The sequence below is a fragment of the Amborella trichopoda genome, chromosome 2 (assembly GCF_054954075.1).
Source record: "Amborella trichopoda isolate Santa Cruz 75 chromosome 2, AtrichopodaSantaCruz75HAP2 v2.0, whole genome shotgun sequence".
Lineage (NCBI taxonomy): Eukaryota > Viridiplantae > Streptophyta > Magnoliopsida > Amborellales > Amborellaceae > Amborella > Amborella trichopoda.
Window position 1 is genome coordinate 1,271,429 of NC_142337.1, and position 58,203 is coordinate 1,329,631.

The 58,203-nt window shown below is 36.1% G+C and overlaps 4 protein-coding genes across 26 annotated transcripts in view; 2 read left to right on the forward strand and 2 right to left on the reverse strand.

Moving 5' to 3' along the window:
* The window catches only part of LOC18427266 (DEAD-box ATP-dependent RNA helicase 53, mitochondrial), an 11,396-nt gene extending 1,998 nt beyond the window's left edge, over positions 1 to 9,398 (reverse strand). The window contains exons 1-6 of the mRNA XM_011622483.3: positions 8,527 to 9,398; positions 6,263 to 6,390; positions 5,504 to 5,915; positions 4,802 to 4,900; positions 4,248 to 4,472; positions 1,493 to 1,654 (exon numbers count right to left, since the gene is read on the reverse strand). Of these exons, the coding sequence (XP_011620785.1) occupies positions 1,493 to 1,654; positions 4,248 to 4,472; positions 4,802 to 4,900; positions 5,504 to 5,915; positions 6,263 to 6,390; positions 8,527 to 8,925 (1,425 nt within the window). The 5' untranslated portion in view covers positions 8,926 to 9,398. The remainder of the gene's footprint in view (positions 1 to 1,492; positions 1,655 to 4,247; positions 4,473 to 4,801; positions 4,901 to 5,503; positions 5,916 to 6,262; positions 6,391 to 8,526) is intronic.
* A 7,835-nt stretch (positions 9,399 to 17,233) lies between these two features.
* On the forward strand, positions 17,234 to 32,743 carry LOC18427265 (DNAJ heat shock N-terminal domain-containing protein). Of its 7 annotated transcripts, none has more exons than XR_016048795.1 (12): positions 17,234 to 17,510; positions 18,510 to 18,981; positions 20,859 to 21,205; positions 22,251 to 22,328; positions 22,836 to 22,985; positions 26,740 to 26,828; positions 27,186 to 27,297; positions 27,564 to 27,617; positions 28,062 to 28,110; positions 29,147 to 29,241; positions 30,631 to 30,743; positions 32,081 to 32,743. XR_016048795.1 is itself a non-coding variant. In XM_011622481.3 (12 exons), exons 2-12 carry the CDS (start codon positions 18,523 to 18,525, stop codon positions 32,427 to 32,429), a joined length of 1,851 nt encoding a protein of 616 aa, XP_011620783.1. In that variant the 5' UTR covers positions 17,234 to 17,510; positions 18,510 to 18,522; the 3' UTR covers positions 32,430 to 32,743. The 7 variants fall into 7 exon arrangements, 5 of the variants coding, with proteins under 5 accessions (XP_011620783.1, XP_020518629.1, XP_011620784.1 ...); XR_016048796.1 differs by having other exon boundaries at positions 18,515 to 18,981; XM_011622481.3 differs by having other exon boundaries at positions 22,880 to 22,985.
* A 2,241-nt stretch (positions 32,744 to 34,984) lies between these two features.
* On the forward strand, positions 34,985 to 49,110 carry LOC105420116 (FAD/NAD(P)-binding oxidoreductase family protein). 17 transcript variants are annotated; one of them, XR_016048799.1, is made up of 12 exons: positions 34,985 to 35,144; positions 35,430 to 35,610; positions 35,723 to 35,822; positions 36,331 to 36,511; positions 38,251 to 38,323; positions 38,499 to 38,678; positions 38,903 to 39,000; positions 39,819 to 39,916; positions 39,993 to 40,166; positions 40,786 to 40,956; positions 41,716 to 41,836; positions 48,780 to 49,110. XR_016048799.1 is itself a non-coding variant. In XM_088857258.1 (11 exons), exons 2-11 carry the CDS (start codon positions 35,454 to 35,456, stop codon positions 41,753 to 41,755), a joined length of 1,272 nt encoding a protein of 423 aa, XP_088713384.1. In that variant the 5' UTR covers positions 34,985 to 35,144; positions 35,430 to 35,453; the 3' UTR covers positions 41,756 to 42,155. The 17 variants fall into 17 exon arrangements, 4 of the variants coding, with proteins under 4 accessions (XP_088713384.1, XP_088713387.1, XP_088713386.1 ...); XR_016048798.1 differs by lacking the exon at positions 48,780 to 49,110 and adding an exon at positions 47,975 to 48,421; XR_016048807.1 differs by lacking the exon at positions 34,985 to 35,144 and adding an exon at positions 35,191 to 35,223 and having other exon boundaries at positions 39,809 to 39,916.
* Positions 49,111 to 51,783: 2,673 nt separating this feature from the next.
* LOC18427264 (patatin-like protein 7) lies at positions 51,784 to 55,504 on the reverse strand. Its single transcript, XM_006836317.4, has 3 exons — positions 54,206 to 55,504; positions 53,494 to 53,556; positions 51,784 to 52,273 (listed from the first exon to the last, which is right to left on the reverse strand). The coding sequence occupies exons 1-3, from the start codon at positions 55,139 to 55,141 to the stop codon at positions 52,010 to 52,012; spliced, it is 1,263 nt and encodes a 420-aa protein (XP_006836380.2). The 5' UTR covers positions 55,142 to 55,504; the 3' UTR covers positions 51,784 to 52,009.
* Positions 55,505 to 58,203: the final 2,699 nt, after the last annotated feature.

A 58,203-nucleotide genomic window follows, 5' to 3' on the forward strand; every position in this document is an offset into this window, starting at 1 on the left:
ATTTACGATTCACATCACCAGCCGTGGATGTTATGAAAGATGCAGGATGTGAATGTATACTATAATCACAAAAAAAAAGAAAAAAACAAGCACAAGGTATTAGGCGCCACTCTATTTGTCTAAACTCAACAGTACTGAATGGAAAGCATTCCAAGTAATCGATATGTTAAGGTATCCAACGACCAAGTGTAATGCAACCATTTTGGAAGCACCTCCTGAGAACCTTTTGGATTTCCAAACAACATTACTTTTCTCTTTCCAAACAAAATTACTGTAGGACTTAATAATTGCAATATGTACATTTGCATTGGTGTATAACATATTCTGCAAGTGTCAGATTCATAAGAAATATTTCAGGAAAAAACAGTCAAAAATCACATGAATCACGTAAAGTTCAGGAAGCAAGTCGAAAGAAATTAGGAAAACCATCAGAAAATATGCTAAAATATTGTGTAGGACAAAATCAATTCAATACTTACTTTTAGCAAGTATTTTTCATAGATGAAAAACACATTCACAAAAATAAATGGTAGCTATATAATTTCGAATGACAGCAAAAATTTGAGAAAAAGATTGATACGTGCACAAACAGGTTCTTTGCTGTTCAGCTACAGTTCCAACCCCCCAACACAATCCACCCCCCACACCCCACAAAAAAAAAGGACAACTCATAGCCGTTGTACATTTAAAACTACACCCATTTGATTTTCCATACCATGGCATAATTGGTAGAGAGGAACTTTCCAATTTTGTCCCTCCACCAAAAAGATTCACCTTTTTTTTTTTTTGTAGTTAAAAAAGATTCACCTTTTTAAAGGGTTAATGTTTCAATGAGAACAGCACTACGTGATGGCATTGATAAAAAAAATCACAACATACCAATTTTGCTTCAGATATCCTATTGCCAGCTATGCATTATGCAAAAGCATTGAATTTATGAAGAAAATATGAATTGACAAATAATGTAAATACGACACTGTCGAAACGTGAATGATATCATGGCAAAGGGAGAAGCATCAAGATTGGAATGGAGGACTATGGTTAGCATCTATGGGGGTCTTGAATGATTAAATCTTAAATCCCCAACATCGAGAACCCTCGGTAATCCATTTCTACAAGATTTGGAAGTTACTTAGGCATGATACTGGAAGGGTTAAGTTTTAGAATTCACATGGCCTTGTTCCACTGGTTGTTTAGGCATGGAATTAGATGCCTGAGCAGGTTGAACCATGGAGGCTGGCAAATGTAATATAGAGGTTGAATGCTCTCAATAGATCTTACTCTATTTTGTGCATAGGGTGGCTAATAAAGCACTGGACATGTTGGCTAGGATTCGCTTTTCCAGGACAAACTTGGGAGTACAGAGGTCAACCATTGTAATTTTTATGATGTCAACTTTTGCAATTCTTTCAAAATATATATATAATAACTGTACAATAAATGACAAAAAATAATGGTAAATGTCATAGATGCTTCAAGAATAGAAGTATACCTCTGTAAATTTAGATCCAACATCTTGTTCAATGACCCTGACAGCCCTTGTTTGCTGATCTGTGTAAATCAGAATTGCAGTTCCCTTCTTACCTGCACGCCCTGTCCTCCCAGATCTATGAACAAATATCTCGGAAGTGCTTGGCAACTCATAGTGAATAATCTGAACATTGAAAGAAGCATAAGAAAACTCATGGACAGCAGTATAGATGGGACATATATAAACAAGCGATGAAATATTCAATGAGAGGAAGAGTAACCATGGTTATGCAGAACATCTTGTATTTTAACAATATGATACTTCTGAAAAGTCCAATGACAAAATTTATCAAGACTAGACTATCCATGACACAATAATTTTTGTTTAATGGGACATAACTTAAAAAATCTCAATACCGTATACGGAACAGTTAAGCAAAGAAAACCATTTTTCAATTGCTACATGTTTCACAGACGTGTACCTCCTCTACTATGTTCTGACTCATGAATGAAAGGCAAAACACATTAGTACATAATATACTGTTCATTTTCTTCTGTAACCAAGTCCATCCACAAACTTGTTCTTTTTTTTGAGATCAAGTCCATCTATAAAATTGCACAAAACTACAGGCTATGTTCTGATGTTCTTTTGGAATAACTTTTACTGTTAGCAGTGGATGTATATTTTTATATTCACCTTCATGCCTACATACCAATCATGCAAAAATGCACACATAGACTAGCTAACTGTTGACAGCACATTTGATCCAGGGTTTCATCACCAACTAAACCTCTGGGATACAGACAAATGTGGAACAAACAAACCCCACCTCTGTCTGTGATCATCACATGGCAGTTTTCCTATTGACCCTATTCCCCTTCAGTCCTTCAAAAAGCATGACCATCTCAATCAAATTGCATGCATGCACCTGCTTGTATCCAGAATACGTAAACATGTTTAACAAACATAATTATTCTAGGCTTCTTTGGCATATAAACATTGAGGAAGTCAGCATTCAGTAAATTATAAATCAACAAAATTTAATCAACGTTATCCTAGTTATCTACGCAATGGACAAACCTGAATAACCTCCATCCCTACCTGGACAAGCATCACAAGGTAACATTAGCAGTGAGTATACTCTATCCTACTTTCAATCCTCTTCTCAGCGTTTACCAACTCGGGTGAACTGACTGAGACTTAAGAGTCACTCAGGCTTGGCAGGCTGCTGAACCAGAATAATGCCCAATTCGGAGGTACTTATAGTTAAATTGACTAAATGAACTATAACTGATGTACACTTAATTTTGAAAATACTTTTTATGTTTTACATTTTTAATTTTTCTATTTTTCTCATTACTTAATGAGAAAATTATCTTTAGCTAGTTTTTGTTTTTTTTCTCGTTGTTTGTACTTTTTATTCTACTTTATTTTATTTTTTTGAATGTTAACTTGGAACCAAATAGGACTGGAACTCTAGATGCCATGTTGCAACACCCTGCCACCCAGACCTAGAGACCATTCCTTAAATTTTTCATGTTGTCTAGCTTTTTTGCTTTTCTCCCCTGATTTTACCAATTTTTTCAGTATTTTTTAATTTTTGTTGTTTTTTTTTTTTTTTTGGTTCTTTTGGCAGTTTTTGGCTTTTTCTATTTTTCTCATTACTTAATGAGAAAATGATCTTTAGGTAGTTTTTGTTTCTCTTTTATCTTAAAAACCTTTTTATCGTTGATTGTACTTTTTATTCTACTTTATTTTATTTTTTTGAATGTTAACTTGGGACCAAATAGGATTGGAACTCTAGATGCCATGTTGCGACACCCTGCCACCCAGGCCTAGAGACCATTACTTAAAGTTTTCATGTTGTCCAGCTTTTTTTGTTTTTTTCCCCTGATTTTACCAATTTTTTCAGTATTTTTTAATTTTTTTGGTTTTTTTTTGTTTTTGGCTCTTTTGGCTATTAGGCATGGACTCGGCGAGTTGTTGCCTCGGACTCACCCAAGCCACTCTGCTTTCCCAGGGAGCGAGTTCCATGGCCCAGCGCCCCCAGACACTTTATCTTACACTACTTCTGCCAAGTCATATGTTTCTCAACTACCAAGAATCCCTCCTAAACATTGCATCACCAATCATATTAAGTAAATTTTGAGTATCTAGATGGACGAATAACCAAACGGATATGCTTATTTATGAAGGTTGGCGTGGACCAACAATAAATTGATAAAGTATCAATAATAAATATATATATATATATGGAAAATCTAAAGACACAAAAGCATATACCAATGTGCATACACACAATCCAACATCAACTCACCAACCACTCAAGATAATTTTCTTTTTTGAGAAAACAGTCGATATATTATTTATTCATATCTAATTAAAGCCATTCTGTCATGCAAAACATCTAAATGAGATAAAGCACATAAAGCAGTTACACCAACAGTAAACCATGAAAAGTTGAAAACCATTGGACTCCTAGTTATATCAGAAACCAAAATATTTAACTACTATTACATAGGATTAACGTCAAAACAGGTGTTTTAGTGGTCCTTCATGGACCATTAATTAACCAAATGACTGGCTCATGCATTCATGTTAAATTTAAGGAGATATGCTATTACTCCTACCATTTTTTGGCTAAGAAGCTTCAATCCATCCATTAAACAATAAAGTTCAGTTACAAATTACGTGATGACTTGGTAGTATACAAGATTAAATCCTAACATAAATAGAAGACAGATTCTTATGACTTTTAGAAGAGAAGGTGACCAACCAGATCAACATTCGGTATATCGAGCCCACGAGCAGCAACATCAGTTGCAACCAAAATGTTAAAACGACCATCTCGAAAGCCCGAAAGGGTCCTTTCTCTCTGGTTCTGTGAGATGTCACCATGCAAAGCTTCACATTTCAAGTTCCGTCCCATAGCATATGCCAGCCGATCAGCATCACGTTTTGTCTGAGTGAAAACAATGCATTTCCCTCCCTTAGCGTGTTCCTGACAAACAAGTCAAGGTGGGGTTAAAAAAATTAGCAACCAAAAAGAGACAGAGAGATCACATAAGCAACCAAAAAAGTGCACAATGTTTAAGTATAAAATTATGCAATGTAAATAACACAAGGTATTTTGAATGTGATATAAATAACTCATGTAGAAAGGCCCCAGATGTAATAACAAAGAAAAAAGGGGAAAAAAGGCAAAAAGAAAATAGAAAGCAAAGTGATGCAATAAACCCAACCAATATGGCATTACAAGTAGATCAAAATGAAGCAATAGTAGAATACAACCAAATATGGAAAGGACGAGCAGAACAATCTGATACATACAGTTATCAGAGGTCCAAGAATAGAAGCCTTCCCATAAATATCTGATAAAATGGAATATAGTTTTATTCCTTCTGCTAACTTCTGTTCTGAATCACCAACCTGCAGAAAGATGGATACCAGAGTCAAAGTGGGGTTAAAACATTTAGCATTTCCCCTCTTCCTAAATGTCCTCAAGAACCGGATATCTTAGTGATAGTTGGGGTTCTTATGACTGGAGGGAAAAAGTGAATTTCAATAATGGAAGACACAAAAGAAACCAAAATGTCATTAGATAGAAAAATACAAAAGAAAGCATGCACCTAACTGGAGCATGAATTTTCAAACTATAACACACTCATAAACAAATATCTAGACAATAAAAATGCTATGTAGCACCCAAATGAAGCATGCCTTTTTTGACATATTAACATATTTGATACAAAATTAATATGGCGACAAAACTAATCCTCTTAGATGGACAAAGTCGGAGCAGGAACGAGTATGAAAGAGTTCACTGAAGCACCGAAGGTCATATATGCACATCCTTATGTGCCCAACACACACACACAATGTGCGTTTCTCAAAAAACAAAATGATGAGAAAGATAGACCATCCAAAATTGCCTAATATGGATAGATCACATCCTAGCAACTCCACCCTGGAACTTGAGAAGAAGATAGTCTTCAGAGGTTAAAAGCAACAAATGCATAAGAAAGAACTCACAAGATCTACAGTCAATGGAGCCTTCAAGTATTTCTGTGTCAACGTTCTAATCCAGCTTGGCATTGTTGCTGAGAACATCATGCTCTGACGCTTTGGGGGCAATTTGTCCAGAATTATTTCAACAGCCTCTTCAAAGCCCACGGCAAGCATCTGATCTGCCTCATCAAGAACAACAAACTGCACCTCTGACAGGTTCAAGGCACCTCTCTTAAGAAGATCAATAATACGTCCAGGTGTCCCCACAACTACATCAACACCATAATCAAGAGTATTCATCTGAGATGATATAGGCACGCCTCCATAAACACATATCGTATCTAAGACTGGGGCAGATTCTTTGAATTCCTTTTCAACTTGACGAGCAAGCTCTCTTGTGGGAGCCAAAACCAAGGCTAAAGGATTTCTTCCACGCCTGGAGATGTACAAAGCACAAAACAAAGTCAATATCTTCTGCAATCAACAACAGTGAAAACCACAACTGCATTTATCATTGCCCATAAGGCCATAACAATTCAAAAAACATAGAACCCCACAAAAAAAAAAAAAAAACAAAAATACAATATAGAATCGATTATTTTACAAAAGAAAGAAAGGAAATTCTTGTCAGATAATGCATAGCATACTAAGCAAAACTTATCATTCAAAGGAAACAATATAGAAACTCCCGCAGGCACACATACATACATATATAAATAGAGGGTAGAGACAGACGGACAGACAAAAAGACAGACAAAAAGCTCAAGGATAAGAAGGGCTAACCCATGCTTGGCATTGAACTGAATAATTTTGTCCATGATAGGCATCCCAAAAGCTAGAGTTTTTCCAGTTCCTGTTCTGGCCCGGCCAATCATATCACGCCCCTGCATTGCTGGTTCAAAGACAGCTTTCTACAAAACACAAGCAATAATCATCAATTTGAAAATGAACACAAAACCCATGATTTTGTAACCCAACATTGACACCTCAATATATAGCATAGTAAACACTACCAACCCAAAAAGCTGAAGACAATATGTCATTATTACTTGCCAAATGCATCAAATTCTTCTAAGAGAGAATACTGACCAACAAGAAAGTGAACAAATTTCAGATAGTTCCAATATGTGAACTGAATTTTAAAAAAAAAATCAGTTCACAGATTTTTTCAGCTTAATGCCTGATACAGTTGACTTGCACAAGCCACCAACTTAGTAGTAAATAGGAACCTCCGATTCAAACTTGGAACTCTTTCATCGCGTCAGTGATTCTAGTCATTTTTCTAGAGAGCACTTATAGACAATTTCATCCATTTATTCCAAACATTTGTGCCACTGTTCATGCATAAAGATTCAGCATCTTAAGTGATTTAAATTAAAGATATTTTACCAACCTTCACTTCAAAATGAAGTTTCACCATCAACCTTCTGTTTTTTTTTTTTTGAGAAATATTTCACCATCAACCTTCTTCCTCTTGATAAGCAACCAAAATGTGCTATACATTGAGTAAATGTGTGTAAAAAATCCTAATAACAGAAACCAGAAGAGGATAAATTTAGAGGGTAACAAGGAACTCAAAGGGGAGGAAGGATGAGGCATTTGGACCAAGGCAATAAACAATGAAAACTACCATCGGTCACAAAACCAACATCCCAGTCGGCTGCCCAAAGAACATGAATAAACGATGCTTGAAAAAACTCAGCTCAAGAATCATTCACTTAAGATTTAAACAATGTGCTTTGTAACGTGCTTATCCGAGTCCAGCCATGGGCAGCATTACCCTCCCCCAGGAGAAGGCTGGTAAAAGGACTGGGTGAAAAGTCATAAAACTATTATCCAAGGAAACATAGCTATAGTGCCTTCCATACACTAAATTGACAAAAGGCCATTAGGCCACTCCATCACTATCTCATGGAAAACCACCCATCCCATCTGATATTGGGGTTGATCATCATCTTATCGATGAAGTCAACCTGTGTATAACCAGGAGGTTTGTACCACAGAAAAGGTCCACAAACCATGAATGCGCTCATAGATTTGGGCCTACCCACTACTGCCCTGAAATTAATTTCTCAAGAGACTTAAAATGACAGAAATTTTGAAAAAGCATCCTAGAAGCAAAGACAACCCCCCTAAGGAATATAGATGAGAACACAAGTTTCTATTTGACATTGAGTGAGATAGAGAAAATGTAGTGAGGTCATTATACTCATAAATGTTAGACAGAGACTTGTATGGAGGCCTGATTTAAAGATTATATATCACAAAAGGATTCGAAATGTGAACCTCTTAAGCACAAACAAAGAAATATCGTCTTTGTTTTGTAGACTACAATGCCAGCTATCCCATACTTAACCGCAACCATCCCCATGAATAACTGATATTGTTACAGTATACTTTTTGCTCATTAATAAACCTTCATCAAACAAAAAGAAAAAAAAACACAGCAGATACTTAAAAATTGCATCTTTCTGAACTTTGAAAAAAAAAAAACATGTATTTCTAATTGCCAAGTGATTGCATTTTGCATCTGCCACAAGCCTGTCTATTTTCACCACTACCACAACATAAGCCTCAAAATAAACCACACAGAAATTTCAAAGGTTAAAAGGTATAAGGTATAACAATGTAAACAAACTGCGACAGCAACAAAAAAAGAAAAGTACTTGAGCAGTACTGAGATAATTTTATTCTCCAAAGTATTGGTATTGAGTACTCACTAAATCATTAGTTGTGATGAGTCCTATTGAGAAATATGAGCTCTTGAAGATGGATCACTATCTTTAACATAAATATTGCCTAGAAGACTGGATTAACATCAACCCTAATGTTATTGTTTGCTCACGCTAACATTTCTTTCTTGCCATGTGGGATGCCGTTCATAGGTTTCCCTCCATGTAAATTCCATTTTCTATTAATACAAAGTTAATATTCTCAAAAAAACACATTTCTTTCTTGCAAAATATATTCCTCAAAAATTAATCTGGTAATTCTTGCAAAAACATAATGAATATGATAAAGGACAACTTAGGGACTGGTAACCACACCTGGATAGGGAAAAGCTTTGTAATTCCACGCTTGGCCAAAGCAGAGACAATCTCACTGGATACCCCAAGCTTCGCAATCTCAAGCCCTTCATCATTATCCCCAGCGTTCTTGCTAGGAATGCTTTCATCGTCATAGAGGTCATCAACCGCATATTCAGCACATAAATTAGGAGAAACCCTGAACCCAAGAGGACCAACTGAAACATGAATATTCCTTGATGATCCAATATACGACAAAGGAAGGGGAACTTCTCCATTTTGGCGAGTCGCAATTGCAGAGGATGTGTACTGGTTCACAAAGATCCGAGAGGAATCGAGCAAAATCACAGCAGTGAGTGCCTGCTTCGTCACTGAAGACATGGAAGCGGCTCTTACGGCTCTCTGCAAGAGGATGTTCATTTTCTCTACAAATTTCTTGCGTTTTCTAGGGTTTGCAACGAAATGGATAAGCCTCAGAAATTGATGCGAGTTTATTCAGCTGATACAGTACCAAATGGATAATGGAGAGGATGAAAACCGTAAAGTAAAGAGAGAGAACAAATTTCTTGCGCTTTCTAGGGTTTGCAACGAAATGGATAAGCCTCAGAAATTGCTGCGAGGTTATTCAGCTGAAACAGTACCAAATGGATACGGGAGAGGATGAAAACCCTAAAGTAAGGAGAGAGAGAGAAAGATGGATGAGAGCTCTGAGCTTTAGAGAGAGAGTGCTTGACAAAAGAGGGAAGTGTGGTTTAGAGAGGTGACGAAACCCTCAAAGTTTCTGAGCGAGTGAGAAACCCTAAAAAGCTCAAAAAGTTTAGGGTTTTACAGAGGAGAGCCCATGAATCGAGAGAGAGAATGTTATGGAAGCCGATGAACTTGCAAAACCTCCCTTAAGCCCTTGGAGAGAAGATATTTATGCGGTCAAGAGTGAGAGTTGGGAGAAGGTTAAGAGAAAATGACACATAAGACCCCTACCTTTGACTTAAATGGCAAGAGCATCCATATTCCGTACCAAGAATAATCTCCGGTTTTCGCATTTATAACCATAATATAACCTTCTCTTTTTTCTTGAGATAGTAGAAAAAATTCACACTTATTTTTAACCATTGGATGTAAAATGTTAAAGTATCCAAACACATTCTGATTAGGACTTTGTGTCTAAAGAATGGCACAACTTCAATCACTCGATTTCAAATTTAATGGTCAACAATGATTGTAACTTCCCTGTATCAAGAATAAATGGTCTCATTGTATACATTTCTTTTTATTAATCTCAAAACTAGGGGTGGCAATGGACCTGAAACCTAACTCGGAACCCGAGTGGCAGACTCGATCTAGTTATAGGTCCGAATTTAAAAATTGGACCCAATGTGTAGTAGTGTTGGGTCAGGTCGGGTCATGTCCATAACTTGGCTTGTATAACTGTCCGGGTCCAGGTCTGGTAATATTTTTTGGGTCTTAATATATGAAATATATTTAAATATAGTTTAACTACATAGATATTAAAATTTTTAGGAATGGGTCTTGATCCCATATTTTTTTTATTTTTTTGCCCGAGATGAGGTCTTAGTCCTTCCAGACCCAACCCCAAATCCAACTCGACCCGTTGCCACCCCTGAATCTCATCTCATAGAGCCCAAGCCATTAATACCATATTCGTGGCCTTGGATTGAGCTAACAAATATCAAACCACAATTATTGTCTATTTTATATTTATTAAAAAAAATATCTTTATATCCCATATTTTTAGGTTTTGTTTATTGATAAACCTAAAGTTTCAAAAAAAATATTTTAACCTCCGATCACGTTAAACCTATTTTTTAAGCTAAACAAATATGAAAATGACATGTCCTTTATAAACTCAGTAATTTCTCTCGCTTCACTTATATACCTCAAACTTCTATCTTTCTCTCTCTTTTGCATCTCTCACTCTCTCTCTATCCTCTCGTGTTTTTTCACCTCTCTCTCTTCTCCCATTAACCTCTCACCTCCATGAAGCCTTTATCTCTCTCTAAAAATTTGGGATTATGACTTTTACGAAATGCATATCTTTTTAGATTTGTTTTGCGTAAAAATAAACATGCTCAAATTTACTCAGAGGGTTAGAAAAAATGAAATCTACAATTTTTATGTCCCAATATATCTTTTAAAATAGGGTGCAGATGCATCCGTAGCTGTAAAGGTAAGATGCGCCTTCAAAATTTATCATGGTATATAATATTGATGTAAAATATTCTTAAGATTATCTCAAAATCTAATTTTATATCTAATTGTCAAATTTAAAATTAAAAAAATGGTTAAAATCAAGTAAATCTATAAACATATGAAAATCTTGAAAATGGATTGTGTAGATAATATGTTGTAAAATGCATTGTCTATCAGACTTAAAATCTTTTTATTTTTCATGGTCGTACATCTCGATGTCAAGATGATCATCAAAGGGTTTTTCAACATTAAAACTACCTTTTTCGATGGATTTTTTACGTGCGTCCGTAGTTCTATATTAAAAGGTTGCATCCTCATATAAACTTTTTCCTTTAAAATATGGGTGCGGATTGTATAGAGCCTAGGCTCTAAATAATCAAATTAGAGCCTACCTTCAAATAGTGTCGAGAAATGTGGTTTTCATATTGAAAATCTTTGTGATAGCCTTAAATTATATTTTTTTATTAATTTATAAAAATTAAAGCTTCAAAATAGTTAGATCGACAGATCTATGAAACCCTGAAAATCTTGAAAATTGACGGTTCAAAACTTGAAATCCATTTTTTTTCTCATGTCCGTGCTTCTTGATGTCGAGGTGATGAATTTGAAGATATTTGGGCATCAAAACAACCTCTTCTAGTGAAATTTTCAAGGTAGGCTCAAATTTGATGTTTAGAGCTTCAGCTCTATATAAACTTTTATCTTCAAATATTGAGTCTATTGTGAAATAAAACCTCAAAATAAAGAGTATGGAGATATTTTCCCTTTATTAAACCACGGTCAGGGTACGAACAACTTTAAGTTAGGACCCGGGAAAAAAAAATAGGGTTAGCAATTGAGGGGTTCGGAAAAGGTGGCAACTTTGAGTAAAAACAATAAAGGGAATTTGAGTGACCTATCCTTTAATCTGAAAAAATATATTTCTTTCTATAATTAATATGATTTGGAATTTTTATCAAGATGCTCATAAAATATGGGTCAAGATGCTCATAAAATATGGGTTGTTTAATAATTTATTTTTTGTAACCATTCGAACAAGCTATCATGAATCTTTGAAGGATATTTTCAAATTAAGCCAAAATTTATGAGAAGAATGTCAAATAGTTTATCCCTCACGGATATTTGGATAAAGTTCCGAAAAAAATTATTGCAAATTTAGTTAAGAAGTTGAGTATTGGATGTTTAGTTATAGATTATTTTAATCAAAGATGAGTATTTCGTAGGATTGTGGTTTTATAATCTCACATCTCTTAACTTGTCAGAAAACACAGTTTTAAGTGTCATAAAACCTACAAATCAATTATAGCCACCTTGATGTTCGAACATAAAAAAATACTTATTTAAAAATGGTTGAACTACCTATTTTGACGTTCCACATATTTGTGCCATTTTTACAACTTCAACATATACAATCCATGGCAAAAATGGGTTAAGACAATCCAACACTTAGAATGTATTTTCTCCCAAGGCTTTTTTGTGCATGGCTCTGCTAATAAGAGCCCAACAAAAACACTGCCCTTTCGGCCAATAAAAGCCCAACAAAAACACTGCCCCTTAGTAAATACCTTATAATTGTCTAAACTTAAGATTGAAGTTTTGAAGGTTTGTCTTCACTAGAAACTTAAATCACCAGTCTTCAAACTTCATATTATTAATTTTAAAGATACATGTTTTGTTTTTTTGAGAAAAGGGTTGAGGTCGTGGCGGTAGTGCCCCACACCCTAGTCACCACATTATGGCCTCCATTCCCATTAGTACCTTTAAAAAAGCTACTTGAAAAAATGTGCAAGCCCCCAAAAAAACAAAGAAAAAAAGGATAAGTATTTTTTTTCATGGTTTTTACCGTATCAAGATTGTAGCTATAATGACAAATTACTAGACAAGGAACTGAAACTTATAACAAAAAAATTCATATAAAACTACAACTTTATTTGCAGAAGCGAGGTTGCAGTAATCTATACTGTTTATTTTATTTAAACAGCATGGATTTCATACTATATTAAATGATAAGCCACTTCTGACAGTGCCTTCAAAGGTTTATCAAATCTACATTTATTGACAATGTCTTCTGCTATTAAGTTTGCCACTTCATCAAAATCGAACACACGTTTTCATAAGAAAATATTTAAAATGGGATGTTCATTTGGATCATGATTATTGGCTACAACAAAATAAATGGCAATTACATTGGGTCGGGACCTTTTTGACATTTTAGCAGAGGGTCAGGGCATCCCGATATTTTCTCAATACAGCAGGACATAGTTTAGTTCTTAGGTTGGTGAAGCCCTAGGGTCGCACCTGGACCTGAATAGTATTCGGGTTCAAGTTTTGGACCCAAACTCAACCTGTCGGGTCCAATAGTTGGACCCGTACCCATACCCATTAGGTCCCAGGTCTGGTTGTGGTCGGGTGAGTCCATTGCTGCTCTCACTATGAGCTTATTTTATTTTCTTTTTTTTGCCTTTTTTTACATTATATAATCATATTGTTAGCAATGAGGTCACAATCACCTGCCATTATATTTCAAGCTATCCGATTTATTTTTTAATAGCCAATGTTGACTACGAGTTCTTATTGTATACGATCCTTAGTATTCTCAAACGAATATGGCTTTAAGTATTTTATCTCCAACATTTTACGGGTACGGATCAGGTCCAATTGGACTTGGACCCGGACCCGGACCCGAATAATGTTCAGGTCTAGGTTTTGGACCCAGACACAGCCCGCCAGGTCCAAATGTTGACTCATACCTTGACCCACATTGAGTATAACTGACATGGGCTCAGGGTCGGGTCCAGGTCCATTGCCACCCATACGAAGACCCCACGAAGAGGCTGAGATATTTATAGTATAGACATAAAAATGGAGCGCATGGCAGAAACATAACTATACTACGCCACATGTCCGAGTTTGGACCGGGCCGTTCACGAGTCAATCGCAAGTCTTTCTCCAATAAAAATGAGAACTCCAAAAGCAAGTAGTTGCTTACAATTTTGGGATTGTATATTGTAAGCCCTCGATCGGAAGGTCACAATCAATCCTTGTAGTTTGATGTAAAAATCAAGCGGCTGGAAGTGTGCCACAAAGTTTGAAATTTTTATTTTGATTTTTAAACACTATTATCGTCATATTCCCAACCCTGTGGTTTTCTATCTAGTGACTAAAAATGATTGGCTTGTTTTAAATGTAAAAAGTTTTAATTTTCCAACTATTACGAGGCATTCAAACTTTGACCTCCCAAGAAGAAAGGCATTTTAACTTGTTATACTAAGCGCTCGATGGTAGCATATGTAAGGAAAAAGTTTATATTATTGAAGATTGATGTCTTGTCTTATGAGAAAATAGATTTGTCAAGGTGAGTCAAAGGGAAATTTTTTTGTATATGTGCATAGGGTGTTTTGGTAATTTGTACCATCTGTCTGGGACTATATATATATTGTTGCCATGGGGTTCTTTTAAGGTCAAGGAAAAACATATATATCTTTGTAATAATAAAGTAAAAAGAGGCGTGAGGTAGATAACCATTGTAACCCTATTTTCCATTGCTAGTAAATAGCATCTCCCCGTGGACATAGGCATGTTGCCAAACCACGTATATATTTGAGTTGCGGTTTGTTGTCTATTTCTTTTGTATTTGTTTTTTTTCTTATTTCGTTGATTGCTTTTCATTTCTACATATATAATGAGCAAAACTTATACCATCGAAGTAAGGTTCTGATATTGGGAAGCCCTCCAATTAATTATCTCGACCTTGACATGTATGACTATAGAAAAAAATAATTTAAAGTCTCAGGATAATAAATATGATTATAAATTATCTAATTTAGTATTTTCAAAATTTTAAAGTATTTGTAAATTTGCTCGATTTGCGTCATTTTTTAACAATAAAACTTCATAAGTAAAGATTAAAATATATTTCCAGGAAATAATAAGGTTTTATGGAGCTCACAGTATGAGCAGGGTATATAAACCCCATCCTTGTAGAAACTAAGTTTTAAAATCTGACTGGATCGAGCCTGCCATTTTTACAATGCAACTAGCAGTCAAATGGGACCAATTTCTTTATTTATTTATTGAACGAGTTCATTCCATAATACAAATTTGCGGAAAATAGTTATAAACGCCGATCCGGATTGGGAATCACTTATTTGATGGGTGGATGGACTGGTTCTTGGTCCCCTTAATAAAGATAATGATATTATTGCAACTTTATTCCTTTTTTTTATCTTTCCAACCAATCACAATTGTCAATTCATCCAATCATAATTATCCAAGTTTTAAAATATCAAAGGTGTTGTCCTCTAATATGAATTGTTATTTACAATAGGAATTGTCTACAAAAAGATCATCTATCTTTTGTACATGAAGGTTACAATCATTCATACTAATTAGATGTTAAATTTGATTCCTTAAGAAGAGTCACGAAGTTCGAGAATAATTTTTTTGGAAATTTGTGTTTATTCATTGACACTCTTACAACCATTCATTTTGAAATTTAAGAGACAATAATAATTGTGACTTCCATGTATAAAAGACAAATAATATTTCTGTAGACAATTGTTTTACAATAACATCCAGTTCGCATATGTATAAATGCGGGCCTCTTAATAAATCTATTTTTGAGATGTTTTTAAGAGTTAATTTGCAAGGACATGTAATCTCTAACATAGAGATCATGAATATGAAAAAATAAATAAATTTGTATAACAACATGTGAGTACAATACCTCCCCTCTAAAACTCCTTTCAACCCCATCTCATATGAAAATTAAACGAAGTGAGATTTGAATCGTGTTGGAATCGTATTTGTTGAGTTGATGAAGATTAGAGAGAAAGGGAGAAAAAAGATTTAAAAAGAGAAATAACAAATAACAAAATTAGAGAGTGAAATAAAAGATAAAAAGATTTGAGAGATAAAGAAGAGATAAAAAAATTTGAAAGATAAATAAGAGATAAATATTAAAAAGAATTAGAGAGAAAAAAAGAGAGATAAACATAAAAAAACTAAAGAGAAATAAGAGATAAACATAAAAAATAATTAGATAGATGAAAGATATAAATACAAACACTACGGGATAAATATAAAAAGAAGAGATAAACATAAAAGAATTAGAGAGATGAAAGAGATAAATATAAATAGAAGAAGAAAATGGTTAAAGAAAATAAATATATACACATAAACATAAAAAAAATTAGAGAGACAAAAGAGATAAATATAAATAGAAAGATAAAAGGGTTACAGAGATAAAAAAAATGGTTTACGGGATTTCGAGTGCTATATAACATGGGTTGGTTTTCATGGTACTTAAAATGCTGAATAACATGGTAGGTTTACGACATTTCAAATTGCTGTATAATATGGGTTAATTTTTATGTTACTTAAAATGCCTTATAACATGGGTTAATTTTTACGGTACCATAATCGTGTTTCACAGTAATACGATTACCGAACGTTATTTTGGTAAAGAAAAATGCCCAAAATTGAAAAAAAACGTGTTGGCGAGGTTAAAAAAACGTGTGAGCAAGGTTTGTGAAAGTGAGCCAAATTTGAACAAGAAGGGTGTGGGGAAGGTTTATGAAAGTTGAAGGTTTTTTTTTAAATAGACGAAAAACGTTATTTTGGTAAAGAAAAACGCCCAAAATTGAAAAAAAATGTGTGGGTGAGGTTAAAAAAATGTGTGGCTAAGGTTTGTGAAAGTGGCCCAAATTTGAACAAGAAGGGTGTAGAGAAGGTTTATGAAAGTTAAAGGTTTTTTTTTCTAAATAAACGAAAATTAATGTGTATTTGTGATAATTTCCCTATGATGTTTAATATTTTTTTTTGGATCGCAGACAATGAGACTATTTACCTTTGGTACATATAGGTCATAATTACTTATAACCATATGATATAAAATCTGATAGTTTGGGTGTGTTACAAAGTTTGAGAATATTTATTTTGAACTTTGAGCTTGGTCAATGAAATAAATATAGCCACTCAATTTCACATCCAATGATCAATATTAATGTGACCACTTTGTACCAAATATAAATGTCCTTATTATATATTTTTCCATTTTATAATTAGAGGTGAGAATAATTTTCCAAGCTATTATAAAGAGGATGTGGTTTGCATAAGGTTCCAAATTTAAACAATCTAATTAAAGCGTACCTCGAAATTTTATTATAAATATAAAATTGATATAAAAAATTATTAAGATGATTTGAGAATCTATTTTCATATCTAGTTATAAAATTTTAATAATAAAAATAATTTAAATCAAATATAAAATCTTGAAAATAGACAGTATAGTTAATGTAATGCAAGATACACTATTTCACTAAATCAAAATCTTTTTATCTTTTCATTTTCATACATCTCGAGCCGATCGAGGGTTTTCCCACATCCAAATAATATTTAATGATGAATTTTTTAGGTGCACCTTTAATTCTGTTGCAACCTTATACAGGCTTTTTTCTTATAAAGATTGATCATATTAAAAAATAAAAAGAGATGACGATGTTTAGAGCCTCAGCCCTATACAAACACATGAAAATTCACGCGCCCGTTCTTGGAGTACCGCGATGCTGCAGAAGAAAAAACCTCTTTCGGGAATAAAAAAACGAAATGAAAACACAAATTAGAACTTCTTAGAGAGGAAACACTCCATTTTTCCCCATTCATCTCATCAATTTCCTTTGATTTGGGAAAAGAGCCCCAGAGATACGCAGAGTTTCTTCTATTTGCCCTAATTCTTCTTCCAGTATCATTTTGTTCCCCTTTGCACTTGAAGTTGCAGGCGTCGCCTGTTGCTCCTGGTAAGCACAATTTCTCTATCTACAAGACCATTTTTCGCTCTATCTAAGAAGGGGTACTGCTCTGGATCTATGAATTTACTGGTTACAATCTTTTCTGGAAGTTTTATTGACACCTATCTCTCTCACTCTATCGATCTTCATTCATATGGGTCTGGATTATCTCCATCTCTCTATCCCTCTATTTATTTGGGCCTGGGCTCTCTCTCTCGCTGTTTCACTCCCCTGATGATTTCATATGATGCATTTCATGAAAACCCAGTCAAATTGGAAGGCAGTGAATTATTGCGGCAATTTATGATTTCACTGTTAAAATTTTGCAAATGAGCTCCGTCTCTCTCTTATTGGTTCTCTAGTTTGCGCTATCCCTTGCAATATGTCGATCGATTCCCTATGATTCATACCATTCATATAAACATGACTCAATTGAATAGGAAATAATAAGCAATGTTAGTGGAGCATGGCTATCACCATTAGAATCCTCTGGATAAGATTTGATATGCTTCCTTTCCTGTAACTGATACTGAATGGACCTAATTTCATGCCTTACAACAGCTAAACCTCATGCTTAAATCCTCGAAAAAAAAGTTAGTATATACTGCCTAATTGTAAGCCGGGTTAATTCTATATTCTCTGCAGTTCTATTTATAACATCAGCCTGGTGATGATTTGATAAATTTTCGCCGATATGGATGCTTTTGCAGTTCCTTTTAGATGTTAGGGTTCAGCAATTTCAATTTTTATCAGTTGGGGGGTGTCTGGTTTATTGATTACAGTATAAGGGCCACACTACTAAAGCCTGAGGTTAAAAAATATAAATTTACTCAAATTTTACTAGTTTAGCAGGTTTGTTGTTTCATTTTAATGCAGCTTTGAAGAGATTTTGGTTATTGGGTCTGTTATTTATTTATTTATTTTGAGGAAAAGGTTAACTTATTGGGTATGTTATTTTTTTTTATAACTTATTTGACTTGAAAAATAAGAATTATTATTTGCATGTAGTTTAGGATTTGAAATGAGAGGGGATCCTCGCCTGAAAAGCTCAAAGAGAAGGAAGAGCTCTCACAAGAGGAGTCAGAGCTTGTCATTGAGCCCTGATAGTGAATACAAAGAGAAGAGAAAGAAAAGTTCACATAGGAAGAGTCAGAGTTCATCATTAAGCTCTGACAATGAATATGAGGAGAGGAGAAAGAAAAGTTCACACAAGAAGAGACAGATCTCATATTCAAGCTCTGATAGTGAATACGAAGAGAGAAGGAAAAGGCACCGAGACAGGAGTCGGGACAAAGAGATTCGTAAATCCAAGAAAGAGAGAAGAGAAAGAAAGAGAAACAAGCATAAGAAAGCTAAGAAAGATTCACAGGATAGTGTCTCAGAGCTTTCTAATGATTCGCAACTAGAATTGGAGGACCCCAAGGAGATTGTTTGTTACATCCTCCACAAGTTTCCGGACCAGACCGGGGATCTGAAACAGGTAAACTCGCCTGCTTGTTTCTTATTACATGTTTACACTCTTAGAAATTTGGCTTGTGTATGTTATTAATTTTTCAGTAAGGGCAAATATACCACACAGTGACACAGAGGCTGTGTACGATATATGGTACACAACCTGTGCACCCACCATCTGTTCATAATGCCGGATGGTGGGCATTAACCACACCCTGGAGAATGTCCACTGTAGGACCTGCATTTATCTCCATTCATAGTGGGCAAAGATAGAGGATACCCTGGATGTGTACCATAATCAGCTTGTTTATGGTTATCTCTCGTTAATGCTGAACCATGTCATGGCCTTAAAATAAAATCACACCCTCCACCCCCCTCCTCTTTTTTTTGATATGGTAACAGTGGGAATGGAGGGCGATCACACCCCCAATTTGACTATAGAAGGGGGAAAAAGACGCCATATTTTTTGATTGGTACCACATTCTACTGATTTATTAATTGTCTATTATTTTATTGATAATTTCGTTCAACCAAAATGGTTTTGGCGTTAGGTAATGTACTTGGTGGCTTTATTAATGGAAACTAGGACCAGTTTGAAATCCCTTTGACAACATGTTTTGGCGGCATGCTAGGTATAACACAACATGTAGTCAACTGGGGAATACATTCACCTAAAGAGGCTCTTTGGGTTGCATACAAAAGAGATGCTCTTTCGTGGGCAATATGAAAACAGAGAAGCCTGTATTTTGATGGGCATGTGTGTCCATCCATATAAGCGACAATACTGGTCCTTGGTATTTATGATGATTTTACCTAGCATTCATTTGCATTTATTCCTAGTGATTCATCTCCTAGAGTGATTGTTTCGATTGCGCCTAATTTAATTGTATTTTACCAACTTGATTTTTCCTTGTGATGGATATTTTGTGGTTTGTGAGAATACATGTTTTATTGACTTGCCTATCATATTAGGGAATATAAAACATATTTGACTAATTCCTAACTATCTAATCTGAAAGTCTGAATGGACGACTAGGATATCTTAAGTCATAATGCCACAAATTAGCCTTTGAGCTGATCAAACAATTCTGAGTATTTTATATTTTTATTTTTGAATCATTTTGACATGAAATTTGGGGTGTGCTTCTCATAGGGGCTCACCTGATAAAAGCAACAAAAAATATGTTTGATGAAAATGACCAAAATACCCTTATAACTTTAGGCGTATTTTGGTCATTTTATTTTATCAGAAATAATTTTTATTTATTTTTAGGTGCATCACTACAAGGAGTAGGCACACTCCAAATTTCATGCCAAGATGATATGTAGAAAAAATAAAAAATAAAACACTGCTAGTTGTGAAAATGTGGTTGAAGTAATCTAAGTTGTCCATTAGATCGGACTGTTACATGTAAAGGTTTTCCATCAGATTTAGAGGATTAGAGGAAATCAAGACTTGTGCTCTTCCACAAGAAATTCACTCTTTCTCATGAAAATAGCTGTGTTTTTTGTTTGAGGCAAAAGGTCAAGATGTTCACCAAATTCATAGGGACAGGATTTAAAGGATCTCATAATTTCATGCAAAATAAAATAGGAACTATGGTTGTGAATGAATGATGCTTTTTTATTAAATATAGCTGTCTGGCAATGTTTTTAATTTGGAGATTTACCTGAATGTTGCACTTGTTTAAGACTTTAATTTAATCAATAAATTCTTGATGAGATATTTCCCTTTTTCAAGTCCTTTGGTAAATTGATAGTATTTTTATAGGAAGATGATTCATATATTCTAAGATTGCAATTAGTAAATCATGGTTTCCATGCTTATCTTTCTCATTTGATTTATTTGTTGGTCAGATCCTTATTTAGCACCCTTTTACTCTGATTGATTATGCTTTGCTACAGCTCTTGGAAATGGTTGATGGTGGACAGGCTATAGACATTAGTGGCATGTCTAACCGTTTCCTATCGAGAATTCTTAAGCAACTATTTATATCATTGAATCTCCAACGAAATGAGAGTGGCGTTTTCTTTTTGCCTCCAAAGGTTTGCCCTTGTTTGGAGGTTGTAGGGTCTTTATTCATGGCTCCAAAATCCAAGGAAAAACAGTCGCCTCCTCAGATTGGAGTTTCAATTGGGGTTGAATCTTATAATTTGAATTTGGAAGGTAGAGGAACTGAATGCCCAGATGATGTTGGTTCATTGATTGGTCCACGTAATAAAGATGATTCTCCAGCTGTTTCTAAAAGAAGGTACATTCCTGTATATGTTGATGTCGTAGTTCATTTTTTCGTTGAAATGGGGAGCTGTTTCTCTAGTCAAGATTGTCATTTTTACGCTGCTGAACAGACCTAAGTTATAGAGGCTTTTCCTTGTTGAATCTTGATGTTTGGTGCATGGAAATCTACACAGGAGAAGGCTCACTTTTGCATGCGCGACTTCTCGTGTAGTCACTTTTGTAGTTTGAATTAGTGTTCAAAAAGTTGGGCTCGGGCTTCAACTCTCTAGGGGCTGAGCCCCCTGGTCCAACTCAGGGAAGTCTGAGTTGACTAGGCAAATTTTATTACAAAAATTTTTAAAATGGTGAAAAAAAGGAGACTTGGGTGATTCCGGGGTTTTTCGGCTTGGAATCCCCTGGTCGGTTGATTCAAGTGAGTCCCAAGCCAGCTAGGTGATTTTTTGAGTATTGATTTGAACTTTATGGGTTGATCTATGTGGAAAAGTAATTAGAGAAAATTACGTAAATATCTTTTCTATTTACCGTTATTACAATAATCCCCCGTATGTTACAAGTAGTACGTTCATACCCAATTTCCTTTTTTCTATTTTTTTCGTGAAAGTTCCCTAACTTCGGACTTTGATAGTCGAAAGTATTCAAAGGGGCCTTCCTTCAAAAGAAAAACTTAAGTTGCCTGTGTATTATTGTTCAACAAGCAAACCTTGGATTTTGAAAGTCTGACGTTGTTTTTGTATTCTCGAACTTGTTTTCTGAATTGTCTTTCAAAAAACGCTTCGGAATTCCAAAATCTGAGGTTGTTCATCAAAAAAGCTTTGGATTTTGAAAATCCGGGGTTTTTTGGTCCTCAATGGTTCTTAGTATTTTTGGCCCTCAAAGACACCTAAGGGACTTTGATAAACTTCTGACCTTCAAAACCCGAATTATGGGCATTTTTGTCAATTTCGGAAAATTTCCAACAAATTTGGTATCTGGGACTTTTGAAATAATGCTACTTTAGAGGGATATGCACGTTAGCTACTCAAGTAATTACTATATATTATGGTGTATTGTTGATGCAGGGTGATTGGTCCTGACATGCCATCAGCTGAGGTCTTAGCAGCAGCTGCCAAGTTGACTGAAGCAGAAGCCCAGCTGAGGTATTATTTCATAATTTATTTGATAAATTGTCCTGCAAAACTTTAGAAGTGATGCCCTCTAGCTCATTGTCTTATATAATCCTGCTCCAAAATTTTGTATATAGGATTTCCTTTTAACATATTTATTATCAGTTTGTCTTCTTGGAGAGCATATGATAACCCTATGGAGCAGTTGTTGAGAGGGGAATCCACCAGTCATTCTCAATTATGGACAGATATTAAATTTAACTGGGTGAATGACCTGATGAATCCTACTATATTGATTTGCTGTAACCAATACTTAATATATAGAAGTCAACCTTTTCTCAAAAAAAAAAAAGAAGACCTGATGAGTCCTACTACTGTTATCTCTGCCATCCATGAGCTGGAACTGAGAGTGGGTTGCTTTTGGACTATCTATATGACTATACCATGCTCAGTTTATTGTAGGCTGATCCTCTTATTCTTGTCCTTCACTATTCTGCCTGTTTCATGAACTTACGGGATAGAACTGCTATTTATGTACAGAATCAGGCTCTCCTTGACACTGCCATATTCGGTGGAATTTTCAGGGAAGCTGAAATGGAATTGGATAATGACGGCATATTTATAGGTCCTCCTCCACCAATTATGGTTGCTGAAGCTGAATCAGCAAATGATGCGGAGCGCTTTGAGGAGGTATGGACTATGGAGCATGAAGGGATACCTATCTCATGCCAGATCATTCAATTTATGATCTCCTTTTATTTTTATAGTTCTGTAAGCAAACTGGAGTTGACTGCCATAGGCCCATAGTCATATGATTGATGTATTGATATTCCTTCCCGGTTACATAGTTTTCTGCTTGCATAACATCTACAATTAGCATTTTGTTATAGGAAAACACACCTTTATTCCATTAGGATATGGAGAACCATAGTTGATAACCACTCATTTGAATGGTGGATGGTGACAATAGAGAGTAGGGCGACCACAGCTGGATGTTACCATAACATTGGGTCCCACACTTTCCCCTACCATAAAAAGCTGTTCCCCTTAACTACACTTGTATATATATTGCTCCATTAACTAAACATCTAATTCAACTACCTCATTTCTCATTGTCCATCCATCCTCAATTACCAAAATGGAAAAAAAAGGAAAGAGAAAAAGAGTTCATCTGTTCGCAGAACATCACTTAAACAGATGGTTGTTCATTTCTTGAAGTTATGAATTCCATTGTGAACAGATCCTTTTCAGCCTTCCATATGCCACGTTTAGGCTTCATTTGCCAATGTGTCACTTCCTCCCCTCTTACTCTATTTATCCAGCTCTTCACTGTAAATAAGACAACACAAAAGGAAAAACCTCAGGGGTTCTTTTCTTTTGTATGTTAAAACATGGGGTGGCAGAAGTGTTTTCAATACCTGTATGTTTGTAAAAGTCAGTGGCAAATGGTGGTGTGTTGACATTAACATGTTCTTAAGCATATTGTACAAATAATGCATTTTGATCTTTACCCAGAAACAGTCTTAAGTGGATGAGACTTATGCCTATTGCTGCTTTCATTAACATGTTCTTAAGCATATTGTACAAATACTGCATTTTGATCTTTACTCAGAAACAGTCTTAAGTGGATGAGACTTATGCCTATTGCTGCTTTCTTTTTAGACGAAGTCTTGCTAGATTTTCTCTTGTTTTTTGGCCACTGTTTGGGGAGTTTGACTTGGACTAAGTATACTGAAATATTGTCTAGAGTAACTTTGAGTATAATGATTCTTCCACTGAAAGGTGAATACTATTTATTTCAAAGGTTTCTATACTTCCCCTACAGCATAGAAGTTCTATGCTTCCTCTGCCATCCAGCCGTCCAATTTTGTTCAAGAGAGCCACTCGCCATCTTAGATCTGACGTCTCAAAGTATTTTATTTTTTAGTTTTTTTTATACAAATTGTATGAATATGAAATTTTGTATGTGCCATCTTCTCATAGGAGCGCAACTATAAAAAATATTAAAAATAATTTTTCGATAAAATATAATGACCAAAATACCCCTTGAAACTTTCAGAGGTATTTTGGTCATTTTATTTTATTGGAAATTGTTTTTTTTATATTTTTCGCTAGTGTGAGTTTAATGGAGGATTGGACGTACAAAATTTGGTGTCAAAATAGTTTGTGGAAAAAAAATAAAAATAAAATAGTGTAGAGACGTGACATTGTGATTGGGGCAATCTTAGCCCTCCATTCAGAATGGACGGTTGGATAAGGGGAAGTATATAAGTTTTAAGTTGTAGGGGAAGCATAGAAAGCTTGCCCTTATTTCAATGTGCATTTCTTCTTTCATAATGATCAACCACCAGAGAAGACAAACTCTTTTAGCTTTACCATTTACAAAGTTCAATATCCATATGTCTGAAAGGGATCCTACCTGACACCCCAACCTTCTAGCCTGGATGGTCAATTGTTTGGCCTCCAAAAGACATATAAACTTCACATAAAGCCAAATATTTATCGGAAAACTTTTTTGCAAGATTATCGTAGTGCAAAATGTTTTTGTTGTTGATGTTTTTCTTCACATAATATACCATTACGTTGGCCAATTAGTCAGCCACCATCAGAATAGGGACTAAAGAGTTATGCATTGATGTTATCTTGATTGGTTGTGACATCCTTTATTTTCGTCTTAATGAAAAAAGGGCAACTTCTATTTACTTTGGGACTATGAGCTCATGGTTCTTCACATTTAAGAAAACATTCATTATATTCAATACATACCCCTTGCTTAGGAAAGCTGAGAAAGCATCTTTGGGATGGTACTGTTGAAAGATTTGAACGAAGGATGGCTAGTAATTCGAAAAAGACACGGCCATGATTTGGGGTGTGTGCCTTGAAGTGGGTGACTGCAAGGGCATTGGGGCCTAGGAATGTCTCACCTTGGAGTATCTGCCTTTCTATACCTGAATTTGCTTCTGGGCTAAAAAAGGGGACTGTATACAATTTTGAAAGATTGGTATGTGGGAGAGAGAGAGTTAGAAACCTTACTGCCTAATCCATATTTGGTGGCTGCTGAACAAGGTGCCATTTGTCAGATGCTTACAAAGTCCTCGGGGGCACGCTGTGTGGACACAGAGGCTCCATGGGGACCTCATGGATCAAGAAACTTGGTAGCTTCAAGAACTTTTGTCAGTCTTCAACTCCCATTTCATCCTTCCATGAGGCTGATATAGGATGATGTGGCAACCTGTCAAATTAGGACGATTCTCAGTGGCCTCTTCCAACAATCAACTTACTCAAAGTCAACCCACCATGGATGTGGCAAACAAATCTGGTTTTCCCCTGTCCTCCCCAAGAACCAGGCTTTTTGTTGGTTAGTCTACACCAAAAGACCCTCTTTGTGGACCAACTACATCGTAGAGGGGTACGACTAGCTAATTGATGCATAATGTGTAACAGGATTAAGAAACTGTAAACAGCTTCTTTCTCCATTGCCAAATGGCTAGACAGCTCTGGTCTTCCCTTTTAAACCTGTTTGGCAATGTGTGGGTCTTCCCTAGGTGTATCCAGCAGCTATTGACTGTTCATCTTTTATTCCTATTTCCAGCCCATGGCCTTCTATGGAGAGCCTCTATTATGGCCCTTGTGCGCACCATATGGCTTGAGCATAAAAGGAGAGAAGGTCGAGACTCCCATGTACAGGCATTGAAAGATAGACTAATATTCACTTTTATCAACTGGGCCATTCTTCCATAGGAGTTCAGTTCATTCTCCAATTTGGATCTCTTACTTAATTGGCATGCTATCTCAAGGTCCTCTCTTATGATACCCCTGGATCGGGCATCATCAAACTTAATATCGACAGGTGCTCTTTCAGTAGTCTGTGGAGGGCATAGGTGGAGTCTTCAGGAACAGCGAAGCAGCCACCTCTCTTGTCCTTTCCAGGATGAATTGGCAATGCTACAGTAAACACTTCAGAGGCACAATCTCTTTCAGCAATCATAGGGCTCTGCACTGGTGTTTGAAGGCGACTCCATGAATATAATCATTGGGTTAAACAGACCTCTCCTTGTCTCTGGTCACTGGAGCTTATATGTGGAGACATCTCCAAGTCCAAACTTTTTGCAGACCCCTTAGAATCTCCTTGAGCCACACATGGAGAGAGGCCAGCACCATACCAGACAGCCTTGTAGAAGAGAGCACCGATTGCAGGACCCTAGCTATGCTTCACCCCCTGTCCTAACTGCAGCATTTTAGTGGAGCTCAGAAAAAAAAATTGCTATTCAATAGATGATTTTGTGTGTGTGTGTGTGTGTGTGACACAAATGAAGAAAGATTTCCTTCTATGCGAAATATTATAATGGAGCTCTTTGTTTGGAACTACAAAGTTTTTATTTTGCATTACATTTCCTTATAACAATTGAACTGATGTCTTAATTATTTATCTGATGTTGGATAGGTGTCTCGTATCATTGGAGCTGAAGATAGTAACCCCTATGAGGTGCTTGGATTAAATCGAGAAGTTTCCGCTGAATTCATTAAAAAGAGGTTCTGCATTGTGAACCATTACCTGCTACTAGAAGATCTAATTATATATTTTCCACATTTACTGCTTCTATTCTTCATTATTTCCATCAGTGGAATCTTATGATCTGCAAGTACATCAAAGCAGGACCTGCCTTTTGGTTCCTCTTATTATTTTTATGCTGCACGGTTAAGTCACTACTTCAGATACCCTTCTAGAAGACTATTTACGGATTATTATGCAATAATCTGGAAATGAATGTGAAGCAAAGCCATGTTTTTTGTATCTCAAATGAATTTTTTAGTTTACTTCCATAACTACCCTGTCCAAAAGAGTATTAAATTCCCAATTTAACTGTGAATGATTTGCACTTCGATCAGGTACTGGAAAATGTCCCTTTTGGTGCATCCGGACAAATGCCCTCATCCTGAAGCACAACAAGCATTTGTCAAGTTAAATCAATCCTTCAAGGATCTGATGGATCCTGAAAAGGTTTGTATTTTTGGGCAGTTGTTTTAGACAATTATTAATCATTTCTGTGGTCCTCTTTCCTTGTTTGTCGTTCTATTTATGACTAGATAAATGGCTAATCTATTACCTTTTAACATAAGTATGCTTTATAATTGTCTAAATTTGTGATTGTATAATCCTGTACTATTGTAGTATCGGTATTATGCGTTTCCTTGCCTTTGCCAGCTTGTTCTTTGGTTTATACTTGTATTGTCGTATGAGAGTTGACATTTTTCTTTTGATAACAGCGAGGGGTTATTGATGAGAAGATCAAAGAAAAAGAAGAATTAGAGGAATTTAAGGTCTGTCACGTTCTCCTGTAGAAGTTTCTGCAGACTAATCCAACATCATTAGTTATTTGTTTATTTGTAAATGTTTTTTAATTATGGTAAATGCAAGTTACTGTTATTCTAGATGATGTTCTTTTTGAAATATTCTTTACATGTTTGTTACTCTGAAGGATTATACCCTGTAAGTAATCAATGTTTTCTTATTGTATTCATTAAGAAGAATGGTATATGGTACTCAAAAGGGGCATCCAGATGATTAATGGTGGAGATTAGTTATTCCTGGGTGAATGTTCCTTGGACCCTATTATGGTAAATCTCCACGTTTCACCATCGAGGCAAACGGTGGATGTTCATTTAGAATTCCATAAACGTTACTTCACTGGCACATGGTTCAATTCCCTTTAGATTTTCTTTGTTTATGTGCAAGATTTGCCTAAACATTTGTTGGGATGATAGGCCGAAATGCAGGCATGTCGTGAAGCTGCACATTGGAGGCAAATACGAGGTACAGCTTAGTAATTCTAAAATGCATACAATGGATTTGTTGATAAAGAAGTTTGCTATGTAGATCTGTTTTTCTAGCACTTTTTATGATTGTATTTCTCATTATCATTCGTAAACCAGTGCATCTTGCTTTTGCAGCAAAATTGGGATCTAACCCAGTAGAGAATTGCTTGGAAGCTTATTGATTCTTGGAAGCTTATTGATTTGTGCTTCTAGTGATAAAAAGTTGATTATTTAGAGTAGATACTGATTTGACAGCAATCAACCTATGGGCATGAAAGATGGAGTTTTGAAGTCAGACAATACTTAGCAAGCCTTCCATTACACATTTTTTCTGATAATGGAGTTTTGAAAGATCATGGTTGTTCTTGTTATTTGTTAATGCAATTGTGGTGTTTGGTATTGTTGTTGTTGGCTTTAGTTATACTCCTAATAAAGTCATGGTATTTTGTGTGTCTTGACATCGAAGGAGGCATCCATGTTGTCATGTTTAATGAAAAATTTAGACAAAGAAATATTTAAAGTAGGGGCCTAAATGCTACCAAGTTATGACATAAAATTGTTGTTCGATGATTTCATCATCCTCAACCGCAAATTGTATTTCCATTTTATATCAGCTATACATATCTGATTTTTTCACTGCATTTTTTTAGACAAATTCAAAATATTCATGATTCTTTATCTTACGTAATTTTTGGTGATTTGTATTTTTGTCCCATTTTTCTACTCTAATTTTTTGGATTGGTACAGTTTAATACGAGTTTTTGGGTTTACTGATATGTTTGTTATTCCCTGACTTGCTATGATTCACATTAGGCCATGGACATGATTGAACTACTAAAATTTTGAATACTGGAATCTAGAGCGACATATTCTCAGTCTTTATGTTCGCTAACTAGAAAGAAAACTAATTCTAGAACCTAAAGGCTCCAACCCATTACTGAATGACAAGAGAGAGAGAGAGAGAGAGAGAGAGAGAGAGAGAGAGAGAGAGAGAGAGAGATTGGGATTGACATGCAGATAATATTCCCATGCAGGTGAGTCTTTGCCAGGTGATGAGGAGTTACTCGGTGGGATTAAACCACCACCTAAGCGAGAAGAGTGGATGACTACGCTTCCTCCTGAAAGGAAAGTAAGGGTCTCTCTCTCTCTCTATATATATATATAGGTATATAGGAAATGATCTCATGTCACCATGTCATTATAATATAAGAAATCATGTTTGTGGCATTTATATGACCTCAAATTTTGCACACACTCTTTCTTCATCCCAATAATCAATTAAAAAAAAGATATAATTCAATTTGTACCCTAGATAGGGTCAAAGTGAGTCCCCTCTAATATTGAATCTAGATCATCCCATTTGGTGAATTCAAGATCTAGGCCTTTATGAACTCAAAATCAATTTGTTCTTTTTGAACATTGTTAATCTAATGATGATAAAGCTTATTTAAAAAATTTGGAAAGGAAAAAGATCCTTCCAAAGCCTAGAGATCTAAGCATCCACTAAGATGGATGGCCTATATTAATTGGGCTAAAAAAACACTTTCTAGGGTGTTTTCAAATTTTACTTTTTTGTGATTATTTATCAGAATGACAAGAGTATATATTTAAAATTTGGGATCAAACAAATGGCCTTAACATGGTTTTTGTAGATTGTTTCATTATATTACTATAGAACTCTTGCATGAAAATACTATCCAAATCCCATATGCCCCCCATACACCATCTTCAGAAAGACCATTTAAACTAGAATAGTTTGAACCCAAACTTTGGGGATGGTCTTAGAGACAGAGGGCACACACACACACACCCAATTTTCTCTCTCCTCAGATAATCTTTTTTGTTTTCTTTTCTATTTTTAAATTTGTTTTCATGGGCATGTTTGCCAAGTCCAAGTGGAAGTGGGTGCAAAAGATGGTTAAACAAGTGGAAAAGTATAGTGTCGACATCAGGTGGACTCTTGAATGGTGCACAATACCCTCACAACTGTTTATTTTAATTTAATTTTTCTCTATCGATTGGAATAACTTAAATTTTGGGCGTTCACAGTTTTCAATCAGGTGCACCATAGAAAATATAAAAAAATAATTTGAGAAAAATAAATTAACTTTACCCCTAAACATTTAGGGGTATTTTGGTCATTTTTTTTAATTTTCTTTTTTTAAATATTTTTTAGGTGCTCCTAGTTGTGATGCGCACGCCTGCATAATTTCCTTTAAATTTAATATGTAGGAAAAATAAAATTACTAAACATGACCTTGGTCATCCATTTTCTTGCCTTCTAATCTAAACCGATGGAGGGTCCTTGTCCATCTTCCGAGCATCTATATCATGTGGATGCTATACCATTCCTATACTAATATCATTTCATTTAAGGGTGCCAAACTTGGACATCCTTAGCTCGGATACTTTCGCGTGTTGTTGGCATGGTATTGTAACTGACGTAAGAGAAAGGATCATCCTTTTGTAAATTTTCTCTGATCGTGGTATTCACTTTCATTTTAATTTATTTGTTCAGGCTGGTGTGAGCATGCAATCAATGTCCTTCAGCAAGGGGGGCAAGGAAGGTCGGGGTGATACAAGTGTTTGGACAGACACTCCTTTGGACAAAACCCAGAAAGCAAGGATGAAGTAAATTTCTGTTCTTATTTTATATCCTACTGGATGGCAACTTATGTTAAAAAGTTCCAATGAAAATTGATAATGATTAAAAAGAACAAATAAAACATCTCATTTTAGAAAAACCTATTTCTTCTTCTTCTTTCCTATTTTTTTTTCCTATTAGGAAACCAGCGTTTCCAGCCAAAATGCCGCCCCCATGACATCTAAGCACATTCCCCACTTAATGATGGGATATTCGGGCCACTTCTCAGAGAGAGAGAGAGAGAATTGGTGGCAATGGACCGAGAGGTGGCAATGGACCGGGACCCGACCCGGGACCTGAGGGGTAGGTCCTATCCGGGTCTAAGCATGGGTCCAAAAATTGGAACCAGCGAGTCGGGTCCAGGCCTAAATCTTGGACTTGAACACTATTCAGGTCCGGTCCGGGTCCGGGTCTAGTAATATTTTTGTTGACAAAGTTACATAGGAATGAAACTTGAGACGTTGGGCTATGAAAACCTAGCCTCTACCGTCTTAACCCAAGCCCGTTTCCAGTCTGGTAATACTTTTGGGGTCAAATATATAAAATATATTTAAATATAATCAAATACATAGATATTTTAATTTTTGGGTTGGGTTGGGTTTGGGTCCCACACTATATTTTTTGGATCCACGTCCAGTGTATTTGGGTTCGGGTTCGGGTTGGGGTCCAATTTTTGGGACCCGTTGCCACCCTCAGAGAGAGAGTTGTTTAGCCTTTTTCCGTCTTGCTTTTTTTTATCTTGCCTGAGGTTCATGGTGGTGGAGCCTTGAAACAGGGTCTTTTTTGGACAAACTATTCCACAGCCCTTGCTTCAAGGGCAAGAAGGAAAGACTTTCCTGCAATAAAGGGCAAGAAGGAAAGACTTTAAAGGCTGAAGCGTGAGTGGGAGAGAATCCCCAAAAAAGGGATATGAGTGAGAGGAAAGCTACTACGAATATTTGGAAGTTTTTGAGTTTACAGTATGGTTTTCAGCAAATAAAGGAATAATCGAAAAGGGAATTTATCAAAATTCGTATAAGAGATGGACTATTAAACATTTAAACCCATTAGTGATGATGGACTATTCAACACATTATCCATTTGCAACCATTCTAGCTCATGATCATGTCTTTCTATAGGTATTTTGAAATTAAATTAAAAAATATAGGTAGAATGTTAAATAGTTCATCTCTCATAAGTATTTGGATAAATTTTTTTAGGAGAGATTAATACACTAAGCAATTTAGTATTGGAATTGTTTGTTGGGGGTTGGGGGATGTGTATCGGCATCTTTGGAGGACAGAGAGAGAGAGGGGTCTAAGATCAACGACTTACCATGATGCAGCTACCTTGAGGCCTACGACCATGCCGCCGCTCTTGGTGCCAGTGATGGTAAGAAGGAAGCTCTGGCGAGGAAACGCGATACTGCCACGGCAGAAATCATCGATGCATACAATAAATCAAAGCGCTCGACTTCTCTTGTGGAGAAGCATAAACAAGAAGCAAGCAAGCCCAAGAAAAAGCATAAGGAGAAAGTGGTCGAAGAGTGGTCAGGTCAACACCCTTGGAAGCCATGGGACAGAGAGAAAGACTTAACCGCGGGGCGACAAAAAGTTCAGCTTGACCCCGAAAGCATGGCCGAAGGTCTCTCTTCCAGGTTTTCGTCCGGCTCTTTTCAAAGAAATTTCTTGTAGATGCTGTATTTTCGAGGGCAAGTTGTTATATAAGCTGTGGGTTTAGAGAAAGAATGTGTTTATGAAGGCAGTCATGGATTTCCATGATCGGCTTGTCATATGTTGATGGTATGATTGCACAGTCCAGATTTATGAGTACACTCAATTCATACCCATTTTATCTGTGGGTGCCATGTTGCTTTTCAGTTCAGGGGATTTACCATGTACTTGATGAATTTCATACTTGGGGCAGTGTTTTCCTGTATTATTTGTGCTATATGCTCTATGGGAATGTTAGGAGTGAAAATTTAGAGGATTGGCTTATGCTTCAAGAATTTCATATGTTAAGAATTCTTAGTTCACTGAATGGATATTGGGTGTGGATGCAATCACTATACCCACCTCATAACCAAGTTGATTTTATCTACCAGTCTAGAGAGAGGAAACCACGTGTTTATGAATTTTGTTACAAATGACAATTAAGAGCTCTCATAATGTAGAGTGGATCCAGGTATTCAAGGAAGGGTTTGCATAATCTTTGCTATTGAGTTCTACATAGATTTGATCCTTGCTATACTAATATCCTGACTGTAAAAGCCTATGGCAATCCTATCATTTTAGTGGAAGGCTCTTTTCGGGTGTTTTTTCCTAGAATTTGGTATATGAAATTGCCACCTCTCTCTCTACATAAAAGAACTATCGGAAATTGTATATAATGATACCATTTGCTTTTGATACAAGAAGGTTACAATTATTGGATATGAAATTAGATGGGTGGCTATGTGCACTAATTTAGCACGAAGTTCAAAATAAATGTTCTCGAAAGCTGGGGTACATTTTAATATTGTAGATTTCATATCTAATGGTTAAAAAAAGATGTGATAGTCTTGTAAAGAAGTAATATTCTTGTAAAGAAGTAATATTCTTGTACAAAAAATGAATGGTCTCATAATATACAATCTCAAAACTCAATTATTCCATGTTTATTCATTTACACTAATTTCGGTCTACCCCAAGCTATCCGATCTTCATTTGAAAGTATTATTATTTGACTTTTAACGTCTTTTTTTTACATGTTGGATTTATATGAAATTTAGGGTGTATTTTTATTCTACTTTTTATTTGAAATGTTGACTTGTGTGTAGCTCTCACCTTGCACACATGAAAAGAAGCATGATTTGAGAAAATAATATGGACCAAAGTGCGACCAAAATGTATGAAAGGAATTTTGGTCATTTTATTTTTTGAATTATTATTTTTTCTCATTTTTTGGTGCACGCAAATGAGCTTCACACAAAGTGATTTGTAGAAAACAATAAAATGCATTATCTAACACGCACTTTCAACCATCTGCTGGAGTTCACAGGACATAGACTAAAAATACGGAAGAAAATAGGCTATGATTTGTTTTAGGGGAATGATTTCATGCTTCTAAAAAATTATATTTATAGTATTTATATGATCTTAAATATTGCACTGACGCTCTCTTCGTCACAATAATTAATCTAAGAAAGAAACCAATAAGTTTGCATTTTAAATATGGTCAAAATGGTTAAAATGAGTTTTTTTTTTTTAATAATGAATTTAGGTCGTTCATTTGGTAAATTTTAATATCTAGGCTTTTATAAGTTGAAAAGCAAAATTTTTTTAAGACATTTTTTTAAAGATATTACAGGCATTTAAAAAATTTGGAGCAGGAAAAGAAATCCCTTCTAAGAGCCTAAATCTAAAAAACACTTTTAAGGGTGCGTTTTAATTATTATTATTTTATAGTTCATAAAAATGAAAATAATACATGTTTAAAAATTGAGATTAATTTTAAGATTATTTCATTATATTAGTATAAAGTTCTTGCATGAAATCGCTCCCTATATATAGGGAAAAAATTTATATAAGGTTGCAACTTTAAAATGTAGAATTAAGGTGCACCTCAAAAATCCATCATAAAAGGTTGTATTAATGTTGAAAAACCCTCTAATTGATTATCTCAACATCTAGATGTATGGATATCAAAAAATAAAAAAGACTTTGAGTCCCAAAAATAGTATATCTTGCAACACATTATCAAGACCATCAATTTTCAAGATTTTCATGTGTTTATAGATATGCTTGGTGTGAACCATCTTTGGAGTTTAAAATGTTATAATTAGAGATCAAAATAGATTTTCATGCCATCCTAAGAATTTTCGACACCAAAATTATATTTATGATAAAATTTGGAGGCACGCCTTAATTTGTTTGTTTATACAAACTACACCAGACTAAAAAACAAATAAAATCTTAAAACTGAAAACATTATTCTAAAATTGAATACACATCATGTAATATTAAGATGATCAGATCTAAATATTTAACAACTCAATTAGTTTATTCTAAAGAAGATCCCAAAATCTCATATCGAACAAACCAAACTTATTCTAAGCTATGTCCCAAAATTTCATAGTGAAGAAACCCCTCCTTTAGTCCGAGAGAGCAAGCTTATAGTATGCTCCGACGGGAGCACCCTTTACTCTTGGGCTTGCTCAGTAGACCAACTGAAATGCACGCCGCTCGTTTCAATCGTTTCTTTCTTCTCCAAGTCATTTACTATACAGAGTAGGGGTATTTTAGTCATTGAGGTTGGAAAATAAACGGTCACTAACAAGCGTTTTTGCCGCCACCTCAACTAAACGACTGGCTTCAAACTTGCCGCGCCATGCTCTCCTCTTTCCCGCTGTCGAGAAGTTAGGGTTTCGAGTATCCATCTCTCTGTAACTCCACTTAATTAATTACGGTTTTCAGCTTTCATCTCTCTGCAATTTGGACTGAGATTAGGGTTGAGTCTCCTCTCTCAACTCCCTCCAAGTTGGACCGAAATTCAGGGTTTTCACTTCCTATACACCATTGCTCTGCAATTTTCACAAAAGAATATAGGGTTTCTAAGTTATCATTTACCAAAAAAGAGATCAAAATTATTACTTCTGGGTAGGCCTTTGATACGTTGGTTTCTGAGTAATTTAATTGGAAATTTCATATTTCTAGGTCACTCGACTGAGAGGTCTCTGGATGTCATTTCTATGCAACTCGATCAAAACTTTAGGGTTTTCCGGTTCTTTCTTTTGGAAACTGAGCCCGAAGTCTAGGGTTTCGAGGTGTCATCTATCTGCAGCTCCACAAAGGGATTATAGCCTAAAGATGAAGGTTGCAGTGATAGGAAGCGGGAGTATGTTCATGAACATTCGCCCTATAGTTTATTCCAATGCTTGTTTTCATTTATTCATGGTGGATCCAGATTATACTTACTTTTCTCATTGGATATTTCAATCTTATTTCAGTTTCAGGAGCTGTTTGTGCATCAACACTGGCAGAGAATGGTGTTTCGGTCTCTTTGTTTGAGTCCGGGAGAGGTCCTGGTGGTAGAATGTCTCAAAGAAGGTATTGTTCAAGTATTATTTTAGTAATGCGAAATTTCTTTCACTCTTTTCAGTGAAACAACTTGAAATGGAATTATCTATGTTTTGGACTTTAAGACCTATTTTGAGCTAGTCATGGAGGAAAAGATTCACTGTGAGACTGGAATTATTGTCCTATAGTTGAGTCCATTGAAACAGCCGTTAATTGGGGAATTACTGATGTTTATAATTGCCTTGCTTGTTTGATGATCGTTATTCTTATGATTCCAATCTGATATTCTGCTGAAATTATGGTTGCATTTTCACAGTTGTTTTGATGGCATTTAGTAATAAGGGATGCTGATATTGGTTACTTCTTGTAGAATGTAGTTTTAATTTTCTTGTTGTTTGAGACTTAATTTTCAAATCTAATTTCCCTTCAAGTATTTATTCATTGTTTTTGATAAGCCGCTTCAAGTATTTATTGTTTTAATTGATTATTTTCTCTCTTTGCTGGTAATGCACTTATATCGAGTATATGCAACTTTTAGAGAAACTACTGAAGATGGAAAGGAGCTGTTGTTCGACCATGGTGCTCCATACTTCATTGTCAATGATGAGGAAGTGATGGGCCTTGTTAAGAAATGGGAAGCAAGAGGTCTTGTTGCTGAATGGAAAGAAAGATTCGGGTCTTTTGATCAGATCAGTGCTGAATTTGTCAAAATCGACGAGGTATTAACTGTCAGATGGTATTTCGTTAAAATGCTCTCTCTCACACACATGCATGCATGCACTCACACACGCACACAAGAGGACCTCTTGTTTGCATGAACTGATCAGTTTATGAAGCTTTTTCTCTTTACTTATACCGGTGATTAAATTTCGCCAGCCAACTTGGAAATCCCCCTAGTTGGCCTGGACCAGGACTCTGGCGATTTTGGAGGGGTAAGCCCAAAAATTGGGCAAGTCCCAGCGTACCTTTTGTTATTGTGGCGAAAATCGGCCAAGTTGTACCTAAGACCCTGCATCTGACTCGGCAACGTCTCGGATGGACTCGGGCAGGCTTAGGACCCTGGGAAGTCAGGGCCCAAGTCCTTATTCTTAACACAAACTCATACATTAAGATAATGACTAAGAAAAGCAAAAGAATTAAAGGAAATATTTAACAACATAGCAGTGGTGCCTATGGAGAAAAAAAAACACTGGATAATAACAAATATAAAACCAACTTGAGGCTGATAAAGAAGGGACACGACTATACCCATATTTCTCAAACTTGGCCTGGTCGACCCGAACTCACCAGCTTGACCATGCCAGGTCTCAAACCTGAGTCAGTGACCCAATTTTTCTTGATCCTACTTATTGACTCTGCTTGCCCGGTCAGGTCAAGCCATGACTCACATGATCCAGCTGGGTCTCAAATTAACTTTTTTTCCAAAAAATTAAAATGTTTATTTGTTTAATTAGTATAATTAGTTGGTAAATTTTGTTAGTTAACTGTGAACAAATTAACATGTATCAGAAACAAATTATCTATTGACTCTTAAGAACTTACCATATATAATAAATGAATTAAAGGGATAGTAAGTATGAACAAACCATCCCTTCCTCAAACCAACATACGAATAAAGTTCATTTAAATAAAATATATGTGATAATATGTCTTTTTAATTGGAAGCTTATTGTATTTTATTTTAAATTTCAAAGTTATTGTCTACAATAAGAAATTTTGGTAAAAATTCTAGAAATTGTATATTCCCTTTGTGTCCTGGGTTGACCCATCTGGGTTACCAACCAAGTCTGGTAAGGTCTTGTTTTGCAGACTATGATCATACCCATGATAGCAAACTCCATACATAAATAAGAATGAGACAGGTAGCATTTTATGAATTGATTCCCACCTCATTTACATGGACATATTGTTAATTAAAACAAGAATTGATGCCTCTCAGTTGCTGCTCCACATTGGTAGGTGGAAGAACCATAAATTCCAAGGGAACCAGTGATTCATTTTTATCTTTATATAAAGGGAAGTAAATAGGGTTTGAACCCCATTTATGGGATGTAATCAACATGCAACGAAATTTGAACCCAGTTGTGTAATATAATACAGCTACACAATCAAGCCTAATGATACATCTCTCCTCTTACGTAGTAATTTATGAGCTGCAGTACACATTCGTTAATTATTAGGGGCATTTTTCACTCCATCCCCCTGTTGAGTATGATGAAGTGAAAATGCTTAGTATTTCTACAGGAGATTCCAGGGTGAACCTCTGTTTTCATGCCCTATTTAGAAAGAGATATTCTCTTTTGTCATTTTAAATTTTAGTGACACGTTGGTTGATATCTCACTGATGTTAGGTGTAATGTGCTTATTTTCATATTGAACCAACCCAAGTTTTATTTCCTATTTATATTTTCCAGACTTTTGGATATCAAAATTGTACCTTTTTTGTCGCATTTTGCAGGCACCGGTGGCTAAAAAGTATGTTGGTGTTCCTGGAATGAGTTCTATCTGTAAAGCCCTATGCCTCCAGCCTGGTTTGTACTACCTGCATATTGATACAGATGTATTTGTTCTTATTCATCTATTTATGTGTATGTTAGTTTAAGTTATTGGGGCATCCGTCACTAATCGGGGAAAAAAAGATATTGGCGCATTGCCTCAATTAGGACTCACTTTTTGTGCTGAATCTTTTTGGTCTTTGTCCGTTAGGAGTGGAGGCTAAGTTTGGGCTTAGTGTTGCTACTTTGGAATGGCCAAAGGAGGGAAATTCATGGTTATTGACAGGTTTGGATGGGAAAAATGTGGGCCATTTTGATGCTCTGGTGGCATCAGATAAAATTATAGCTGCCTCAAGGTTTTCAAGCCGAACTGGTCGACCTCCACCTTTAGGTTCTTTTCTTTCTCTGTTCTTGTGGATATTGCATTGTATATTCTGGTTATTTCTTAGAGTTCTTCGCTTTTCTTTTACTTTTTTCTTAATCTCTTCTCTGATGACACTTATCTTAATCAAGTTTTTTTATCTGACTGTAAACAATTTACCTTTTCCAAATAATACGAGATTATATAGTGTAAAGCCTTTGAGATAATCTCGCTCGCTGTCACATTCTTTGCAGATAAGAATTTGGCACCGGAATTGATAGAGAAATTGGAAGATATCCCTGTCCGTTCCTGTTTTGCTCTAATGTTGGGGTTTTCCGAACCATTATCATCGGTAAATGTTTTACCAACTCTGTTTTTTTCTTCAGCATTTCAACTTATGACAATTGGGAAAGATGACCCCTCGTCAAGTGAGGGCATTAGCCACTCCTGAACTATATGTTCCATTATCCTACTAAAATGTTCTTTCGACATGTCTTTGTGATAATCTTTTGTTCTCTCCGATGTCTGTGATTCTTTTCAATCTAGATCTGCTCTAACGATAGAACTTTGTTACCGATAGAGAAGGAAAAGACGATAATATGTTAGTCGGGGCATGACCTTGCATGTAATAAAAAGAAAAAAAAGGCAGCCATTTAAGTGTGGCCTTTTTATTCGCTTTCTACATGTGGATTTGAATTAATATCCTTCTTGCTCACTATCAATGACCTGTTCAGTTGAACTAAGTTAATATTTTCGAAAAACAATAATGGCCATCCAGAATTTTCTCTTTCATCAAAATCAGAGAAAAATGTTCAGTTGAATTAACCTAATATTTGAAAAACAATTATGTTCATTCAGAATTTCCTCTTTCACAAAAGCATAGAAAAATGTGGCACAGTGGTGTATGAGTCCTGCTCCCTCTCTCTCTCTCTCTCTCTCTCTCTCTCTCTCTCTCTCTCTCTCTTTCTCTGCACCCTTCCCCCTCAAGAACAAGGCACACAGATGCATAGACTCATATCTAGAGCTCCTAAATTGAGTATGCTGATCTTGCTTGGGCTAACCGCACTCTGATGGGTATTCTATTAAATTAATCCTTGGTTTGTTACTGTAGACTTATTATTCATGACAGGTATTTCCACTATGGTAAATTTCTTAAATAGTTTTGTTCAGGTACCTGTAAAAGGCTTCGAAATCAAGAATTCGGAGATATTATCTTGGGCATTTTGTGACAGCAGCAAGCCTGGGCGTCGTGGCCCTTCAGGCTCTGGGTACATGCTCATAAGCCATGTTGTTTCTTCAACTCCCATTTTTTTCTGTTTTAATATTTGTTTGTATTTTATCCAGTGAATGTTGGGTGTTGCATTCAACAGCTGAGTATGCTGAAAATGTGATAAAGCAAACTGGACTGAAGAAACCCACAGATGACACTTTAGCTATGGTAGCAAAGGAATTACTTCAAGAATTCAGGAAAACAGGATTGCCTCTCCCTCAGCCATTCTTCATGAAAGCTCATAGATGGTGCGTATTATCGAGAGAGAGAGAGAGAGAGAGATAGAGAGAGAGAGAGAGAGAGAGAGAGATGGTGTTGGATTCTTCCCCAATCCTGTAGTTTTGTACTTTTATTCTGAAAAAAGTGTTGGTGTTCGCTTCTTTCTCAATCGTGAAGTTTTATACTTTTATTCTGAAAAAATAATTGGGTGAAAAGTGACAATAGCCATTTTTTGCACCTCTAGAGGGAGAGGGAGAGGGAGAGGGAGAGAGAGATATGGTGTTGGATTCTTCCCCAATCCTGTAATTTTATACTTTTATGATGAAAAAAGTGTTGGGGTTCGCTTCTTTCTCAATTGTGTAGTTTTATACTTTTATTCTGAAAAAATAATTAGGTGAAAAGTGAAAATAGCCATTTTTTGCACCTCTCATGTGCCTTGAGGGACAAATATGCTTTTGTTTGTAATATTTTCGAGTAATGAATAATTTATTTAAGATCTTAAGAAGCCTCTTTGATTTTATTGGAAATACGCTTGTTTCAATCTTCAAAGTACCCGTATCTCTTTGCATTCATGCTTGCTCTACAACTGCATAAGACCTTAGAGCTTCATGACGGACCTAGTACAATGCTGAATGCCTTAAATTGCAGGGGTAGTGCTTTTCCGGCTGCTGCTGTTGCTGGAGATGAGAAGTGTTTATGGGATGAGGAGAAGAGGTTGGCCTTTTGTGGAGACTTTTGTGTCAGTCCAAGTATTGAGGGTGCCATACTGAGTGGATTGAAAGCTGCTAGAAAGCTTCTTGCTTCTTCCGGAATTGATCAGTAAGAGTTCAATAGTAAATGCGTTACTGATTTCTATTGATTTGGATGAAGTCAAATGAAGAATGATAATTTTATCTGAGGAATCAACACACACAAAACACGTGCACAAACACACAGTGGAGTTGCAGACCTTGCTACACTACCAAATGGGGTTGCTGGGGTTCTTTTCTCTCCCTCTCTAAGTGGGTAGATAACTGATATGCCCGTAGTATTGGATTAGAGCATAGCAGGTCTCTCTCTCTCTCTCTCAGAGTGAGGTGGAGCCACTTCTATATGTCCCTTAGAAATATTGGCAGAGCTGCAGCAAGTCTGTCTCTTTCTCTCTCTCTCTCTCTGTGAGTTAGAGCTACTTCTATATGCCCCTTAGAAGTGGCATGGCTGCAGCAAGTCTCTCTCTCTCTCTCTCTCTCTCTCTCTCAGTGAGGAAGAGTCACTTCTATATGCCCCTTGGAAATAGCGGCAGAGCTGCAGCATGTCTCTCTCTCTCTCTCTCTCTCTCTCCAGCTGGACAAACAATCAAATGCAAAGGTCCTGCTCCAGTTCCATACTCACAATCTCTTTTATGTGTGATGCTTATTTTTCTAAAACTATTTTTTTTAATGGCTGGTATTTTCCATCACTAAATTGTGATTATAGATGTTTGTATTTTTTTTTTTTCTTAAGAAATGATAAGAGATATTCATCTTCAAAACTTGAATGAAAGGTCTCATGTATCCGAATCCAACAATTCACTTAATTACTCTTTTTGAACCTTTGTAGACAAAGTGGAAAGAGGGCTGGCATGCAATCTCTTTACTGAGTACGCAGATGGGCTTGTGGTAGTTGATGGGCCTCAGTCTGTTGTGGAAGGATTGAGATCCTGGAGGTGGATGAGTTTGGGGTATGATATCTCCTTCCATGTTGCACGTGATATACTTTATGTTCCTTTGTGTAACTTATGCGATCTTGTTGCGTGAAATTAAAATTGGTTATATGAATGGACTGTGTCCTGTGGGGCAGGTGTGCGTCGGAGAGAGAGAGAGAGTATGAATGGACTGTGTCCTGTGGGGCAGGTGTGTGTGTCGGAGAGAGAGAGAGAGATTATTGGTGATGGATTTGAGAATCCAATGGTCTGGTTGTGTATTATGAACTTGGGATATATTGTGTGCTCTTCCAAGCTGTTATTCATGCCTATGATATGCACCGTGTGGCTTTGAACATGTAGTTCCTTATTAGGTTATCAAAATCTTTCATCATATTTGGTACATAAGAATTTAATGTCTTAGGCAATATTACAAGGGACATAATTATATTTTACAGAAACGATGGTTAAAAAGTCGTATTGGTCTCTGATTTCTTATTAGGTTATCAAAACCTATCATCATATTTGGTACATAAGAATTTAATATCTTAGGCGGTATTGCAAGGGACGTAATTATATTTTATGCAAACGATATTTAAAAAGTTGTGTCGGTCTCTGATGTGAGACATGGGAAATTTGAAGGACTGCAATAAATAAGCAACAATAATGTTACCTTTTTTTCAAAAAAAAAAACAATAAATAAGCAATAATTCAGGCAAACACAAGCAATTTCCTGAAGAAACTTCACCAAAGCACCGGTCTCTCTTTCTTTCCCTGGAAATCACGTGAATGACCCCTCCACGCACTATGCACCTCTTTTTATATTATTATTTAATGCTTGAAATATTAAATATCCATACAACAAGTAAAATGATCCGAAAGTCCTAGCTTAAGTGACTTTTAAAATAGACTTTAACTTTAAATAAAATGTCCAGAAAGCCCCCTGATCCAGCAAAATAAAAGCAATTAAAACTAACAGAAAAACAACTGAAACCCTAAAATAGCTAGAAACTCATCCCAAGCTGTGCTTGCTTTTCTTGGTGACCCCTCCGAGGGTTCACAACCTCCAAATATATGCAAGAATAATCTGCTGTTCCTACAGAAGATACTTTTTATATTGTGATTCTGTCCACTTGATGCACTTTCGCACTATCATTCTCCCTGGGTCGAGGGGAACTCACCCTTGACTTAACAGCTTCATCTTAATCCATTTGTGACCCATGATACTCTCAGACAAATCAACAATATTGAAGATATCCGAAGTCTCCATATGTGGAGGGAAAACGACATTGTCAGCTTTGTTGCCCATCTTCTTCAAAATCTTGAATTCAACTTGTTGTATTTGCCCTTTGGATGCCTTCCTTTGGTGAGGTACACCATCAACCAATCTCCTATATTAAACTCCTTAAAATAGTGATGTTTGTTTGCTGCTTCTTTATATTTAGATGTAGTGGCTAGATTTGCTTGCACCTGTTCATGGACTTCTTTCATCTACTCAACTAGCTCCTCTCAGTACTATTGCCTTTTATGTTAGTTTGGATGGGAACCAAGTCAATCAAATGGGTAGGGTTCTTTCAATATACCGCCTTGAACGGATATTTACTAGTACACTTGCTAAGAACACTGTTATAGGCAAAACTCAGCTTGTGGCAGCGCCAGATTCTACTATTTCTTCTTTTTCTTCATAATACTTCTTAGAAGATTTCCTAGAGTATAGTATGCCACTTCAGTCTTCCCATCCATCTGTAGGTGATAGGCATTACTAAGTTGTAATCAATAACCCAATTTCTTCGACAAAGTTCCCCAAACATGATTAAGAAACTTAGCATCCCGATCTGAAGTTATTGTTTTCAGAATGCCATGCAAACTCACTGCGTTTCTGAAGTACATATTAACAACATGCGCGACATCCAAGGTCTTCTTGCAAGCTAGAAAATGAACCATGTTCGAGAATCTATCCACTACCACAAATATAAAATCCATAACTCTTTGAGTCCGCGGAAGTCACAACATGAAATCCATGCTAACATCGTCCTAAGGTGCTTTAGGAATAGGAAGTGGAGAACAAAGCCTTGTATTTTGTCTTTACCCTTTAGCTAGTTGACACGTACTACATCTCTCAACAAATCATCAAATCAAGCCTTCCTCTTCAATTTTGGCTAGTAATACTTAAACTCCACCATTGCAAAGGTTTCGACCAAAATGTCCACCAAGAGCTCCTCCATGAAGCTATGCTATAAGAGCTTCTTGGGTATACAAAGACGGTTTCCTTTCAAGAGAAAAATATCTTGAATAAAAAAAATTCCCACTAACTCCGTCATGACACCGAACCCATATCTGCTTGAAGTCATTATCATATACATAGAGATCCTTCATAAATTCAAACCCAGCAATAGTAGTTGTCCTCGTAGCCATTAAAGCTAATCTTCTACTCAAAGCATATGTTGCTCTGTTTTGATTGCTTTCTTTACGCTTCATGGCAAAAGTAAACTCCTGCAAATAGCTTACCCACCGAGCATATCACTGATTTAGTTTATGTTGCCCATTAATATAGTTCAGTGCTTCATGATCTTAGAACAAAGCTAAACTCCCTCTGATTCATTTAATGATGCCAATTTCTTATATAATATATAAATGTTTGAGTTTATTTTTGTTATACCTTAAACTTCGCCTATGATACACCTTTGAGAAACCAAATTCTTTTAGGTCAAGGCACAATAAGTGTTAGATTGATGCTTCGCATTTAAAGAAAAGCCAGTGATAAGAGTCATTGACCTTGATTCACCTTCTCCTTAATTCCCCGGTAAATCGAGATTCCTTTATGTCGTGCTCTGGGACTTGCACAAAAAATCCCTAAAATGCATATGAATCTATGCGCTCCGGTGTCTAAGACTCAGAACACCAATTTTCCATTACAAAGTATATTATTGATAGAAATACCCCTTTTGTCATCTTTCAAATCATGAGGACTGGAGCAACGCTAAACACGTGTTCCGAAGAAAACAACCATCTACTTGACAAAATTTAGATGTTGGGGCAAGGCAAGCCCATGGAAATATAACCAGCTCCATCTCGGCCGACATTTAGCGTGGGTTCGATTCTCGTAGGGGATAGGTACTCATTTTCGGCCGTCGGAATCATTGCTAAGTGATAGCTCGTTATCTGGTTGGAAAAGGGGGTTCAGAAGCTTCCTCTCTCCCTGCAGATGAGATGAGATCACCACTTATCAGTAGTGGACTTCCCGATCTCCAGGTCGATCAACTATTAAAAGGTATTTCCCATCCCACCGTGAACGCTGTAGGAGGGATAACCAACCCTTAAATCGGCTGGGAGGCCCATTGTTAATGAATGCTCTACTACAAGCCCAATGTGTTTCAAAAAGTGGACTGCCCAGCGCTTGGGTGGTTCAGGGGGCTTGAGCGCATCGCCCAGGCCTAGGCGCAAAAAATTAGTGGAAAACCCACGTAAAAAATAGGCGGAAAACCCTGGGCTGCCACCTAGACACCTAGGAACCCGCTTAGGCGGCTGCCCAAGGACTGCGCCCTGCCCAGATGTGGAAAACAGTTTCGGTAGGGGCATTTTTTGTCCTTTTTTTTTATATTAAAGGGCCAAATTTCTTGTTTTTATGTTTATTTGTAACCTAAAACATATTGGAGACCATTTTAGAGAGAAAAACCCCAAAAAATCAAATTTTGGTGATTTCTTTAAGATTGAAGGGTTTCTCAAAGTTTTGAGAAATTGATCAAAACATCATCCATTGATATTATATTTAATTTGTGATGTTTTATACATCTATTGGAGGGTTTTTTAAAAATTTTTGAGGTGGAAGTTGGAGATTGAGGAATCAAAGTAAGTGATTTTTTTTTATGGCTTGTATAATTTGTATTAATTTGGGATGTCTTCTTGGAGATATAATAAGAGTGATGATCCTGGTTGGAAATATGGCTACAACCTAGATCCCAATGATAAAAATTACATAAGATGCAAGTTTTGTGAGAAGGATACCAAAGGGGGCATAAACCGGTTCAAAAAACATCTTGCTGGTTTCAGGGAGATGTTGCCTCATGTAAAAAGGCTCCTGATGCTGTTAAAGAGGAAACAACCAATTTTTTGAGTATGGTAAAAATAAAAAAGATGAGAAATTTGCCTCCATAGCAGATATTAGGTTTGGAGTTCAGGTCAGTTATGATGATGATGACAGTGATCAGAATGGGGAGGGATGTCAAGAGATAGAACAATCTATTATTAGGGGAAAGGGAAAGGAATTGTAATTGCTTCTGGTTCTGGGAGTAAGAAGCCTCGGGTTAGAGGCCCTATGGATAGTTTTTTGCCCCGGCCAGACCTTGAGGTTGCAGGAAAGAAAACAAAGAAGTAAACCACCGTTGAAAATAGAATGAAGAAGGAATAGAGAGATAAAACTGCTTTTTATATTGCTATATGGTTTTATGAGGTGAGCATTCTTTTCAATACCGTTCGTCTAAGCTGTTTCTATACCTTGGTAGAGGCAATTGGCCAATTTGGGCCTCGGATGAAACCCCCAACCCCATATGAGCTTTTAGAGCCTCTTTTGAAAAAAATGGTGAATGTCACGAAGGATGCTGTAGAAGTTAAGAAGGATGCATGGGCTCTATAGTATGACTGATGCTTGGGGTGATAGGAAGAGAAGAAGTTAAATGAATTTGCTTGTGAATTGTCTTTCAGGGATTGTTTTTTTGAGGTCTATTGATGCATCTGATTATACCCATTATGCCCATCATATATTTCAAGTTATAGAGAAGGGAATCAAGGAGGTTAGGGAGCATCTTGTTGTGTAGGTTATCACAAACAATGCTGCTCCTAATATTGTTGCTGCTAATTTGTTGCGCATAGCTTTTCCTAGAATCTTTTAGACACCTTGTGCAACACATTGTATAGACCTCATGCTTGAGGCTCTTGACGGTTTAACCGAGATATCAGGTGTAGTGAAGAAGGCAAAGTCAGTTACAAATTTCATTTGTAGCCACCATCTCACCCTCAGCATGATGCATAGATTTACAAAGAAGAAAGAGATTGTAAGGCCTGGGTTCACGAGATTTGCGATCTGGTACTTATGCCTAGATAGAATACATTTGAGGAGAGTGAAGTTGACGTAGATGTTTACTTCGGATGACTGGAGAGCATGCAAGTGGTCCAAGGATTAGGTTGGGAAGAAGGTGAGAGATATTATCCTTTTTAAGGCTTTTTGGCGAGGGGTGAAAGGTACTCTTAAGGTATTTTTTCCTCTTGTCAAAGTCCTTCGCATAGTTGATAGTGACAAGGCTTCTATGGGCTACATATATGAAGCTATGGAGAAATGCAAAAGAGAGATAACCCAAAATTTTGATGATGATGAGAACCACTACAAGCTTGTTTGGAAGATTATTGATGAGAAGTAGGATATCCAATTACATCGGTCATTGCATGCAGCTGGTTATTATTTGAACCTAACATTTTTTTATGTTGACAAGGTTATACATACAAATGACCCAATTATGACTAGATTTAATAAGTGTGTAGATATGCTAGTCCCTGATCCCGATATCCAGGATATTATATGTGCTGATGAGCTGATAAATTACAAGTGCTCATTAAAGTCTTTTGGGAGTCCAATGGCAATGAGGCAAATGACCAAAATTGATCGAGGTAGTAATAGTATTCTTAAGTTCATCAAATTCAGGTAATCAAGTTTCATTTTTATAATTCTATTAGTTATTTATGATTTTATTTTATATCTTTGCAGCCAATTGGTGGAGCTAACATGGGTGTAGTTCTCCAAATTTACAAAAGTTAGCTATTTAAATCTTAAACTTAACCACTTCCCCATCCGGCTGTGAGTGCAATTGGAGTACTTTTGAAGGGGTAAGGCTATAAGGGTAATTTGTATAATTGTATTAATAATACATGAACCATATATTTTAATTAGTTTAATTTGATTTTGTTAGATTCATACAAAGAAAAGGAACATGCTTGAATCAAAGGAGCTCAATGACATAGTCTATGTCAAATATAATCGATTATTGAAAGACATGTTTGCTAAGAGAGATAAGAGAGATCCCATTAGATCAAATAATATGGACAATGCTATGAAGTGGTTAGTTGATGATGCTGAGGTCGAGGAGCATGACGGATTGACATGGAGCATGGTCATGGATGCTTCAGGGACATTAGCGGACCCTCTTAGGGCCACTAGATCTTCTGCACAGAGGACGAGGGTGGAGGAAGAGGAAGAAGATGCAGATTCAGAAGAGACGGAGGAGGACAACCAATATGTTGATGAGGGTGACAACTCCGAAGAATATGATGCAAATGCAATTGCCCTACTTTTTCTGATGATGGATGATGAATAATGATTAAACTTTGAACATTGATTGAAGATTCTTTTGAGTCTTCAAGTATTACTTTCATTTTTGTTTTCTTTGTCTTGGTTGTGTATTGTGGATAGTCAGATAGTGGATTTGCAGTTCCAATGGTTTGGTATTTGGTAACTTTGGTTTGGTAATTTGGTTGGTAAATTTTAAGTTTTAATTGGATATGGACCGACTTATGGTTATGCTTATGGAGTGTGTGCTAATATGTAATATACTTTGAATTTTGATGTGCCATAAATACCTAATTCTTATATTTTATACAATATATATACTGTTAGAGATTGTAGAATTCTTTTTGGATTCAACTGGGCCCTCCAGGTTCTGGGTGCCCGCCTAGGCATTGGGCGGCCTGGACCCCCCAGGTCGTCTAAGACCCGCCTAACGCTTTTCGAAACACTGTACAAGCCATAATAAGCTTTGATAATAGGGGACTACAAGCACTTAAACTCTAGGTGGGCCTAACGTCGACATCTTTCTCAAGTCACTCCGAACAAAACCATTCATTTCTAGAACATTTTATTGAAGGTATGACGTGACAGACGTTCGAGATGGGATAAGCATACTAGAATTCACCCTAGAATGTGATGATTGTGTAGGGCCCACGTGTCGCACAACAAACTTAACGCATAGACCACTACTGCGATTACCAGACATGCTCAATGCCTATAAAAAGAGTATACATATCTGAGAAGAGGAAGGAGAGGCAAGCAAGCGAGAGCAAAGAAGTACAAACGAGTAGTTGATGGTAGAAGAGAAAACACTTTATATATAAAGGAAGACAATACTTCCTGGTGAATCCATATGTAATCGATCAAATAGAGGTTTTCCACACCTCCATTGTATGAGATGGTGAATGTAATCAACAAGGTGTCTACGGGTACCTTGAAACTTATTGACCTAGAAATAAAATAAAGCTATGTACATGGATATACCTTGTTAGAGTGTTGTTTTAAAGATGTCTTTGAATTGTTTTATGCATTCATTCTCGCATTCAGCTTAAGATCAACCCAAAGGCCCAAACAATAGAATATCGAAGTCGTTTGCCTTCTCACTAGAGAAGGCAATTGGACTCCTTTCTTGACTTAGCATTGCACCAACATGTGAAGTGTCACCATCTAGTTTGGAAACTTTATCAAAGTTAGGAAGAGCCAACACACGCACTTCAATCATCTTCTGCTTAACCAATTGGAAACTTTTGGTCCTAAATTGGAGTTTTGAGGAGGAAACCTGGCTCCCTTCAATTGGTGCTTATGCTTTGCTTGGAATCTGTTTAATTTTTTGTTTCATCATCAAATCTCTACGTCAATTTGCCAAGGGCATAAGCTCTAGTCACCCTAGTCTAATTTTGGTGAGTACAACCCGAGATGACTTTTGGGTTTTTCTGACGGGAATCACTTGGCTTCCGATTCGACCCAACTTGGGTAAGTCACGAGTCGGACCAGTGACTTTTTAAATCCTGTATAGGATGTTTGACACTATTCGTCAAGCACTTTATTATATATAACAAGCATTTTATGTAAGTAAAAATTTTTTGGTAACCAAATTAAAGACGGAAATTTTCTTTCTTTTTATAATTAAGATAATGGGAAAAGTTATATGCTCCCCACCCCCACAATGTGTTCAGCTTATTCATTGTGGATGGACTGTTGGGATTCAATTGCAGGGGCCATTGTACTTCTAGTTGCCATCTCTACCATTCATCCATAATAGACGGTGGTCTACCCCAAGGGAGCATAACATACAGAATTTAGTAATCCATATTATAAACAAATGTTTATGGCTAAGGGTACATTGGTCACTCTTTATAAAACCTAGGCAAATGTATTTGCTAAAAGATTATATGCACCTGAGGGAGCGTATCGTAGCATATCATTCATTCATTCTCTTGGGTTGTATAACCCTAAGCTTGGGACATTTTTAGGGCCCCGATTCATGTATGTAATGTCCTTAACCTTGCTACCAGCCTTGGAAAAAAAGAAAACTCATATGCACGCTATATTGCCTGGAAAACCAACATCTTGTGATTGAATAGAGATGGTCTGATCTTTGAACGGCGAGATCTAAGTGCTTAGGAATTCAAAATCCGGTTTTTTTTTTTTTTTAAATGAATATTAATATGGTGACTTGGTGATTGTGAAGTGGATCCCAAAATCTCAGATCTAAAAAATAATTCAAAGTAGCTATTTGCTCGAGGGAGTATGTGTATCCTGTGCTCTTGAGTATGTTCTACTGCTCAATTTATTTTGCTCAAGAACAAGTAGGATTTGTAGCATAAGAAAAACATGCATTATGTATAAATATGAAGGCTTTTCTTGCCCTGGGAAGTTGCGTGGGGTTTGGCATCTCACAGTAATTTATTATTAATGTGCTTATGAATCAATACTCCCACCTTAGTTTGGTACAATGGTCATTTCTTTGTATAAAACAAATGTATTTTATTTAAGAACAAAGGAAATTTGTCAGGAGGTGCGAGTTAGTTAAAGTGGAAAGCTAAAACAGGACAAGAGGTAGGCTTAAAAAGACATATGGTTGGAAGTAGTGAGAAAAGATATAAAGACTTATGGCCTCACTGAGGGTATGATCCTTAATAGAGCATAATGGTAGACTATGATTCGTATAGCCGACCCTAATTAATTGAGAAAAAACTATAATGATGATGATGATGATGATGATGAACAAGAGAAATTTGTGGTAGGAGTAGAAGCATAAAGGCTTTTCTTGTTCAAGGTAATTGGATTGGGTTTGGTATCTCTCAATAATTTATGATAATGGGTTCATGAGTCAAGATTCACTTTCTACCCTAGTTTGTGTGGTCGTATATTAATGGAAAGGTGGTGAATTCTCATGTCGATCATGAGTTAGTGTTACCTGTGTTGTTCTACTACACCAGATGGCTACATATTGATTTGGAGCATAATATTCTACTTCAGATTTCCATCATTTACTTATCATTAACTTGGGAAAATATGTGTTTAGAGTAAATAGGTTAATTAGATCTTCGATTTATATGGTCATTTTTAAATGAATTGGAGGGAAATTGGTTAATTAGATTTAAATTTTTATGGATAATGTTGTGTGCAACTATGTCTTGATTTCTATGGTTTGCCTTATTTTATGTCCTAAGAGCTTTCAAATTGAAAATTTGGAGGATTTATAGATGTATTTTGGGCATATGGACATGTTTCTTTGAGGTAAAGTTTAAGACAAGATATAATGTTACGTGTTTTTGAGTCAAATATGCTATCGCCGGTTCTAACCTTAGATGAGAAAGGAGGGTTATGTCAGATTGGCAGCCAGTAGAAATTTTCTGCCACATTCCTACCATGAATAGTTGACCCCCAATAGTTGGAATAGGGTTCAGATGATGATGATAGTGATGATGCATTTTTGAGTGAGAGTAGTATTCTTACATGTTTTTCTTTTCGATCTGTTTTACTTTGTGTTTGATCTTGTTCATTGTTGTTGTATCTAGTTAGGGGGTTTTATTTAACATTTCACAAAATGGAAGCAAATTGATAGACTTCCCAGTTCTTAAAAGGTTGGAGAAGAGAGTTTGAGGAAAGCAAGCATTGAATGCTTAATCTAGAAATCTTTTCCCTATGAGAAAAAGGAAGACTTTCCATTGATTACTTAAAAAGTACAAAAAAAAAAAAAAAACATACAAATGCATTTACGTACACGATGTACATTCGTTTCATAATCAGCTCAGCTTGGACGGGGCTTTCGTCTCAAGCGGCAATTTCTATAGAGAGATATTGCACAATGTAAAATACAGAGAGAGAGAGAGAGAGAGAGAGAGAGAGAGATTGCAAAAAGTAAAAATGGCTTATGACCTTGATGGTCTTGGTGTTGCTTGCTTGATTGAGACTACAGGACTGGTCCTCCTCTTTCTACTCTCTTGTTCCTTGATCAATTCACCAGCAAACCACTCAAGCTTCTCAGCATTTGATTTTCCTGTTATTTCTTTGTTATGGAAAAGCCTGGATTCAACATTCTTTTGCATCAATGTTTGCTCTGCAATGTCCAGCAGCTTTTTCACATTGTTTGGACCTCCATTGTCTTCTATGTCACAGTGACTCAAGCCATTGGCCTGCAAGATTATAGGACCAAATTATGTGTAAATTATACTTTGATTGCAGTTATGAATAGAATAGATTGATAGAGCAATGAAGTACAATAAGAAATCTAAACATTGTCAAGGTATTTTGGTAATTTATTCCTATTATTTTTAAAAATATTTTTTTATAAAATGTGATGGTGAAAAAGATGGATATATATCAAATTTGAGTTTAATCCAATGCATACAATCTATGCTCCTTGAATGTAAATTATGAAGGGAAAGTCCTTCATGACTCAGCACGTGCAAGAGCCCATTGACCCTGCCGTCATAAAAAACTCATAAGATTTATATGGTGTGGAATTTTTTTTTAAAGAAATCACATTTTAAATATCAAAATTTTTATTTTTATTTCTTGTTCATGATCATCTTCACCTAGATCACAAATTCCTAAAATTTTAGATTAAAATCCATTTCTAAGATGGTTTAAGAGGGGGCCCCCATATGTATAGTATAAGTAGGCCGACTCATAGAAACCCCATCCAAATATGAAATATATGAGATTATTTTAAATTTCTCGAATAAAACATGATTTTATGTAAAATTAAAAAATAAAGAATACTAATAGTCATAACTGTGCTCCTATGGTGGCAGACAACATACTTATTCTATAGCGCGCAAAGGAGTTCTTAATATGGGAACCACTTTCATTTGATGAGTATTTTAAAAAAAAATGGTGGATTTTGAGCTTTTAAGCACTTCTCTATTACTGAAAAATTAGATGAGGGCCCTACCTGTTTTCTCAGATAAATTAGGGAGTAAGCTTTTTTTAATGGGTCAGGGGGGAAACCACAAGGTAACTAGGCATGGGGTACTACCACTCCTAAAATACTCTTAGATATGGGTTTCCTCATTTTGAGTGAATGAATTCTACCTCCCCATTTGACAATATATTTTGTCAGAAAAAATAACTAAATGGATTTCTACGATGAGATATCATTTTTATTGCACAAAGGTCCCAAACAATGCAAAGCTGTTGGACATCAAATCATATGAAGGGCTATTAAATTTGTGCAAATAATGTACAAGGTATACACTCTGTCATATCTAATGTCTAGGGATGATCGTGACCTTTTCAGCTACACTGTCGTATCTAACGCCTAGGGATGATTGACCTTTTCAGTAAAATAATTCGAGAATGAAAATCCAAGAGAATTAACATTAAGTTTAAACAGAATGGCAGGTTAATGTACTTGTATGCGGAGATAGTTACTGCTCCTGCAATTGCCAAAGGCCATGGAAACTGCCTGATCCACCTGAAGAAATAAAAATAAAAATAGATAGTTAGATGCGTAAATAAATTGCAAAAATTAGCAAAGAAAAAAGACTTTCAAATTTCAATAACAGAATCATTGAAGCTCACTGTACTAAGAAAAAATTTCACTTCAACTTCTGTACCCCGTAACTAACTCAAGAAATAAATAAAGGCTGACAACTGGCTCGAACCCCACAACGCAACTACCAAGAAGCAAAAATAAAGTAATTTTTTTGGGTAAATAAATAGTGTAATTTCTCTTACAAAAGCCTCTTTATCCAAAAATATAAAGGAAAACCATCAAAATAGAGCCTAGGTGCAATTTAGTTAGTTACATTAGGGCTATTTCAATTCCCCTGCGCATTTATCAATGGAGGTTTAATGAGGTCACAATTATTTTTATTTGGATGACTCGAGAGATGAGCCGCGATATATATATATATATATATATAATTTTTTTTTTTTTTTGAACTTTGTGCTTATTCAAAAAGCACTCTTATAACTACTTGAAATTACAGATAAAAATAACTGTGACCTCAGGGTCTATTTGTAGTTAATCTCTAGACAAAAACTATGATTAAAGATGTTCAATAATTCAAATAAGTATAATAATGTAAAAGCCTGAACTTATGTCGGACATGAGAAATTACCACATCAGACAAGCCATCCCCGGCAATCTTAACTAAACTTTTTGTCCACCGCTTCAGATTCCGGCAATTTGACATTTTTCCGGCGCCCAAGCCCACGTCTCCGGCACCAATAGAGAGCACCAGCAAGTCATCGACCCCACGTACAAAGGGGAAGTCCTTCTTGTTATTCAGTACGTGCGTAATAGCCACAGCCGTGGGATTGTTGATCGCAAGGCCACCGCCAACCGCCAAGCACTCCGTGCTTCTGTCAACTGAATGGAGGGAAACCGGTCGGAAAACTGCCGTCTCTGCAGACGTGGCGCGGCAGATGTCGCTCAGCTGGAAATCGTAGCCGTCGGATTCCCGAGCGTCAGCCCGGGAGAAAACGAAAGGTGAAGCGGTGCTCAGATCATAACAGGGTATCAAAATCGGTTTAACGGCGTCTTTTATTGTCCGGCCGGCGAATAGACGCCGGAAAACAGCTTCTGGAGAATGTTTTCCGGCCAGTATTCTCTGGAAAAATGTTCGTTTCCCGGTGAAGAGCTGCTTGCCCTGGCCAATGAGGAGACGCCACGTGTCATCCACCTGGAAAAGCGGTTTCCCGTCGTCTTTTCCGTCGGTGAACAGCATTGAAACGAAAATACCGCCGATTCCCGAGCCAGCTGCCAGGTCGAAATAATCGGCCAGTCTCGCGTTCGGGTCGCCGCTTTTTCGTCGGATCTCCGATTCGAGGGCGGCCAGGGCTTTCGCAGCGATGACGCCTCGTTTGCCACCACCGTCGATTGAGAGGATGCAGGTCTTGCCACGTGGTGCGGAGGCGAGTTTGGGGCTCTCCTCGCCGATTTTTTGGGTTTTCTCATCGGCTTGGAGCCATAGACTGGAGCCGAAGAGGAACTCGGCTTCTAAGAAAGAGAAGATTTCGTAGCTGAGCTTATCGGCTTCTCTGCTCGGCTCCATGTTTTCTTCAAGACGAGGAATTAAAACCTTCGTTTTCTTCGAGCTTTTTATTCGCTGCTAAAATGGCGGAAAAGAGGACGATAATTATTCAAAAAATGTCGAAATTAACTGTCCTTTAAGCTTTGAATGAAGCAAAAAATGTGAATCTTCTGGTTCAAAGGGGCCAATTAGAGTCTCTCAATTCGGAGAGAGAGAATCAGAAAGATAAAATTCGGGGAGAATTAGAGGGAAAAAATTCAGAGAGAATTAGAGAGAAAAAATCCAGAGAGATTTCAGAGGAAAAGAAAGATAAGATTACGAGAAAACTTAGAAAGCGAAATCCAGAGAGAATATGATTTTTAGAGAGAGGAAATGGCGCGGAATGAAGTAGGAGCAGGATGAAGGCATGTATTTATACAACTATAATAGTGGGCGAGCCGAATTTTAAAGGTCTTCATTAATACTTTTGACCATTAAAAAATTGAGACCTCTCAATTTTGAAGTACAAAGTTTGTCATCTTCTTTATTTATTTTTTCAATAACAAAAAATAATTTAATTGGGAATAAAAGTTCACAGGGACTGTAAAGAATATTGTTAAAATGCCAATGTTCTAGTGAGAATAAACCTCTTCAATATCACGGGGCTGTAAATAATATAGGATTATTCATTTTTGCCATAAGATCACAATAGCACGCACACACCCTAATCACCACGTTGTGGGTTTCGTTTTTACGAGCACCGCCCCACCAACACCTTCAAAAAACTAGTGGAATTGACTGTGAAAGATGGTGCCATTGATTGAGGTCTTGAAATTTTTTTTTTGAACTTTATGAAAATAAATTATACAGTCCGATTGCTCAATTTTGCACCACATATTTGCATAAATTTAAGATGTAGAATAGTAAATATATCGCATTGATATTTGTTTGGGAAATTAGATCAATTCCTAAAATACTTTTATAGATATTTCTCAATGTCCCGGCTATTCACGAAAAGTGAAAAGCATATGAATAATCATATGTTTCCATAAGCAACCTAGAAATTAGCAAAGAGACATCAATTAATATAGGAAAAGGTTTATATAAATTGCAACCTTACACTATAGAAGTATGGAACTATAGAAGTAAAGAGCATCTAAAAAATCCAATAGAAAAGAGTGTTACAATGTTATAAAATATTTCAATTGATCATCAGGTCAAGATGTATGAATTTCAATTCATACAAGACCAATATTCAATCAAAATATTTCAATTCAATTGATACCAAAACTCCATCAAAATATTTCAGTCGATCATCATCCAATAAATCTTTTTGGATCTGTAGAAATTTCAAGAGAAATTCATGAAAGATTTTTGGCCATCCTAAAGTTCAAAAAATGGTTGTTTTAATGGCTACAAGGGAAATTTACCAAAATTTGTCTGACTTATCAATCATTCTAACACATTACATGTTTTCAATTATTCCAATTCATGATCATGTGCATTTTGTTGGATATTTTAAAATTAAATAAAAAAATAAAAATTTAAATGATCCATCTCTTAGGTTTATTTAGATAATTTTTCCATTATGACATAAAACATGTTGTTTAACAGTCGTTTTTTTACTTTGTCACAGCCGTTATATAACTTGCTTAACACCCTTTCAAAATGATTGAGAAAGGAAATTGATGGTCGGCAAGCTCCACAACGTACACTGTGACCTCTAGAGTTATTATTCTAACAAATATTTAAAATAAAGGATCTTCAACTATTTAATTTTACATCCAACGGCTAAAGATGATTATGATATATTTTTTATTTGAAATAAATAACATTGTAGGTTACAATCCCATATAAACTTTTCATAATTTCATTGATTCGTGAGTGCATCTACTATGCTTCTGCAGGAGCATATATACCACTACCCTTGGGCAGATGACTTACTTGAGAGGGTTGAATCTGAAATTCTAAATTCTGGGAGCCATCTTAGAATTACTAGATTATTTTGAGAAGTAAATTTTTTTAAGTTTTTCAGAGCTCACCCTCAAAAAATTGGAAGATATCTCTTAAGACATTATTTTTTCAAGTGCATTAAGAGGGCAATTCGGAAATTTATTTTTTTATTGACATTAGTCTATGGGTTGAAGAGGTTATAACCCCGAGATTTGAGGTCTTAAAAAAAAATGCTCCGTTATTGAATTTTACAGGAGGGAGTAAATAGATCGTATCCTCATGTTAGGGAGCATAAAATCTTTTGACACAATTAACATTTAAAAAAAGAAGAAGTTATGGCACAATTCTCTCAACGGCTTCATTCCATTTATGAGTACGTATACTTTGCTCTCTCAAGAGCCTTGTTCAATTCTACTCCCTCGGTTAAATGATTTACTTGGGAGATTATTTTCAATCCGAAATTTTGGGAAGTACAAAAAATCACTAGATGATTATTCTTAAAAACAAAATTGACATTTGATTTTTCTAACACTTCGACCTCACTCTCTTTTATTCAATTTTAAGACAATCTTTTTTCCAAGTGTTTAGAAGGTTCAATTAGAATTTTTTTATTGAGATTAATCTATAGGTTAAAGCTGTTATATTTTCAAAATTTAAGAACTTAAAATTAATCCTAAATAAAATTTAAAATTATATAGAGTGAGACCCTTTGTTTTTGATATGATGTGGTCACAAGTTCTTACAACCATTTGATGTGAAATTTGATAGCCTAAATGCATCACATACTTAAAGAAAATTTATTTTAAAGTTCGAATTTGATCAATGGAATAATTATCATAACCCAATTTCACATCCAATGGTTAAAATTAATGTGACCACCTTATACCAAAATAAATAATGTCGTTTTATACTTTCATATAAGATTTTACCCTTGGTAGTAAATAGATAGTATAATACCATCTATTGGCTTCATTTATGGGCTTCATTTATTTCATGAAAGAATTGGTATCTGCAGTGTAGTAACGTACGATTGGGCCAGAGTCAAAACATGGTCCTTATAAATTAACCATGGTTACTTGGAATAGGTCACCGACGGGCCTCCTATTAACTATGGTTATGGGTGAGATCGAAGGGCTGAGATTTCATCTTGC

Bases quoted from the DNA above. Each gene is read 5' to 3' on its own strand.
- LOC18427265 (XM_011622481.3), top strand. From the start codon at position 18,523: ATGAGAGGGGATCCTCGCCTGAAAAGCTCAAAGAGAAGGAAGAGCTCT. The intron at 21,206-22,250 runs GTACATTCCTGT...TTGTTGATGCAG, and splicing joins CCAGCTGTTTCTAAAAGAAG to GGTGATTGGTCCTGACATGC. The intron at 30,744-32,080 runs GTAAATTTCTGT...ACCATGATGCAG, and splicing joins ACCCAGAAAGCAAGGATGAA to CTACCTTGAGGCCTACGACC.
- LOC105420116 (XM_088857258.1), top strand. From the start codon at position 35,454: ATGTCATTTCTATGCAACTCGATCAAAACTTTAGGGTTTTCCGGTTCT. The intron at 38,324-38,498 runs GTTTGTACTACC...TTTGTCCGTTAG, and splicing joins AGCCCTATGCCTCCAGCCTG to GAGTGGAGGCTAAGTTTGGG. The intron at 39,001-39,818 runs GTAAATGTTTTA...AGTTTTGTTCAG, and splicing joins TTTCCGAACCATTATCATCG to GTACCTGTAAAAGGCTTCGA.
- LOC18427264 (XM_006836317.4), bottom strand. From the start codon at position 55,141: ATGGAGCCGAGCAGAGAAGCCGATAAGCTCAGCTACGAAATCTTCTCT. The intron at 53,557-54,205 runs GTAATTTCTCAT...TTATTTCTTCAG, and splicing joins GGGATGGCTTGTCTGATGTG to GTGGATCAGGCAGTTTCCAT. The intron at 52,274-53,493 runs GTACATTAACCT...ATAATCTTGCAG, and splicing joins GTAACTATCTCCGCATACAA to GCCAATGGCTTGAGTCACTG.